The sequence below is a fragment of the Miniopterus natalensis genome, chromosome 1, assembly GCF_054644295.1.
Source record: "Miniopterus natalensis isolate mMinNat1 chromosome 1, mMinNat1.hap1, whole genome shotgun sequence".
NCBI lineage: Eukaryota > Metazoa > Chordata > Mammalia > Chiroptera > Miniopteridae > Miniopterus > Miniopterus natalensis.
In genome coordinates, this window is record NC_142081.1 from 152,556,981 (window position 1) to 152,629,069 (window position 72,089).

Consider the following 72,089-nt stretch of genomic DNA (forward strand, 5'->3'; position numbering starts at 1 on the left):
TCTCTCATCATTGATGTTTCTATCTCTCTCTTCCTCTCTCTGAAATCAATAAAGATATATTTAAAAAATATAACCATGATAAGTGCTATTAAGGAAAAAGTATACATTGCTCTGAAATCATGTAATAGAAGGACTTGATCTAGTAAATGAGGTCCTGAAGGCTTCCTACAGGAAATGGGAGGAATTAGTACTTAAAAAAACCCAACACATTATACAAAGGTCCTATGGTGAAAGGATGTATAACACTTCTGATGTAAGATGTAAGAGTGACTGAAAGAGCTAAAATGTGCTAATAAGAGCTAATATTTGTTACGTGCCTACGAAGTAACTTCTGAGCACTTTATATTGATCCTCACAACAATCCTAAGTGGAAGATACTAGTAGTATTCTCATTTTGCAGATGAAGAAACTGAGGCACAGAGAAGTAACTTAGCCAAGGTTACAGTTAATAAGTGGAAGTAAGATTAGTTTGGAGAGGTAGAAGAGGGCTAGAACATGCAAGCAACTGATAGACCACATTAAAATTTTTGATTTTTATAATAAGAGTAAACGGAAATCACTGAGTGTTAATGAAGGAGAAAAGTGTGTGTGTGTGTGTAACAGGAACATATTTGCATTTCAAAACAATCACTCGAGCTGTAGTATGAAAGCCAGGTGAAAAGGTGGAAAGAGTAGATATTGAGAAACCAGTTGCAATGTGACTGCTGTTGCCTGGGCAAGAGCAAGAGGTAATGGTAGCAGGACGAGGGAGGTGGCCCTGGAGGACGGCGCGGGGAGTGGACGTGCTCCAGGTACACTTTGGGGAGAGAGCGGGTGAGGCGTGATGGAGATGAGGCGAACGATGCGCCAAGGGCCATCCCCTGGCGTCTGGCCTGTGAACCGGGCAGTGGCGGTGTCGTTCTCTAACACGGAGAGCGCAGGAAGAGAAGCAGACCCGAGTGCGGGAATAAAGATCATGACTTCGAGGTATTTTGAGATATCTCCACTTGGCAGTGTCAAGAAGATAGTGTATTTATGGGCCTGGAGCTCAGGGAGGTCTGTGCTTGGGACTTATTTTGGGAGTTATCTGTGATAAGTGGTGGTTGGAGACATGGAAATGGGTGAGATCTAGTAAGGAAAGAGCGAGAAGAGAAGATTGCCCAATACACAGCGAGGAAGCCAAGTTTCCCTGGCCTTGATTCCGCCCTTTACGTCTTTTTTCACTCCCTGATCCAAACCCTCTCTTCTGTAAGAGCAAAACAAGTCCAACTGGTAATCTGAAGGAGAACCAGATGAAGAAAATGACATAATGAATTAATGCTTTAGATACCTTCCCTTGTTTCTTTTTATCCAGTTTGAAGCACTCCTTCTAAAAGGAAATAACCTAGCAATGCTATTATGCCTTAATTCTTTTAATGTCCTTAATACTCAAAAAGCATTTTCCCTATAAAATGAAAACTTAGATTAAGCACACCCAGGAAGCAACTTGCAAAATAATTCCAACAGCTTGGAAGAATTACTGCAGTTTCTATAGAAGGTTGCCTTACAGATACGGAATAACTAGAGCACTCAGAGAAGCTGCCTTATTTTTTTCAAGTTGTGACTACCAGAATTATTACTTTATCCATAGCCTGTTAGGCACTGAACACTCACCAAGGAAAAATACACACTTATCTCTCATGTCATCTATTCATGCTATTATTCAAATATCTCTGGCACAGATACTTATCTAACATAAAATTTTTTATGAGATAAAAATCTGAACTTTAAAGGAAAGCAAAGCAAACTCTTTTAGTTCATAAGCCATTGAGGATAAACATTATAATCTAAATTCATTAGTGAAGGTTCTTTCTCATTCTAACAGGGAATTGTGAATTAACTGAGCAATGCAGTGATGAATATTAGAGGTAAGCAGGGTGAGCCATGATGGTGTTTTCTGGACCGTTCAACCACCAGCATCAACAAGGCAAATAGTTATAACTTCAGTTTTGTGACAATCTGGTAACATTTAGTACAAGTATGTAGAGTATGTTGGACACATCCCAGTAGAAAACAAGAAACAGATGACTTGCTCAAATTAAGATAGTCCAAATAAGGTTGTTAAAGGAACAAGGACAGCACAGTATCCTGGGGCTAATACCCTTAGGTCTGAAGGGACCTGTGAGAGATTGATTAACCAAACTTAGAAAGAGAAACTCAAAAAAGTTTTGTGAAGGTCACCTTCAGAGGAGCTGTGATCTTTAATGAAGGGAGATAGCCAACTTTAAGTGATCCTGCAGGGAGCCCACCAGGAGATTAAATATTCCCCTTCACACTCCTTCCTCCTTGCTGGTATCCTCATCAGCCAAGAACTGATTTAGGCCAGCCTCCTGCATAGAAAGTAGGGTGGAGAAAGGTGGGGAGGAACTGGAGGGAGAAGCAGAAGACAGTGGGCACAAAGAGGACGAATGGCAAATAAATAACTAAAATCAGTGAATAAAAGTTACTGGAGTGGGGGCGGGGTGGTTGCAATGGTTTCATATAAGGAAGCCAGAGGGGCTGGCTCAAACACTTATACATTAGTTTTATGTGTCCATAATGAATATGGCAATAGAAATTCTAAAACCAATGGAGTGATCATACTAAAGTTGGATGACTATTGTTACCAGCCCAAAGTCTGTGTGCCTGCTTCTTGGAAAGGCCAAAACTCAAAACATCAGAGTTTGGAGAAAGGAAAGATTTATTGATGGAGAAAGAGTCAACCACACCAACCAAAATGATGGGAGCCCTAGTAGTTCTGTGGTAGGCAAAAAGACATGAGCAGAGCAAGAATGATGGGCCAGGTACAGAAGGCCACCAGGGTGGAAAGCCTTGGGTGCCCAGCAAAGGACAATTGTAAGGTGGGACCTCACCCCCAGAGTGACATTTCTTCCCCTAGCATATGGTTGGTAATGCAGTTTGGACCCCCTGACCTTTCCTCCCTAGAGATAACATCTAGGCCTCAGTTGTATTTCAGTTCCAATCTCAGAAAAGCAGCAAAACCAAACAAGCAACAGCAAGGCTGTCCTCAGGAACAGCTGCATTCAATAATTACCCCCTGCCCTGGCATGAACCAATCAGTGGACACCTAGACCCTGAAAGGACATACCTGGAAAGCTGCTGAATATTCTATTGAGATCTTCCCCTGGAAGCTTCCCTAAAATCTCCACTCTTAAAACCCTTAGGAGGGAGGGCCCAGTGCGTTCTCCCTCCCAGGAGCAAACCCAAGACTTTCCCTTTCCCTTCCCCCAGGCATGTTACCATTTCCTTGCTCACTCCCAAGCTCCAAGGGCCCTTCCTTGACCTCTATAACTTGTTTCTTAAACCTATTTCTTCTATGAATTACTTCTTCTAACTCTGATTTTCCAAATGTTCTCTTATAGTTTTAGTCTTGGCTCTGAATTCTTTCCTAGCCAGAACTCAAGTACCAAGGTTGCTGAACCCAGGTCGGGTCCGACCCCAGCGTTCTACCACCTGGTGCAGTTCCTGTGCCTAGAACAGTTCCTCAAATCCATCTTAAGAAAGTATAGAGTTCAGGCTGCTTTTATGTCAAGGGGAGGGGAAATAGGAGGGGCTATTTTTATAAACACCCAACCTTCTAATGATTAGCATGTCTAAAGCAGGAGCTATGAGCCTGAAGGCCATGGCAACAACTGCAGACTTGATGGAGTCTGAGAGACTGAGCACTTCATTTTGTTTTACTACCTCTTGGAAATTTTATGGAAATTTGGCAAATCTCTTACTTCCAGGGTCCTTTACAGACTTTTGTACTATAATTCTATATTTGTTGAATAGAAAGTCAGTGTCTTGGCCTAGGTATTATAGGAGTTCAGAATGAGCCCCCCCAAGATGAGTCTCAGTGGTATGTGGATTATTTTGAAGTAAAGGCCAATGAGGCCTTTCCCCCAACCTTATCTAGAAAAATTTAATTAGGAGCCTGGCCTGTGATAAGAGTGATCACCAGAAGTAACTTTGCCCCTATATACCAGGGCAAATTACCTTGTGAAGCCCCAAGGTGCTTTACCTCACCCCTAGCTCTAAATGCCCTATGTTCCACTTCTGTCTCTGAACCTCTGGTGTATGTGGGAGTCTCTGACTCTCTCGTGCATGTGGGGTTCCCATACATATGTATGTATTAAATTAGGCTATTTTCTCTTATTAATTTGTTCATGTCTATTTGATTATTGGACCAGCCAAAAGTACCACGAGGGTAGAGGAAAGTTTGTTCCTGCCCCACAGTACTAAAATAAAGACTGTTTGTTTTTAGTAAAATGGATATTTGAAAATCCTTTTACCAAACTGAAAAATCCCTATGCATAAAAGTATTCATCAAAGTGAAGAGCAAAATGCTGGAATAAGCTTCATTTCTAACAGGTAAGGAATAATTAAGAAAATTATAGTATGTTTTTCAATGCCATATTATGCAGGATCAAATAATTATAAATGCAAGGAATCATAAGTAGCATGAAACATGCATATAATATAATGTTAGGTAAAAAAGCAGGACTTGAAATTTTATATATATTGCTCTGCTTATAATTAATAATATATATATGGAAAAAGATGTGAATAAAGTTATTGGAAATTAAAATATTTTATTAAGGTGGTAAAGTATGGTTAATTATTTTCTTCTTTTAATTTTTCAAGTTTTCTGTAATATGTGACATTTAAATATTTTAACAAGTCAAATACTTAAATGTTTCATTTATTTTAATTATAATTTAAATACATTTTTAAAAATAAAATAAAAGTTGTACCTTATGGAGGGCTGACATTTTTCTGCATGTTGATCTGAATGGAAGTTACCTGGGTGTAAGTATACATATTAAAAATTGATTGAACTGCTCCATCTCTATAATTTTGTCATACCTAGAATGCTACAGAAACGAATCATACAGTATATAACATATTATCATTGGCTTTTCTCATTTGGTATGGTTCTCTGGAGATTCATCCAGATTGTCCTATGAATCAATAGTTCATTCCTTCCTGTTGCTGGGGGGTGTTCCATGGTATGGATGTACTAGTTTGTTTGACAGTTCACCAGGTGAGGGACATCTAGTTGTTTCTAGTTGTGGGCTATTGTGAATAAAGCTGTTATAAACATTACCAAAAAAAGTATACTGGATAAATGAGGTTGACTATAATTCATTCTGTATTTACCTCCTGCATTTTATCAACAATGCAGAGTGATATTCCTGAATTTTAATTTCAAAGACAAAAAAGAATCTTATAGCATTCTTGTCTATTTATTGCTGTTTACCAGAAAACCCTTATCTCTGGGTACAGTACTATGCTATCTTAATTGACCCCTTGGAAATCAGTGACAGCAGGATGGTAAGTAAGCCCATACAATTTCCAGTGATAGCAATGGAAATAAAAAAAGAAAACATAGATTGAGAGTGGGGGTAAATTGCTGTTTGAAAACACAGGAAAAATGATCTCTATTTATATTACCATGTATCATTTTCATAGTACTTTTATTTGACTAGGAACAGTGCCCTGTTGGAGGTGCAATGTGTCAGCATAAAATGAAGAAGTATTACATGTCAGTAATATCTCAATAGAACTCTCTCACTCACATGCACACAAATCAGGGGGAAAATTGGGCTCTTAACATATGCAGAGTCTTCAAACAATATTACTAATTCATATTTTTACTTAGCCAAAAGTCCAAGAAGTGATTAATAATTAATATTTTTAAACATCTTGTGCAACAATCATGAAGAATGAGAAACGTGGGAAGAAGTGAGCTGCCTTATAAGTGCATAGTGAAAAAATCTTATACTGCAGTGAAAAACAAGCCAAGGGTATACTAATTTTCTGTGGTCTTCTTAGAGAAAGTATAGGAAAAGAGACCAGTTTTCCCTAACTTATATAGTTATCGTCATTCATTATTTATCTATTTAATAACGATGTCAAGTACCTACTCTGCAAAAGGAACCCCATTTGGGAAAGAAGGTAAGAAACAATTATAATATAGAATGAGAGCCCTAGAATAAGGGTAAGCATGGGCAACTATAAGAGGTCCTCTTAACCTGCAAGTGTGGGAGTCAGGGAAGTTGCCCAGGAAAAATGACATCTAGAATATCCTCATTTAAATTGGTTGAGGCTCATTTTATGCACAGAAGTATACAAAGGCTGTTCTGATAGAGGGGTTGAAATCACATCTATGCACAAGGACTCGCTGAAATAGAACAGGCTGAACAGGCTGGGCCATAATTGTGAAATCATATTTGCGTATTTAGCATTGACATGGAGAGCTAGGTAAAGCCCAAGACTCAAAGTTATTCACTCACAGTATCAAGTGGTAGAGGGCAACATAAAAGATATATGTCAGGGTTCCTGTTGTAAGCTAAAGAAAGCCAACTATTCCTGGCTGTTGTGGCCCAGTGGTTGAGCATCGACCCAGGAACCAAGAGGTCATGGTTCAATTCCAGGTCAGCACACATGCCAGGGTTGCGGGCTCCATCCTCAGTAGGTGCATGCAGGAGGCAGCCGATCGATGATATTTCTATCTCATAGATATTTCTATCCCTCTCCCTTCCTCTCTCTCTAAAAATCAGTAAAAACATAGTTTTTTAAAAAAGAAAGAAAGCCAACTAAATTGTTTAAATTAGAAAGAGGATTGATTGACAACACCTGGAAGCTCAAGGAGTGCACTTCAGGCAAGGTGTGTATTTATTTGTTTTGCATGGTCAATGTTTAGTCCTACTTCTGCTAGAAGCACTTCAATCTCCTTTTCCCTTTGGAAACTGATCCCTCCCGGTATTACACTTTATAGTTCAGATGTAGTTAAATCTACTCCCTGGCTCTAGAAGTGGAAATGTTACCCAGCCAGCCTTGGAGGAGTAACAATTCTGGTCACAATTATTTGTTCAGAGATGTACATACAAGCCATGCTGAGACAGGGTTGGGGAGAGGGTAGGGGTGGGGAGGGTGTCAATGCTAGCACTGTGGTAAGCTCTTTCGGTTGGTGTTGCTAAAGTGAAATCTATAACTGAGGTCACTTTGTAGTTTAAACAGTTGTCTAATACACAGAGATTAAGAAAAAACACATTCATGTTTCTGGTATACAGTGAGCTGAGTTGCTCAATTCAATGTTTATTGAGTACCGAGCACAATGTGCTGCAAAAGATGTGACACAGACACAGCTTACAGCTTATGTAGCAATTGTCTAGATTAGAACTTTCCCTCAAAATTTAGTATGCATAATATCCCTTGGGATCTTAAATGCAGATTCTGGGCCCTCTTCCAGACTTATTAAAATGAATTTTTGGCCTTGTGGTCTGAGAGTCGTCATTGTTTTAAGGCAGGTGATTCTAATACAGGTGATCTCTGAACAGTACTTTGAGAAATGTGTCTAGAAGGTGTTAACACATAGACATACACACACAAAATAATGATGCAAGGCAGATGTGAAATATTTGAGTTTCAAACTGTGTGTGCTAATAGCTTAGAGCAAGCAAGGCTTAGTTTCAGCTGTGAGAGATTAGTGAAGACCTGGTGGCCATGGAGAGAGATATTCAGGCTTTTAATAGGCTGATGAAAGAGCAAAGCATTCTAAGTGAAGGGAACAGTGTGAGCCAAAGCACACACCCTTAAGGCCCCCAGAAGTCGTTTTTCTGGAATAGTCTGAAAAGGTCAAGAATTGCATTCTTGTCAATAAGGCTACAGAAATAACTTAATGCTACTGAGCTGTACACAAAAATGGTTAAATGGTGAATTTTGTTATGTATATTTTACTACAATCTTTCAAAAGTAAGTTAAGACCAGTTGGTGGGAGGATTCTATCTATACTGTAGAAACCTGGTTTGAGTTAGGATGCCTTGATAGTTGGAATCCTCTCAACACTTAAAACATGGCAAATGATCTAGGGCAGTGATTTTCAACCGGTGTGCTGCAAGAATTTTTAAAACATGCAATACCTGACTGTTTAGTCTAGGGCACTAATCCCTTTCCCTTTAGATTGTCAAATAAAAAATGACAACAGCCAACACAACAAAAGCCGTCTGGTGTGAATGAATCAACATTATACCGATTTTTCTGTCAGATTGGCAAAAAATAATGTATTTTTGGTTTGCCGCAGACTTTTAGTAATTAGTTTATGTGTGCCATGAGATGGAAAAGGTTGAAAATCATTGGTCTGGGACACTGTCTTTATCAGCAGGAATGGTATGCAAACATTTGCTCCCTGCTTTGGCACAGTCGTAATAAAGGTCTCAGGGGCCAGTTGCTGGGGCCTGATCCTGGAGGCTCCCTGCAGTGGCAGCTGAAAACCTCTGGCACAGGTTCAGGAGAGGGCAGGGCAGCTAGGGCAGGAAAAATGCACTGGGGAGCTCAGGGGGCAGCTGCTTTATCAGCTCAAACGGAAATATTTCAATGTTTTCAATACTAACAACATTCATGGGTGTTTTGCATTGTGTTCCATATAGCACAGATTGAGCTACAGGAGAGCTATAAATAAATAAAGCTAGATTTGTCTTATCATATCTTAGAGAAATTGATCTCCTCCACTAAAGTTTCACTTCTCCTCTCTAACCTTCCTACCCGCCACCTACCCCCATACAGACGTATCTAGACATCCAGTTCCTGTGAGTATACCCTGATTTCCTTCAACACCACAACCTGAATGTGTTCCAGGTTCTTCCCTGTGTTACCAAATCAGTCCTTCAGCTTCTCCCTTACACACCTACCCAAGCTTTTCCCTTTTATCCATTTGCCTGATAACCCACTGAAGATACAGATCTGATAAATTAAGATAAATGTTTACAGTTTTAATGAAGACATATGGAGGCATATGCTGTTCAGAGTGGTAAGAAAATTCCTGTGGTTGTAATATCCAGGAGAATGGTGGTTGGGGTAAGAGCTAATTTTGAGAATGGAGTCACGTCTGACATCACTTACCTCTCAAATCACAGCATGAGGATTTTCACTGACAGATGACGGTTGGTATAGCCATCCCTCAAATACCTTTGCCCGAAGGAGGTGGGATGATTAAATAACATTTACCAAGAATCCCCAAACTCCAATGACTGCAACCTCATTTTACTAACATTATTTTGAATATGATGGTATGTGTTCTGTCTCTAACCCTTTTCTCTTCCCATAATCTTTCCTGGAGAGACAATGAAACAATGGAATTAAAAAGGTGAAGTAACTAAATGAAATGAGGTATCGAATTGGATCCTGGAGCAGAAAAAGGGTTAGCGGAAAAACTAGTAAAATCCAAATACAGCCTATAGTTAATAGTATTATACTAATGTTAATTTCTTGGCTTTGACAAAAATACCATGTTTATATAAGATACTAACATTAGGGGGAACTGGGTGAAGTGTATGTAGGAAGTCACTGTACTATCTTTGCAACTTTTCTATAAATCTAAAATTATCCCCCAGTGAAGAATTCATATCTAAGAAAGATTGAGAAGGAAGAGAATCTAGTTCATACTTAGCCACTGGCACCCGCGGTGTAAAATCTTCCTCCAGCTCATTCAAAACAAGGGACACTGGTGTCTCACTATACATAACTGTTACAAACATTGCACAAAAAAGCAGTCTGAAAAATCATTAGAGGCTCTTTGGGTTGCGGGCCTGGTACCTCTTTTGTCAAGTGGCAGCTGAGGAGACTCCAGGGCTTACCATGGCTCCCGAAAAGCCCAAGGAAGGGGTCAAAACAGAATAATGATCATACTGATTTGAAGGTGGCAGTCAGGATGGATCTGTAGTGCAGTTTGAGATGAAGAAGCCACACCATTTAGTAAACTAATGCAAGCCTATTGCGAACAGCAGGGTTTGTCCATGCAGATCATATTTGGATTTGAGGGCTGACTGAGCAACAAAAGAGACACGTGCACAGTTGGAAATAGAGGGTGATGTGCTCAAGCAGCAGACAGGGGGTGTCTGCCAAAGGAGGAACCTGCTGCTTTACTCCAGACCCTGTTCCTCCAGACCAAGAAGACATTCTCAATTAGGACACTGCAGTTGGGTTCCACCGCATCCTGATTACTACTGTAGTTTTTTTCTAGTCTTTCATTTTTCCCTCCCCCCTTCCTTTATTGTGCATCATAATGTAACCGATGCTTGTGCACAAGCACTTGCATTTTTAAAAAGTAAATGGCCAATGGTATGTTTTGATTGATGTTAAATGGAGATGGGGTGGGAGGAAGTACTGGTTCTGTGAAACTATCCCCTTTCTTCATTAGTGGCATGCTCATACCGCTCTTTATATTTCAGTATGTGATTTTGCTATCGCTGTTTAACAAAAAACGAACATAAAAATCCTTGCATACCTTGTTTGATTGGAAAATTTTAATGTTTTCATCTATCATTATAAAACTAAGGACAATTTTACAACTTTTTTGTATGTAGCTGTTACATGTAGGGCAAGCTGTCTCTAAGTATGGAGGAATTACTCTCAAAGAAATGAATTCTAGATAGTTTCCCCTTCAAGTCAAGTGTCTTGTTTAAATAAACTTTTGTTAAAAAAAACACAAAAAACAAACAAAAAGTAGAAAAAAACCCCACTAAGCCCAGGCCTGGTAGCTCAGTTGGTTAGAGCATCATCCCAATACTTCAAGGTTGTAGGATTGATCCAGGGTCAATAATCAACCAATGAATGCATAAATAAGTGGAACAACAAACTGATGTTTCTCTCTCTCTCTAAAATCAATAAAAAAATTTAAAACACTAAAACATTTTAGAGAAAATGTTTATTTTTATTTAGATTACAGATATGAGAGGGAATAAGTAACCCAAGAATTGCTTTACTTTGGAAAAATGTGGATTTAATCAAATTAGTGCTTAAGGGACCTTGGGGAATGGGACCAGGGAAAGGAGGGGTAACATACTTTTTCCTCTAGATACTTCATTATTGCATGACTTTAAAAAAGTTTTTACAATGGGAATGTGTTACTTATATAATTTTTTAAAGTAAGAGGGAATGCACCATGTGGAAGAAATAACTATGCTTGAAACAGAACCCCAGAAACAATTATAATTATGAAATAAATGAAATGCAATAATTAAAGAGAAAGAAAAAGAAGGAAGAGAATACATTTAAAATGTTCATAGTACCTATATATAATAGTAAGATGAAATTTTTAGCTTCCATATTTTATGTTCTCTATGGCCAACATGCATTTTTTTTTCATAATTAGAAAAATTTTAAAAATAAAATTACCTTTCCATACATATATTTATCAAGTTTTTTGTACATATATTATGACAAATGTTCCTATATATATTATGACAAATGTTCTTTACTCACAAGCAAATGGCAAATTTCATAATATGTATTATAAACTACCTTCACAAAAAAAACCTGTATTAAAAAAATAGGCCTCACAACCTCAGCCATAAATGCATAATTGGTTTAATTTCTTTTTCAAAGTTATTTAGAAAAAACACTTAGTTGTGTACAGGGCTGCTTTGCAAAATACTAGAAGTAATGACCAGAGAGATGCTGTGAAGTGTCTGAAACCAAATATCTGATAAGTATTTTCAAAAGAAGACCTTCAAACCTCTGACTCTCTCTGCCTGTGGTTTCTTTTCTCATCTCCACTTGAATATCCTTGAGACACCACAAACAAAACAAGCCGCAAATCAAATCCAGTATCTTAGCTCCTTCACATTCCCAGACTTCTCTTTCTCCTCCCACCTTCCTCTGAAATGAAAAGCGGAGTTTGATTCTTTCCAGAAAAAACAGTTGGATCTAGAAAGGATTTCACTTCCCCTAGGAGGGTTGCTAGGCTGGGAGGGTCACATTCTCAAGACTAAGTGAAAATCAACTGCCAGGCAGAAGGAGGAAGCTCTCAAGAGCAGTGTAGCAGCAACAGTCCCCCAGGGCAAAGGAGAGATAGCAGCCACAGTGAGTATAAACCTTGGGAAGAGAGAAAGAGATGCTTAAAGGGGATCTATAGGAAAGCGCACCCTGTAATGTGCTGCATCCCCAGCCCCAACCCCAAAACAGCGCTCCACCCTTATTCCCAAACACTCTAAGAAAGCAGCATGCAGACAGACTGCAATTTGAGACCTGACTCCTCTGTTTACTGATTGGATGGCTTTAGGCAAGTCAGTGTACCTCTCTGTTCATTGATTTTCTCATCTATAAAATGCTGAAATGGGTCATGCCTACTTTATAGGAGTTGTGAGGAATAACTGAATTCTGTTCCGTAATTAAAACAATGCCTGGCTATGTTGTAAGAGATATATAGCTGTCTATGTGTCAGTTAGCTATTGTTTTTCTGGGCCTTCATAATCTAATGGATGTTGCCTGAATGTAGCCTGAGCAGATTGTGGCTCAAAAGTAATCTTGTAGAACTCGAGATACTTTTTTGGCTGTCACCACTGTTCACCCTATCACTCAATCACTCCTTTCTCCCAGTCTTAAGCAATCGCTAAGTTCTGCTGCTTCATCTTCCTAAATGTCTCTCAAATCCATTTTTTCTTCTCCAATGCCTTAGTTGCTCAATAGCCACCAACTGGTTCTTCCTTTTCTTAGGGTCTTCTAGCTCTGATATTCTTCCAAATGGTGCAGGATTCTCTAAAATACAGAACACATACATTAATCTTCAGCTTAAACCTCTTTGAGTGTGGTCAACAACAACTCTATTTCCAGTGCAACCTCTTATCCTTAAATCCTTCCATTTCCCACCCACCTCCATTATCATAGCTAGTACATACCTTGCACTGGCATGACTTCAGGCCTTTCCATGTGTTCTCTCCTTTCTCTGGATTGATCCTCCTATGATTCTTTAACTAATGAGTTGCTATTTAGCTTTAAAGACACTAATAAAAATTTTTCTTCTCTGTGAAGTCTTTCTCAGCAACCCCAGGCAAAGTTAGTAATTTCCTCCTCTCTGTTTCCATTTTACTTGGTACCTAGCTCCACCTTTGCACTTAACAGGTTGTGTTGAAATTATATGTTTAAGGCTCTGACTTTCTCAGTAAACTGTAATCTACTTAATGACAGAGACCGCGCCTAATTCTTTGTTAACCCACATGTCTGGCACATCAAAGATGTTTAAAAGCAGTGTGTCGAGAGAATGAAGTAATAAATAAATGGATTAGTATAATACCTCAGGTGACATCTACATTGGTAGGAGAGTAAGTACAGTAAAGGAGAGGCAAACAGTACACAGGTTCCACCACTGTAGCTGTGTGACTTTGGGCACATTTCTTTCTTTTTTTTTTTTTTAATATATCTTTATTGATTTCAGAGGGAGGAAAGGAGAGGGAGAGAGAGATAGGAACATCAATGATGAGAGAGTCATTGATTGAGCCCACAACCCGGGCATGTGCCCTGACCAGGAATTGAACCCTGATCGCCTGGATCCCAGGTGGATGCTCAACCGCTGAGCCATGCCCGGCCGGGCTGGGCACATTTCTTATCTGTGCCTCTGTTTCCTATCTACAAAATGATGACAATAATACCTTTATAGTTGTGTTAAGATTAGTTAATAAATGTAGTTGCTTAGAAGAGAGAATGGCACAGAAAGTGTTCTTGATGTATTAGTTGTTATTGTTCATGGAGAGAGAATTACTGTAAGCTCCGAGAGACAAGAACTATGTTTTGACTTACCATTTAAATTCCTAACATCTGCCACAGTAGTTCATATTGAATAGGCTCCCAATAACGATTTTTTGAATGAATACCAAAGTAATAAAAGAGAGAAGAAAATGAAAAACAAAACAAAACAAAAACAACCCACAAAGGGCAAATGGGGATGCCTTTGGTACAAAGTACAAAAATGCTGCTATGGTCCTTACCACTCGGCTGAATGAACTCATGACCTGCTGAAGCCACCTTTGCTAGTCCTTACTTTGACCTGTAAAAAATCAAACTCTAAGTACTTGCATATCTACCTGCAACCAGATTATATGATCATGGCTTCAACAATCATTCGTCATCTGCATTGCAGGGACAGAGCCAGCCTAAGAAGTTTAGGGGGTTTTTTGCACTGTTGGAAATGGAGAGCTACAAAGCTTTGTGAAACAATGCTGCAAAATGAAAAAAGTATCAATGGGTGTAGAATTCGTTAGAAGGAGGGAGAAACCAGGGAAAGAGAACAGGCAGAAAATATTAAGCAGTTATACACAGTTCATTATCAAAAAGCACCAAGCATCTGTTTTCTTATTATTTTCACTGGGTTACATTTCAGGCCACGTGGCAGTTCCTCATGTGGGCAGGTTGGTATCCCTCTTTAGGTCCCCTTCTCTTTTTTTCTTTGCTATAACTTTGCTCTCTTCCCAGGCTCCAGTTTCTGGCCTCTTCCCTATGAAATGTGCAAAGTGGGGGTAGAGATCAGAATTTTTGTTGCCCTTTGTGGCCTGGGGAAATCTTTCCTGGTTCAATCTGGGAGGAGGGCTGTGAATTCTGTTTTCTTTAAAGTATCTGCAATAAAACTGGTCTCTCTTTTTGCTTTCTTTTCATGGCATAACCATTATGTACTATTAGTTTACTTAAATTTTTAAACACTTTTCCTGGAATATTTTTGTACATAAAATCTAGATCACCCAAAGCCAAAGTAACTTTTAACAGGTAAATGCTAACCCTGTTTTTAAAATCTATATTTAACACTGCTGGGGACACACACACACACACACACACACACACACACACACACACACACACACAGACACAGAGTTGGGTACTTTCCCAGAGTATGTTAATGCACTCAGAATAGTTTCTTTCCTGTTATTGGACGAGAAACTGACCAACAGAAAAGCAATTCCGCAGCTACGCCCACACTGTGTACAGAGCAGGGAGGTGCGCCTGTACATGCCAATAACTCATGCTTTTAGTTGCCTGACAGTGACAAGTGTGCTTTTCACCACCTCTTACAACATTACCTTGAGACTCTGAACTTTAATTACCATGAGACTAAGAATAAAGGAATAAGTTTTGAGTATTAGATATCATTTCTAGCAGATTAAAAGCATATACACTTCTGAAGTTACAGATTTCAAAGACAACGGCAGTTTTTAATGCTGCATTTTCCTGTTGTTTATCCACTGGTATAAAACTAGTTATTTTATTATTCACTGCATTCTACTGACCAGAAAAGAACTGAATATTCTTTATGAAGATTATAGGGAAATCTTTGGGCCTGTTTCTGCTGCATCTTAATAGCAGTACATTAGCAGATATCACTTGGCAATAAACACTGAATTTTAGATTCTTGAAGGTATAATTTTCACCATGTCATTCTGTACCATTTCCCACAGCTGAAAGGGTACAATATTAATTTTAATGTGTTTACATGTTGCTTTATAGGTGCACCAAGTGTTTTCATTACTTTTTTTAAAACTGGCTATTTATAGGCTCCTCCAATGCACTGTAAAATCTTTAAAGAATAAAACCACTGTTTATGGGACACTTACATTCTCTGCCTAATTTAATTTTTGCATCAATTACGTAGTCAGCCAGGGAAGGTTATATTTAGTGCTATTTTACATCTGATGAGACAGCAAAATTAGCTACTTGTCTGAGGCTACACATTGGTCAAAAGCAATGTTGGAGTCCAGGTTTCAGGCTCAAGCAAGGTACATTTTCTGTAATTCCAAGATACTTCTCAAGAGTTAGGAACTTGTGTTTCTCTCATTCTTTCTTGGTAGCCTTGTATACTCAGCGACTGAAAATCCCTAACTCAGAAGAGAGACAGAGATAGAAGGAGGAAGAGACTCCTACACTCCTAGGATAATACTTAGAAGATGCCATACTTTTCCAGGTATAGCATTTATCATATTTAGATATATATCTACTGTCTCTGCCGCCTCTCAATTTTCATGTGAACAGAGACCAATTATATTGTTCATTCACTGGTATAAATTCAGAGCCTGCCCGGCCGGGCGTGGCTCAGCAGTTGAGAGTCGACCTGGGATCCAGGCGATCGGGGTTCGATTCCTGGTCAGGGCACATGCCCGGGTTGCGGGCTCGATCAATGACTCTCTCATCATTGATGTTTCTCTCTCTCTCTCTCCCTCTCCTTTCCTCTCTGAAATCAATAAAGGTATATTAAAAAAAAAAAAAAATCCAGAGCCTAACTACATAGTACCTGATATACAGTAGGAACTTCATGAAAAGTTATTAAAAAAATTGATTGAAAATTTCTCTAAAATTGCTCCAAGAAAAATGTAACTAAATAATTTTAAGTTGAAGCTGCTCTCTGTATCAGTTGCGATAGGCTAGGTTAAGTTAGCTCAAGACGCAGTAACAAACAATGTCAGTGACTTAAAACAACAAAGGTTTGTTTCTCGCTTATGCTGTATGGCCATCATGGGTTGCAGCAGGGTTCTGCTCTTCATAGTCACTCAAGGACCCACACTGAAGGAGCAGCTGTGATCTGGAATACTGTTGGTTGCAATGGCAGATGGAAGTGACGCTTGGAAAGTCTTGCAGGGGTTCCAGCTCAGAAACCCTATCAGCTCCACACATAATTCATTGATCCATAACTCCTCACAGGTGCCCTGTCTTCCCACCGCATCATCCATAAGGGGTCCAGAAGCTGCCTGGGTCGTGGAAAGCAGGAAATATTTGGCAAATGCTACTAATGTCTACCATATTTCATCTCCTTGATTTTGAACTTTTGTTATTTAAGTAACAAAATGCAATTTTGTTTAAAACTTTTCCTGTAATATGCACATAAAAATAAAATTTTCCTCATAACACACCTATATGAGAATGATGCATGGTGATATTAAACACTTGAATAAGGTCAAATAGAAAAAGTCAGAGATGTAAATGGAAAGATAATTCAAATATCTGTATCACTGGGATTGAATGAAGCCATTTATTCCATATTTTGTGGAGGTAAATTGCATATTGGAATGTTAACTGGATGAAGTGTGGGGGTCCCCTTCTCCACTGGGTGCTGCTGAGGGTGGACTTCTTATGATATCCTGAGAAAAGAAATTTTCTGAGGCTTGCATGGGTGAATGAGTGATTTTTGTTTGTGTGGAATTAAATCCCTGTGTTTCTAAAGTCCTGTTTCCCTTAGTCCAGTCATAGAAGAAGTATAGCTGGGGCTAAAGCTAGAAGCAAAGCCAGTGTCCAGAGTTTCCTTTCCACGTTGGAGACAATTCCAGTACAGCATCAGGCTAGCTGCAGTCCATTAGTCCACTGTGTGTGGGGGTCAGCATGGCTGTGGGCCACATGGGAGAATGCCAAGAAGCCAAGTGTGAGGCATAAACCAACCATGACAAGAGGAACCACGAGAGCAAATTCCTGGGCTCAGGGGGTTATATATCCCAAATTTCCGCATGCTTGCAGTAGCTATGCCCATTCTGGCCAAGGAGCTCTGTCCTTTGCTCCTTTCCTATTATTAATAATTAGCTAATTACAACTGTATCAGGAACAAAGCAACAATTATATTCTAAGATAAAAATCATTGCAATGTCTTAATTGGGCCCAAGGACAAGATTTAGAAATTCTGTGTGATTGTGTTTTGGCAATTATTCTGGCGACACAGAGAAGGTACATATGGACTAAAAATTCTGGCTAGAAAAGTCTGAACTGTGGAAAAATACATCTTAGTATTCCCAGTCTATGTTTTATGCATGAGGCCAAAATGTAGCACATGGATATTTGCCTGGAAAATTGCTGATTCTAATGCAGGAGAAGAAAAAATGTTTTCCCTTCACCCTCCTGGGTTACCTGCCTGGGACTCTGAAAATTAAACTGATAAAAGACAAATTTAAAAGAGGAAAAAACATTCTAATTAGGTAAGTATGCTTGGAAATTTTACCAAAAAATACGACTCTAGGAGGCCAGATGGTTGAGGATAATATACTATCTTAGACTAAACAAAGGAATAGGTATTTGGGGCTTCTGGGTGACGAAGACAAGGTGAGGGGAGGGAATGTATGGTAAATTAGGGTTTTCTTGTGGGTTTTTTTTCCTAAATTTATTTATTGATTTTAGGGATAGGAGAGGGGGAGGGGGAGAGAGAGAGAGGGAGAAAGGTCAATTTGTTGTTCCATTTATTTATGCATTCATTGGTTGATTCTTGTATTCTTGTATGTACCCTGACCAGGGATGGAACCCACAACTCTGGCATATCAGGACTATGCTCTAACTAACTGAGCTACTGGGCCAGGGCAAGGTTTGTCTTTTTATGTAGATAAGAGTCTCTTAGGTGATAAACGTTATCTCTGGGAGTGCTATCTTCCTGGTACTTCCTAGAGACACCATTATAAATGAAAATTTCCTTTGTAAATGCAAATTTATTTTACAAAAGGAGAGATTTATACTCTATTCTAACTGGGAGGTAAAGAGCTTTTCCTGCATCTCCTGGTTTTGAATTGCCTCTATCTCAAAATAATTCATATGCCAAAGAGTTATATTTTGGGATGGCATATTCTGGGACACTTCATGAGTATACAAAAATATCCATCTCTAATTTTTAATAAGAAAATAACTGATTACTTATTAGTGTTAATAAAATTATCAATTTATTATTACACATATTTGGCTCCCAGGAGTATTAGTAACCAATCAGGAAAATGGGTAGTGTTAGCTATATTAAACAATAAACTGAGGTGACTGTAATGTCTTAGTAGCTCACTGAAGCAAACCAAAACTTACTGCCTCAAGGCTGAGAAGTGGAAACCTAAGGACAACCAATCACAAACAGCCAACTAGACTTCCCCAAATAAGATGAAGAAGAAAGAAAAGCTAAAAGTTCCTATAGTAAAAAGTGTTTTCTTGAGAAGAATCAGTCCTACATTCTTAGCCCTTGGATTGGTTCAGGACAGTTATCAGTCAGATGTGCAGTGGTCTGGAAAATGGGTGTAAGTGGATGTTAGGTAGTCTGGATAAATGAGTCAATCCTTCAGGGGGTAATCAGAGGATTATCTGGAGGTCTGGTATATGTCCAGGTATTGACACACAATAAACTGATTACCACAGGGCTGGAAAGTTCAAAAGTTTCAGTTTTTAGGCTAGTTGAAACAGGAATACAATCATTTCTTCATGCCTCAAGCTACTTGATTTTAGCCATTTAGCAGCTTGACTACAGTGGCTCCATTTTATTTTTTCATTCTGTTCTTCAAAGGTAACTGTGGAGGCCACAGTTAATCAAATGATTTCCTTGTTTTGCTTGTGCATCTTCTCTATTAAATCTTGCCTCTAGCTCCTGTTGGTGCAGTGCTCCTAACCTAAACACTTCTGGTTTAGTGCTGCCCAATTCCAATTGATTTTTGCTCAAATAAACTCTTAAGATGTCTGATATGCCTCAGTTTATCTTTTAGCAGTTTCATTCTGGTAGTTCATTAGCCTAAATCTCAAGTGGCTTACTGAAGACTCATATGTCCTCACTTAATATTTTAAAAGCTCCATGCCATGCACCTACCCAAAGCTTTATGACCCGTTTTAGGTATAATTTCTTGATAGTCACTACTATCAAATAGTTCAACTCTTTAAAATATAAAGTGAAATAAAAAGGAGCTCAAGTTAATAAAGGCATGGAGTATTGTGTTCACTTGTTTCTTTTGGACATTATGAAGTGATCTCTCATGCTGAATAGATGTACATTTGTACTACATTTAGCCTTGATTCAGAGATTCAAAGAGCAGAAGTTTATAATTTAAAAGAAGTAAACTGCTGGCTTTATTTGTAATCAACTCTGGTAGGATGTGGAATGATATGATTTTCAAATGTAATTCCAAAAACTGTATTAGCATCAAACTTATGCATATTCTTAGGACAGCTTAACTGACCTTGCTTATCATATGACTGGATTACAATCTAATATAGTAAAAGGATGTAGCAAAGTCATGATGTTCTCAAATTCTGAGCATACAGATTGCAAATGCCTAAAAAGAGGGTCAAAATGCCAAACATAATTTAAAATGTTTTAGACTAAGAAGCTTAAAATGCCTACGTTAACAGATCCTTGTTGCAAAAAGTTTCCATACTTATGAAAGCAAAGTCCTTCATTATCTGCACCAAACTTTGGTCCAAATGTTTAAGATACTGCAATGCATGGTAATACATTATTGACAAACAAACTTTTAAAAAATGTAATTGTATTTAAAACCCAGCCATCAAAATGCTCCATCAAAAGAAAAGGCCATCACCACAAGACATGTACTAGAATGTTCAGAGTAGCACTATCTCTATTAGCTCCAAACTGGAAACTACCCTAAAAACAAACAGAAGAATGAATTCATAAATTGTGGTATATTTACAGCAGGGGTGGGAAAACTTTTTTCTGCCAAGGGCCATTTATATACTTATAACATCATTCACAGGCCATATAAAATTATCTGCTTAAAAATTAACTATGAAAAAAGCTCCAACATTTATTGAATTTCGAGTTCCACCTGTGGTTGCTTTGGCAGGGCCAGACCAGATGATTTTGTGGGCCATATATGGCCCTCAGGCTGGATGTTCCCCACCCAGATACAGAATGGGATGAATTGAATAAATGGAAGAATCTTACAAGTAAAAAGTTGAGTAAAGAAGTCAAACACAAAAGAATGCATATTTTATGGCTCTGTATGTATATATCAAGTACAAAGACAGGCAAAACTAATATCTATGTTGTTGAAAATCAGGATAGGCAATGACTGAAAGGCAGTATGATGGGGTCCCTGGGTGTTAATAACGTTCTGTTTCTTGATCTGGGTGCTGGATACACAGGTGTTTTCAGATTGTGAAAATTCATTGAGCTGTATACACTTGGGTTATGTGTACATTTTTGTATATGTATACACACATATAAAATACTTCAATAAAAAGTTAAAAACAGAAAGAAAATTCCAGAAAGCCCATGAAATATAAATTTCAACACAATGTAGTAATCCTCAAATATCATTATTAGAATTTGTGAGCCATCAATGCGAGAATCACTCTCCAAAAAAAAGTATTCAATGGAAGGGATTAGAAACAGTTGTGTCGGAATCAACATACATAACATGTCAAAACAAACTAATAATTTATCTTTAAAATCTCGAAGCTCTCTGCTTTTCTCTACCTGCAATGACATCACCATAGTTTAAGCCAAGTCATTTCTTATCTTGTGTCTCATCTGATAGAGTCTCCTACCCAGTCTGCCAATAGCCTGTTCTACCTGTTCTCAACACATTAACCAAAGTGATTTAAAATCTTAACTAGATCCTTTGACTCCTTTCCTTAAAATGCCTCAGTACAGCCCTATTAAATTTAAAATTAATGCAAACTCCAAGACTTGGCTACATGCTCTGGCTCCTGCTCCCTCATCGGCCTCATGTCATATCGCTCGGGAGGGAGAGCAATAACTCTATTCTGGAGCCGCACTGGCCTTCCAAAATGTCAAGCCGTCCCACCTCTGCCCAGAACAAACAGCATTTTCCTGGTTTCAGGACTGACTGATTCTTACTCTTCCAGTCTCCGTTAAATGCTACCTTCTAAAGTTCTCTTATGAGAACCCTCACCATCCAGTGCCAACCTCCTTTATTCTCTACATCCGCACCTTGTCCATTTCCTTTCTTGGCGCTCGTTACTTTATTTGCTTGTTTACTTGTCTGTCCATGAAGGCGGCTGTCATGTCTATTTGAGTCACGGTTGCATCTCCAGTTCTTGGCACGGAGCCCGGTGTACGGAAGATCCCAGGTAAACAAATCCTCGAACGAATGAGCGGACATTCGCAAGGGATCACCAGGCGCCTTTTCTCTTACGAAGAGCGCTGCGCTGTGAAGTTTTCCAGGAATAACGAGGAACCAGGTGCCTTTCAAGCGCCCCGGCCCAGGCAAAGCGCTGGCATTGTTTTTGGTTTCCCACTTCTCTCCGCTACCGCCCCCCAGCCCCCAGGCGACACCGCCGCCGCTCGGGATCGTCTACCCCGCGGGGGAACGTCTCCCGGCCCCACCCACCGCCGAGGCGCCTCCTCATTGGCCTCGCGGCGGAGGCGTCACGGCGACGGGCGACCGGCCCCCGCAGACGCAGCGCCGCCGCGCTCTGCTCCTAGGGCCGCCGGGCCAAGCTGCAGCCGCGGGAAGGCTCGTTCCCGTCGGGACCTGTGATTGGTGCTCAGGGCGTCGGGTGTTCAGCGCGGATTGGCCGCAGCGGCGTCAGTCAGTGGGAACAGACTCCCCGCCCCGCCCCCCAGCTCCATCTGGCCCACTGCGGGCGACAAATTCTCGAGAATTTCCAGCAGACCAGCCAGTGGCTCTTCGGTTTGCTCCAGAGATCAGGAACAGCGGAGAAGTCAATTTTCTTTACCAACCGAGAAAGCCCTTCCCCCGACCTCCGTTAGCTAATTAAAAAATTTCCAGGCACATAACCATCACGAGGTAAGAGTCTAGAGAGTGCATTTCATTTATTTGTTAACCTTTTACGATGTGACTTCTAGGCCGGCTTCCCTCCCACCGCCCCCGGGCCGCGGACTGCGAGTAGACGCGGCCGGGCTCCCCAGGCGGGAAAGGGAAATGCAGGTTTAGCACCCCAGTCACCTCAGTGCGAGCCCCGCGGTCCGCGTCTCCCCGGGTTTTCTGCGCCGCCTTTTCCTCGCGAGGTCAGGGGCAGCAGGGCCCGCCGGCTGCACCGCGGGAAGCGGCCGTTTCCTGCCGAGACCCCGGACTCCGCCTTGATTTTAACCGGGGGCTGGAGGCGCCCACAGAGCCAGGGCGTGGGGCCGAGTCGGCGAGAGGACAGGACCCCTGAAGGGACGGTGGACGCGGGGCTGGGGCCTGCCCGCGCGCGTTTCCCTTTCACTAGGCCCCTGGGCTCCCGACCCGAACCCCGCACGCGAGGGCGCTGCAGGGGGTCCGCGCCGAGCCGCCGCGGCCGGCGGAGCGAGACGCGGGCGGCCACGCGGGATCTGCAGGCGGGGAGGCGGCGGGAGGCGCTGGGGGAAACCCCGCCGCCTGCAGCGCTGCGCGGGCGGGAGGGTGTGCCTTCTGCCGCTCGTCACGCCGGACACTCGTCGGTCACGGGGGGCGAGCCGCGCCCACGGCCCTGAGCTGCGCACGGGTGAGCTCTTGCGGGGCTCGGAGCCGAGAAGGGCGCAGCGCGCCTGCGTGGGTGTCGACGCGAAGACTCGGATTTCGCTTTGCGAGGGGAGTTCAGTCATCTCAAGGCCTGTGGCTGGTGATGTCTCTTTTAGCTGCAGCTTTCTGTGGATGAGAGATGTCACAGGCGGCGACAGAGACGGGGCTGCGGTGGACAGAGTCAGGGAATTTGGAGTTTCTGAAGCTCCCTTAGCCTTTCCGAGCTTTAGACTTGGAAATGCGTGACAGGGCCTTGTAGTCCTCCTTAAACCGCACCCCCCACCCCCCCCCCACCCCCCCCCCCCCGTCAGTGCGGCGGAAAGGGGAAGGTTATCCTGTAGTTTCAGAATAAGCGACTACTAAAGTGACAGGTTGTTATTGTGATAAACAGCAATGGTGTCGTGCTCTAGGGAAAGAACAGATGCAGCTCTGTAATAAAATATCTTAGGAGTAATTTTTGAGTAGTGAGATCTCGCTAATGATTTTTTTTTTTTTTTTCCTGGCAACCTTAAGTCACTCTTCGCTGACCACTAACACAGGCACTTCCCTTGGCTGCAAGCTTAGAGAGGAAGAAGAGAGGACAGGTGCTGGTGCTGTAGAATAGAATGTGAAGGAAAATTCTTCAATGGAGTATAAAGGCACAGGTTTGAAATAGCTTGAGTTGTAGCCACATGAACGAAAATGTTTTAAGTGGTTTCTGTGGAATGAGAATAGTGAGTACTTCTCACTGCTCCCATGTTCTTTTCTCTATGCACACATCTAAACACAGGCTCCCGTCATACCTAAGGGGAGTCATCTGGGGTTTTTGTTGTTTTTCCCCTTGTGTAGACTCACACGTTTTCTTTCCCTTCCTCCCAGCCAGGGTACTGATAAAGAAGAGTCCCAATTTTCTTGAAGTACTTTCTGGAGCGGTTCATACCGTTTACATTTATTGGGATGCCTTGGTTGTTTTTTTAGAAGTCGATTAAAAAAATTGGCTTAACAATATTAAAATTACCTTGTGTTTCCAATGGACATTACTGATGTAAATATACCTATGTACCACTTTATAATGGGCAGATAAGAAGAATTAGAAATATTTTTGAGGGAGGGGTAAATCTAAGCACATTTCAGTAGTACTAATTCTTAGAACTCCTGAATAATTTGGCATGGATTTAAAGTGGCAACATAAACTGCCTTTTTGACCTGCTTTCAGCAGTCAAGAGCAGTTTAACGCAAAGCCCAAGTGCACATTCCTGCCTGAGACAGTGAGTGCCTTCCTGCTCCAGAAATAAACTTGGACAGCTCTGAGGTGTTTAAACCATTGAGGGATTATAACATGGGAGTGAAATGAAGCCTAAAATTGGCATAGCTATCTTGTGGCTCTATGTGTGGCTTTTCTTCACACCCCTCTGTTTTTAAATCAAGAAATGACTTCAGAAGTTTACTACAAACCAAATGTATTTTTTTCCCCTTCCTGATGCTTTTCACCTGAGATTTCTTACTCTCAGGATGTGGGTTTTCACCAGCAATTTTATGTAGAATTTCTATGCCTCACACAATTTTCAATACTTCCATTTAACCGGTTGCTGAAAATCCCCATTCCCTCACCCCCATCAGAGTTGTTAAATCAGGGGCCAACTATTTTTCACTAGTCAGAATTCTGTGTCAAGACTTCAAAATATCAGATCAGCTAGTTAAAGCATTGAGAAGGAAGATGGAGCAGGCTTGGTCACACAAATCAATATGAAAATTATGAAAAAGGAAAGTATTTTCAATTTCTTTAGTGATACCATGTATAACATATAGAGTTTTGTGTATATGTGTGAATTTTAAAAAAAATCATGTGATTAAAGTGAATTTGTGAGCCATACATTTTTGTTTTGGTTGGGAAATAAAAAGGAATTTGGAAAACAGTTTGGTCTAAGTGGACAATTGCCCACTTTCCCCCCCTTTTGGTATATGATGATCGATACAATTTAGGTTGCTTATATAAATAACATCTGTTTTGTAGCTGGGATGCCAATCAAGTTTTTATCTTTATTTCTTGCTTAAAATAGTTTTTAAATTTTATTTTTGCTAGTAGAATATGATGCATAGCATTACACTTTCTTGTGCTCTTAGTCCATTTAACTTTTACTGTGACGTTTTTGTGTCTTCAAATGGCTTTCAAGCAGAGTTACTTCTGCCCTTTGACCCTATTGGATGACTTTGACTTTCAAAGATTGTATATAAATGTTAAAATGGTTTCTCAAAAAAGGTTGCCTTGATTTTCAATTGAGAGATTGGCATAAAGGATTCTTGAGTAACTTTTTTAGTTAGCAGAATGATAAATGCATGCCAATTTATAATTGCTGAACTGACAAATAATAAAAATATTTCTTACGTGTTTGTCAGTTTGCTCTTCACTCTTTTTGTGATAAAGAACATGGATTGCTTTTTTAAGAAAAAGGCTCTTGTGTGTTTTTCACATTATAAGCTCTACTCTCTTTACTGCTAGTTGTGCATAGACCTTTCCATCGGCAGCTGGAGAGCTGCTGACTGATTCCTAGTTTGAAGCAAAGGAGGAAAAATTTCTTGATGTGCAGGTTTAGTTAAAAGCTGTTATTTAGCTTGGGAACACAGGTCCTCTTTGAATCGTTTCCTTGGGAATATGGGGGAGATTAGTATGATTTAGTTATTGCTTTTGGAAAAGAGAATGGAACCACTTCTTAAGACTAAGTTTCCTGCTTGCATAATTGATGTTGACCTAGTTATGTAAACTAGCTATGTATCTGCCTCACATTTCATCTGTGCCGATTGTAGGCCTTGAAGGAAATGTTTCTCTGTGACTATTCTGCTTACCTTCTGAGATGACTGTGCAGGTAATAAATGAGGAAGGAGGCCAGGTTGATGATTGATTTTAGTACTGTGGGAGTAAAGAAACAGCCCAGCTTGCATTTGGTTTCATTCTTTAATGTTTTCAGCGGATATTGTTCCCTGCTGAGAATGCAAACCTTTTCATTTCATTTCATTTCATTTCATTTCATTTCATTTCATTTCATTTCATTTCATTTCATTTCATTTCACTTCACTTCACTTCACTTCACTTCACTTCACTTCACTTCACTTCACTTCACTTCACTTCATTTTTTATATTTGGAGGATAGAGAAAGGGGGAGGGGAAGGGACAAGAGTATACCATAAAAACTGCAGAACTTTGTTTAGTATTTATTGTTTGTAATTTTAGAGTTCTTGTTTGAAGCAGGTGCATGACTGCTAAATGGCCTGAAGCTGAATATGGCATACATGCTTTTCAGACTGAAATCAAGAGTACTTTGCTAATTTTTGGTGCACTCTTCAAATATGAATGAGTCTTCTAATCAGTGCACTTAAAGTTTTTACTTTTCTCTAAATGGTGTAAAGCTGCTCCGTGAATTATCTCCATCAATAATTAGTACCTAGTTTTCTTACTTGCTAGATTGCATTATAGTTTGACATTTCTCCACAAGTCATCACCTTTATTTGACAGTTATTGTTGCTGAATAAAATATAACCTTCAATCAGAAGCAAAGGAATAAACATCCCTTCTTTTATAATGGAATGTGTTACGTCTTTTAGATACTTGATAACCAGAGATGCTGTCTCCACCACCTCCAACATTGTCATAAAAGAAGTGAGTTTTAATCTTTTATACATGATATCAGCTAAAGGCCAAGAAGGAATGGCCTCCTAAGTCTTCTATGATAACTAATTCATTGTTTGGGTGGCCATCTTTCTTCTAAATACCATAAAGGCAGGGCTCATGTCTTTCATTACTTAAATATCTAGGAGTGTTCTTTGGAACCTCGTCCTATCCATTTATTGCTTTACTCACTGAAAGGAGTAATGGCCCTTCCTATACATAGCTATACTGATTTCCAAAAATTTATTTGAAAATGATTGTTTGAAATCTGTAACACATTTTATTATAGATTCACTCAAGCTGAACTTTGTTGTTGTTGTGTATGTTTGTGCCTTTTGGGAAGATCTATTTTTTCAAGCTCATTTTTTATTGTGAAATAATTCAAGCATATAATTGAGAATAACATAGCATCTGTATACCCTCAACTGGCATTATCAAATCTTAATTTCATGCTGTGTTTTCTCAAGTTGGTTTTTAATTTATAAAATAACAGAACAAAGTACTATGGAGATGAATTTCTGCTTAGAACTTTATTTGTGTGGAAAACTGCCAAAAACAGCTCTTTCTGCTATGGTGTAGGAATTCCTCCTGATCATACCCCAGGGAGGTTTTAGGATTAACTTTGGTACAGAGTCCAGAAGTGAGGGTGCAGAATAATTATTTCAAAGAAATGTAGTTCAGTCTCTGGTGCTATCTCCCGCTGTAGTTGCAGGCAGGGCAGTGAGTGTGGGTATGCTCCTGGGGTTGAGTGAGAGGCGAGCTGCAGCTGTTAATGTAAATGCATAGATCAGTTGCTCATAAATCAGGGTTGCTGGTCCCCATGAGTATCTACCACAAAGGGAAACATCAGAACTGGCTTATTGCCTCTAGGAGTGTTTGCATGAACCAGTGTATATATGTAAAGTTTGGTAAGTGGAGAAGTGTGAAACAAAACAAAGCTTAGATCCTGGGTGTGTCTTTGCTAAGACTGGGGTGTCTTAAGGTACAGAACTATTATAAACATGCTATTAACCAGTTATTTTTCCTTCTCTTATTTCTGTCTCTTGTAAGAGACTTTATTAGTAATATTTGTCCATTTTCTTCAGAGCAATGGAGTTAATAGGGGGAAGAATATTTATTTATACTTGTATTCTGTGTTCCTGCTACTTGAAGTGCTGGCCTGCTGGACCAGGCAGGCATCACCAGGGAGCTGGTTAGAAATGCAGAATCTCAGGACCCCACCCAGAGAGACTGAGTCAGAATCTGCATTTTAACAGGATCCCAAGGTGATTGTAGGTTAAAGCTTGATTCTATATGATATGTGCACACTGCCAAAGTTTTATAGAATTTAAACTCTGAATAGGGTAAATAGTGGATCATTTTTTATTCTCTGTCCTTAGAAGTTGGCTGTTAGGTGCCACATTCTATAATGCCTTCATTTTTGGTAATCTCTAATAATATATGAGTTATATTCAAAATTGCTGATAGAATCTCTCTCTCATTCTCTCTTTCTACTTAGTTGCATCATTTTCCTTGAAGACATTCCATTATTGTTCGTTGACCTTTCCCTGACTACTGGAGTCCTTTGGATTTGAGTTATGTCAACAGCTGCCTTGATTACTTTGGTTAGAAGTGGTGGGAACCAGATGAGAAGGAGAGTGCTGCTAAGCTCCCGCCTACTGCAGGATGACAGGCGGGTGATACCCACATGCCACAGCTCCACTTCAGAGCCCAGGTGTTCTCGGTTTGACCCAGATGGTAGCGGGCGTCCAGCCACCTGGGATAATTTTGGGATCTGGGATAACCGCATTGATGAGCCAATTCTGCTGCCACCCAGCATTAAGTATGGCAAGCCAATACCCAAAATCAGCTTGGAAAACGTGGGCTGCTCATCACAGATTGGCAAACGGAAAGAGAATGAAGACAGATTTGACTTTGCTCAGCTGACCGATGAGGTCCTGTATTTTGCGGTTTATGATGGACATGGTGGACCTGCAGCTGCCGATTTCTGTCACACCCACATGGAGAAATGCATCATGTATGTTCAGTGATTTTCACCCTTGACTTTGTAGTTTGCCTTATGCTTCATGTTTAAGCTTTCACCTTTTGGCTAAGATGTTCAGTCTTAATGTAGTTATTTGAATGGTTTTATAATTGTTTTATGAACAAGCAGTAGCTTAAGCATGCCATTTCTTACTGATGATTATTACCATTTCAGAAATACATGTTTTAACAACTCCCCTGGTGATAGCATTGACCATGTTAAAGAACAAAAATTCAACTGAGCAAAATTTTAAATATCTAATTGGCTTTATTGAATGATTCTTGAATTTAGCATCCCATTTAGCAAATAGAAAGGAGCTCGACAATATAGAAGGCTCTTGTAGGCCGAGGAGAAAAGGGACAAGGAAAGAGCCGAGCACTTCTTCCTCTGAGTAATGAGAAGGGCCCGTGTGTCAGGCTCCCTTGTTTGTGCTAGCCAGAAGGTTCCAGACTGACCAGTTAAGATCACTATTCCCAAGAAAGGTTGGAACTACAATTGAGTTAGGTTTTAAGCCTTGTTTTGATGACGTGGGCTTAGCACAAGTCACTCCATTTTGGGCCTGTTGTTTCTTTTAACAACCAGAATCTATGTTACTTGATTTGTGATAATTTCAAGAGAATTAACGTAAAGTACGTGTTCTCATGTATTATAAGAGTCTATCGGAAGCATTTTACTAATGCATGGCACCTAGCTCTTCAATAAGTAGTAATTATACTCTCAAGTGGCATGAATAGCTTTGAATACTTGTTGAACATAGCTTTAGATAATTGGCATTAGTATGGGGAAATGCATTTAATGTGGGTGTTTTGGAGCTCTTTACATAGTTTATTTAATGCAATTACTATAATGTATTTTTGAGGATCACACTACTGCTAGCATTAAAAGAGAGGGAAAACGTGACAGAATTATGGCCATGACTATTTCTTGTCTTCCTGTGCATAGTTGTTCATACTGTTCACTAGTTGAGTTAAGCATATTTTGCTTATCCACAGAACTCAGTGACTTAATTTAATATGAAGGAACTTGACCTCTCAGGGTTGCAGTAAGGATTAATCTTTTAATATGGGAACTTGGACTTTTACTTTAGTGTCCTTAGAGGCTTTATCACTATTCCTCTCACGTAGTAGACACTTAACTAACACCTGAAAGGCAAGCCATGGAGGTCCGTTGTATGGAGTGATTGCTAGCTGGAATGACCTGAAGGAGGGGAGAGGAGAGGAGAAGAAGAGGAGACAACTATTGTAAAATGATTTTTTGGGGCTCTTTTTTCCCTCCCCACAAAGGAATTTGCTTCCTAAGGAGAAGAACTTGGAAACTGTGTTGACCTTGGCTTTTCTAGAAATAGATAAAGCCTTTGCAAGTTACGCCCACCTGTCTGCTGATGGTAAGTAAAACAATCACATTCCTTAGGGTCCATGGGAATGTCTGGATAAAATGGAAACAATTTAAGCTCTTTAGGGGTGGGAATTTTAATGTAACTGCATTTGTAACAATAGTTATGTGGAAAATGATTTTATATAAAGAACCGCTTTAAGTGCTGTTTGGAATACAAACTAATGTTAGTACTTCACTTTTAAATGAAATATGTATATTGGAGAATTTTCAGAAGTTGAAGCTCCAAAATGGTTCTGATGTTGAATTTCAATTTTAAAAAGATTAAAATTAAAAAAAAATCTGATTGCATATTTTATGGACAAGATACCCATCCATAGAATGAGAGGGTTTATTATTTTTGTTTCTTTAGATGAATCTGAGGAGCAAATAATTGAAATACACTATAGGATAATCTCATCTAGCCAGGACAGTAATGTCAGGCAAGGAGAAAATTGCTCATTGGTCCTAGATGGGAAAGGACAATGACTAACTTACACTACTTTGTATAATTAAAATGAAGATATATTTTCTCTTACTTCTTAAAAAACTTGATCTTGCAGCTTTCCTGTTGTAACTAGTTATATTTTTTTGTTTTGTGTGTTAAATACAAGGTGAGTTTAAAATTTTGTGTACTGTTTGTTCTTAAATATTAAAAGTAAATGTTTCTGATTTTGACTAAATTTATCAGAACCATTTCAGGAAACATAGTTAATGTTTTCTAGTTAGCCAGCCCCCATAGCTTTTGCTTATAAAGTTATTTTGAAAACTTCTGCAACAACCATACAAATGTATGCCTATAGAATGAAAATAATCATGCAGTAATATTAACCTATGTTTGGTTCATCCTTTTGTTTAAAGGAGTTCCAAGTGCACCACAGAAATGTCATTTTCATAATTTTCTTTTGGAGTGCCTGGGGATGGAAATTACCCCCAATTCCCAGATAAGGAACTGAAACTCAGAGAGAGGTAAAGAGCAGTTATTTGCTGGGGTTTTCCTGGCAGCCACTGTGGCCCCTCTCATGGGCATATTTAATAATCAAGATTAGAGAAGATGTCTCTAGGATGACTCAGTAAGAGAATTTCCTGTTTGCTTGTTTTTTAATTGATTTGAGAGAGAGAGGAAGGGAGAGAGAGAAACATTGATTTGTTGTTCCACTTATTTATGCATTTATTCGTTGCTTCCTGTATGTGCCCTGAATGGGGATCGAACCCTCAACCTTGGTGTATCTGGACGAACAACACTCTAACCACCTGACCTACCTGGCCAGGGCTTCCCGCTCGTTTTTGAGAAACTTTTTATTATCATATGCCTCAAAAAAGCATTAGAGTCCATCTCTTTGTTCAGAGATTCATTTTCTCATTTGTGCATCATTCAGGCCGATTTTCTCCGTTATTCCTTTGGACTTCTCTTCCTTCCAGCTGGCCCCTCAACTTATGAAAAATAGGAGTTGAGAGATGGTAAATTTTAGGCATATGATTGTTCTTAATGGATAAAATATTTGGAGAAGAGGACATTAAAACACTTTCTGGTCACTTTATTTTTATAACTGAAAATTCCTATCCACTTTGGTCTGCTGTTTCCTCCGTAAGCGGATTGTCTGTATCTCACACTGGGCCCGGTTTTCAGAAGAGAGTGTGCAAGTGCAACGTGGGGCTGTGGCTAGCAGCCCTGAGCACAAACCCCTCACGGGTGCCGCCAGCCCTTTTGTAAAGGATCTAATCAATGAAGAGGCTTAAAACAATGATAAATTCAGTGTTAAGTAGAGCACCCCTGTCATTTATTAAATGATAAATTATAACTAAAGGAAATTTAGAACTTAGGGAGAGAATTTACTTAACTTGCTTAAAGATGCCTTTCTCATATGAATAGAGGTTGTTCAAAGAAATTAATTATAAAAAATGTAACCCATTTCTAAAAATGAAATAAAAATATATTTATTTATTTAATTTAGTTCCTTTGCCCCATGCTTTGAGTTAATGATCAGAATTTTCAGCCCTGGCCGGGTGGCTCAGCTGGTTAGATCGTCTCCTGAGACACCAAGGCTGCGGGTTTGATCCTTGTGCAGGGCACATGTAGACTCAGCCGATGAATGCATAATAAGTGGAACGACAAATCGATGTTTCTCTTTCCCTTCCTCTCTCTAAAATCAATTAAAAGAAGACTTTCATAAGATTCTAAAATTTATTTTTCATTTAATGACCATTTGTTTGCAAGTATAATGGAGCAAGTCAGAATGATGCTTAGTGTACTATTAAAAAAATAAGGTCTATTAAGGTATTGTTGTTCTTAAATCTTATTTTGTATTTTTATGGATCAGTTAGTCTGTATTTTTTAGTAAGTATTTTGAGAACAACTTTAAAAATCTTAATAAGTTGCCAAGGCTTTAAAAAGTGGCAAAAATTGCCAGTAGACATTTGGGGCGTATTTTGTCAAATGTATTAAAGCCACTGAAAATAGATGCTTTATGTTCTTTAACTTTTCAATTTTGGGATTAAGAAAACCCCTAGACCATATCAGATTTCAAAGCTATTATTTAAATTAATTTATTTTTTAGTTTTAAATAAGAACTAAAGCAGTGTCAGTATTATAACAGAGGACAATATTTTTTCTCAACATAGATATGGTTAGGACTAGTATTAGTTAAATAAAATTGTGAAATAATGGCAGTTTGCCCTCTCCAGTTTCTTTCACCTTTTTTTTTTAGTTAGCATCAGCCCCATTTTCTCCTTGAATGATTCCTGTGAGTAGCTTGCATGTGGGGACCATGCTTATTCAGTTTTGAATATCCGTTGTTCAGCACCCTGCATAGAATCTGGAAGGTACTCAATTGAATTGAACTGGTCTCCAGTGCCTACTCGTCCTCACCAAAGTCATCATAATATATTAGTTGATTATCCTATAGCTGATTTAACAAAATTATTTGTATTACATACGTGTTTCAATGAGTTATTACTCCTGAGTGGATTTGAATTTTAAGTAGGGGAAACCTGAAAAAAGATTGGTTTAACCATAGGAATGAATCACTAATAGTGGAATTTCAGATATAAATGGGATGTGTGCCCCTCGATCATACTGTATTAGCTTGCTTAAGAGAAAGTGAAAATAATAAAGTGAAAATAAAACATTCTCATCAAGACTTTAGTCCAGCCCTGGCTGGTGTGGCTCAGTTGGTTGGAGTGTTGTCCTGTGGACCAAAAAGTTGTGGGTTCAATTCCCAGTCAGGGCTCATACCTAGGTTGCATGTATGGGAGGCAACTAGTTGATTAAAAAAAACACTTTAGTCCAAAACTGTCACATCTGCATAAAGTACTTCAAATGATACTGTTAGCATTTAAAATATTTATTATTTCAGTATAAACGGGATAGTTTGAGAATAAAATCAGAATTCCACTTATGAAGAAATGGCAAGACTCTTGGCCCTAAGAAATTGCTTGCTATTTTTACTGATTTGTTGATGAATTTTGAATTTACCCTTATTTACAAATAACTAATTTCATCATCATCTTTGAAAATTTTTATATTCAATTTATACCAGTCATGTATATTTTTGCAATTAACCAGCCAGTAAATTCAAATGATCCCATTAGTCTATTGCTTATGAACAAATTGTCACTTAAACCAGATGGTAGAAAACTTAGATTGTAATCCTATATATCCTATAAACTCTTCAGAGTGTTTCTAGATTGCTAAGGTTTGAAAGCAACAAAACTTCTCAAGAGACAAATGGATAAAAACGAGAAGACTTGCTCTGACGTTCAGAGTTGGAGATGGTGACAGCATTGTGAGTCTCATCGGAAACTTCCATGCTCTTCATACTATGTGATCTCTTTATGGAAGAATTAAGCCACACCGTAACCGGTGTTAGAAAGGCAACGTTTTTGAGTACCTTCTTATGCACGGGTAGCCAAAAGAGAAAAAAATAAGGATGTCATTGAAGAGATATTCTTATTGTGCTTTTACTGCTCTCAGCTATTACTTTAATTTTGGTGTTCATGAGTCACACATCTCCCGAACACCCATTTTTAATAAATATTGAAACTGTATTGGTTTATACATAGTGCTGTTTACACAGTTTAATAATTACCAGGGGGAGGTGGGGGTTATGCCTTGAAAAGTACAGCTTTTACTCTTTCTGTTGCCATTCAAAATCGTGATCATTTTTGTTTTGATGTGTTGACCTGCAACACTGGGGGAAAGAGAGAGCTGCCGAAACACCCACTTTATGAATTATATAAAGCTCAAGAGCTCTACTAGCCTTTATTTAAACAATTATTCTACTGGAAAAATGGCTTCTAGATACTAAACCCCTGCATTGAGCTTCATTAACAACTGTGTTTCTCTTTGAATCTGGTATAGGAGGTGCTTTGATTCCTCCTTGGTATAGATTTTAATCTCTGTAACTTGGTGGTATATTGTAGTTCACACCTTCTCTAACTATGTACTGCTTGTCAGATACAACAAATACTGTATTCAATGCTATACCCTGAATTTTCCTTTCTGTTTTTGGGACAATTCTGATATCGCTACCAAACAAATATACAGTGCATTTTTTTCAACTCAATAAAGGTACTGCTTTACTCCTCCAGACTGAGTGTGTGCTGTGTGAGAGTATATATAAGTATGTAGATGTGTGTCTATATCACCACTGTGTGTTTTGTTACACATGCATTTGTATATGGCTTTTCCTGTCTTGGGAAGCCATGAAACTAAGACGTATTGCTCTGTGATGAGAAAATAGACTCGACTACAAAATACCATCAACATGTGCAAACTGAGTTTTGGAATCTTTGATTTGGCATCTCCTGGAATATTATGTAATTTGCAAGTGAAATTTTCACCAACATAAAAACCCTTCCCCTTATTTTGCAGCTCTTTCTCTACCCTCCCCTGTGTTGCAGGTTTGTAATGTTTGAGCACAATTCCTGGGTGAATTTCCTATTTGCCTCTGTGCGTGTTATTTGTGGCAGAGAACTGTGCCTGCTCAGCAGCTCTAGACCTGGAGCCCGTGGACACTATATGCTGGGCTTCAGTGGAAAGAGGGATCAGCTTAATTTTGTCCCAGGTGAAGGAGTCCGGCGGTTCCTAGCCTGGACTACTGGAAGGTTCCCACATCCTCTTTGTCCCATTAGTTGAGATGACTTGCAGTAGAAAATGTCCAGTGAGTGTTAAGAACTTATTGAAAGATGTCTTAGTTTTATAGTTTTGTTGTTAGGGCAAAAAGTGAGAATTTCTACTTTTATATTAAATGATAAATAAAATAAATGTTGACTTAATATTTATATGCTTAGATGCTTAGCAAACCAGAATCAACACTTAGTTTTGAAAACTTTCCCTTAAATTCTGGGATTTTGGAACTGTGAAGCTGGGTAGGTAAAAATGTAAGCTCTTTGAAATTCCTAGGTGCCAGAGCCATGAATTATAATCCTAAACAGCTAAACTTGAAATTGTCATTTATGAAATTTTAACTCTTTTGATGTAGCCAGTTAAAAATCACTTTTTAATAAGCTGCTGCTGACAGTTTAGCCAAAGGAGAGGAATACTAATCTCCCTGGGTAGATAGCATCCGAGTAAATAAAATACCTGAGCTGTTCTCTTGCCAGGCTCTTCCAATCATTTGAAAATATTGCAGTGGTTAAACTCTCAAGATTCCATTGTATAGTGTTTTGGAAAACTCAAGTTAACATTTGTAATATAAAGATCACTGATATGCTAAAACTTTTATACAGTGATGAATATATTTTAGCATTGCCAAGATATTGTTGCTTTCACACAACAGTTCCAAAATCAAGAGATAAATGGGAAGATAGTAGAACTATGAATGCTATTTCTTAATAAAGTAAATTCAGCATGGATATAAAAGGTTAAAGTAGGCTTTATTCATGTTTTTCCATTTTACTTTTCTGATTAAAGCAGGCATTTTAATATACTGATTGGAATCTATATAATATATAATATACATATTATATATAATATATATAATATACATATTATATATATATATTTTATATATATATAAAATCTTTCCAAAATGCATTACTGGTGAAGTTTTTTAAATTGTCTCTTTAAAAAAATTTTTGGCTAGATTGAGCCTCAATCAGTGAAATCAATAGCACTTCATTTTCCCTAAATCTACCTTTGAAGTCAAAATCCTCTTTGGATTATCACCTGAATTTTTTATTTAGATGCTCTAAAGAATTAACCAATACAAAAGACAATACCTGCTTTAAATAAGTTATTTTTTTTCCTATTTCTTCCAATTTGCTTTACTTTTTAGCCCATAATTTCACAGTATTCTCTCTTGGCAAGGCTCAATACACTTAAAATTTTAAAATAAGTGGTAACAAACTGAGAGCAGATACCGTTAGAAAAATTCAAAGGAAAATGAAAAAATGCAGTTTTGGATGGGGTAAAGGAAGTAGTGGTGAAATCAAGCCATGTAGTATTTAATTTTGTTATTGGCCACAGAACATTAATATTCTTGGAAAGCTGTAGACTCAGGGCATAACCATGAGAGTAGCACTTGGCAGTACAGTCCTACACTTGGACAAAGATGAATTGTATTAGATCTTTCTAGAGCTAGGAGTGTTAACCACACCAAGCTTATGGGAAACCAAATAAATCTCACCCCCCCCCCCCAATTTTCTCCTAATAAAATGATGGCTGTAACTTTGTTTCATGGCTAGGACCACAAAGATAAACAGAAAAGAATGTGAGCCTTTAAGCATTTTAGGACTTTTTTTTGGTAAACATTTATAAAATTGAAACAGTTGTAGATGGTAAGAATATAAAATATCACTCTTGAAGAGCAAATGATATGCCCTTGGCATATTTTGCTTAGCCTGTTAACTGGTAATACTTCCACAGGATAGGAGTGAGAAATGGAAGAAAAAACCTCTGAGTCTGTATGTTGTAGAAAAGTTGGCTTGCCTGAATGGGCTCAGTAGACCTAAGTCACTCTGACTTACTAGCCAATCTAATTAACATGTAATGCTTTTAATTCTGGCACCTGATGTACACACAAAGGTGTCATAATAATTATAAGTTCATGTCAGTTCTACTTGTTATAAAAAGAGCCCATTTGGGGACAGTGATGCATCATTTACCAAATTAGGATAGCAACCTTTTCTGTTTGCATGGAGCCTTGTTACTGAATCAAATACTTCTTTCTCTGCATGCTCTTACTTACATAGTTTATTTGCATTTTATTTGCATAACCCTAGTTAAATGAAAATGATACATTTCCGTATTAGCTTAACATGCCTGTATTTTATTTTGTAATGGAAATTCTGTATCCAGTTATTTGACTGTCAATAACTTGTGCTCTTTTTCATAATGTTTACAGCAACCGTTCTGACATCTGGGACTACTGCAACAGTAGCCCTGTTGAGAGATGGTATTGAACTGGTGGTAGCCAGTGTTGGGGATAGCCGGGCTATTTTGTGTAGAAAAGGAAAATCCATCAAGCTGACCATTGACCATACTCCAGAAAGAAAAGATGAAAAAGAAAGGTACCACTTCCAACTGATGAGGGTTTTTTTTTTATATCTACTTCACAGAAATGAAACCTTGCATTTTAAACTCATTCCATGCTTAAATCTAACCTTACCTGGATTTCTGGTCTTAACTTTTTCTTGACCAGGATCAAGAAATGTGGTGGTTTTGTATCTTGGAATAGTTTGGGACAGCCTCATGTGAATGGCAGACTCGCGATGACAAGGAGTCTTGGAGATTTGGATCTTAAAAGCAGTGGTGTGATAGCAGAACCTGAAACAAAGAGGATTAAGGTGAGAAAGGACTTGTAAACACTTGATACACATGCGAGGAATGAATGCAGGTGTCTCCAGCTACAAGTTTTCTTGGAAGCCTTAAGTGAAGCCAAAATGTCTTTTAAAAGGGAGTCATTAAGGGAAGAGTAGAGAATCTTTTCAGAAAATATAAGATGCTACCTTCCAGGCCTACTGTCTGATGACATGTTTGATTTTGGTTTCACTGCGCTGTGGAATTCTGGTGGAATGGCCCTCCTGGCCTTCCTCACCTGCACCTGATTGATCATGTAGCGTCACCTCCGCTTGGGAGCTAACCCCGACTTCCCTTTTCTACCACGCTAAATAATCGCTTCACCTCTATTTCTGTGACATTCTTTGCAGTTACTAATTAATGTCCACATTACCCTACTCGTCCCCCAGCACACGCCCAGTCTCGAGCTGACACTTCCCTCTCTGCAAGCCCCGTCCCACTCTAGAACCTCGCACAGTGTAGTATAGGCTTCTAGTAATGGTAGCAAACGTTTGCTAATTTACAGAATGATTTCATGTCTTATAGATAGCCCACTTACATTTATTTTCTCAAATACTTACATAGGGTTGACTATGTGCCAGGCTCTGTTCAAAATAGCTTCTACTGCCCCATTTTATAGAGAAAACAAATCTAGAGCATATAGAGCTCAACTTACCTGTGTTTGCCCAGCAGAAAAATTAGAGGCAGGTTTCAAATTTGGGAAGCTTGGCTCCAGAGACAGTGCTTTCAGCCATTACATCTTGTAGCTTCTGGCATTCAGCCATCTGGCTACTTCCTTTGTGGTGTTACTAAGTAAATGTTAGGTTTGTCCTTGGTGGTTAATGCTAACTGTTGCTACTTTTGCCCTAGATACAAGCCTTCCGCTTTCACTCTGTGTTTGCCTACAAGCTGTAAACACAGACGACCACTCAGCAAACAAATCAAATCTTTGAATTATGGAGATTATTCCAAGGCTGAATAATCCTATGAATTTGGTTCTGATTGCAGCTGCATCATGCCAATGACAGCTTCCTGGTCCTCACTACAGATGGAATCAACTTCATGGTGAACAGTCAGGAGATTTGTGACTTTGTCAGTCAGTGCCATGATCCCAGTGAAGCAGCTCATGCAGTGACTGAGCAGGTGACACACTGAACTGCTAGAAAAGTCCCTGGGGTGGGGGTGAGGTGGGGGTGGGGTGGGATGGGATGGGAGGGGTGGATGCTGGAGGGGGAGGAGAGAAGGGCAAACCCAGGTGCAGGTTTTGGTGCAGCCTGGAGGGGCCACCACAGACCTGATTTTCTTTGAAATCTTGTATTTTAGCACCAGCATTACAAGAATTTTACACTTGACTCCATAATATTTCCAATTTAAAACATTTTTACAATTCTACCAAGTAGTTAAGTAAAATTAGAATGCCAAGAAAATGTGCTATTTTTTTTTGGCTTTGTACACATACTGAAATAATAGTAGCAGCAGATAATTAATTATAATATTAAATACTAATATCACTTACTGTGTGTCAGATACTTTTCTGTTGATAGATATTTGACTCGTAATCCTCACAATGACCCTCTGAGGTTGGAGCTAGTATTATCTCTTTCTCATGGATGAGAGAAACTGAGGCACAGAGATTGAGAAGTTAAGTAACATATTCAAGGTCACAAAACAATTAAGCTGCAGAATGTTGTCTTTAGGGCTTCAAACTGACAACCAGTTTCCCAAGTCTAACTACTTGACCATTAAATTAGACTGCTCCAAGTAATCACCCAATATAGGAACACTATAGCATGTCAACTTCTGGTTTCTGAGAATGGGTGTGGAAAAAACACACCAAATACAAAGAAGTGTATGGATGTGCTGTGTGCCACTGTGTGAGTCAGAGCTAAAATTTGGAAGCTGGATAATACCCAGTAGAGAAAATGTAAAATTTCCATGTGTTGTTTAATATTCTGGGTAGATAACTTTTTCATTTAGAACCATCACTAATCATTAGAGGCACTATTTAATTCAACAGTTACTTTTGAATTTCCTGATTTTTTACATTTTCAATTCTGGAGCCAAATTTGGTCCAAACTTTTTTTTTTAAAGAGTTTAAAGTAAAAGAGGGTTTATTAGTGAAGGAGTAGGACAGAGAGAAGGTTACTTCACAGGTGGGGCAGCACGGCCCAAATTTTAAGTACTAATATTTGAGATATTACTTAAAAAGCGTTATTTGCTCAAAATAAATGGGTAAGCATGAATTATTCCCGTGGTCACTATGTGTGCTCACGAGATTAAGAAAATGTGCCCAGTTTCATTGATGATCACTTCTTTCCTAATTTCAACTTCCTATCTTGAGATAATGTGTTCCAATTCATGAGGGCAATGCTATTTATAACGACTGCCTGGCATTCCACTATACTGGTGTACCACGAGTCATTTAACCGTTCCCCTAGTCAGCAAGTTCAGTTTGCATTCCCTTCCCCCTATTGTAGGGGGGACACTATAATAAACATTCTTATTTCTATTTGTGCATACCTGTTTTCTTCACGTATGATTTTCTTAGGTTAAAGTCTTATAAGTAAAGTTGCTAGGTAAAAGAATAGGCAGTGTTCTAAAGCGTTTACTGTTTGCCAAGGTGCCCTCCAGAGATATTCCCATTTACACTTTACTAACATGTTTTATAGCTTGTATTTCTCATCTGTGTACAGCTCGTTTTTCCCATTATCTCATATGCATGCTTGTCTTTTTCATGGTTATTGTAAGAACTTGTTATATATTAAGTATAATAGTACTTTGTCTGATGATGCAAATTCCTTTCTGTCTTTCAATTTGTTTGTAAAATTTTTTTAAAGCTCTTTTATCAGATATTTTGAGCAACCCTTTCCTTCACAGTTTCAGCCTGAGGCTGTGAGGTCTTTTGAAATACATTCATTGTTAAATATAATCCCAAGTACTCCTTACAATGCTGACTCTCTCATTTGCTGTTTGAATTAGTTTCTGAAATTGATTTATAGTTCGCCTACTGTAGGAAATTTAGTTTATGCCACTTTTCAATTTTGAAGGAAGTATAATAAACTTTCTTGTAGTTATATCTTTATACACGTCTACTTCTGTAGGTTATTATTTCTTTAGGCTAAATTCTTAGAAACAGAATTGCTAACACCTTGTGAATCTTTACGTTGTATTAGTCCCTATGATAATTACTTTACAGGTATTTCTTCAGGAGCTGCATATCTTATACCTTAGTCCACTGGTGTTTCTATTGCAAAAATTGCTGCACTTTTGTGGAGTATAGTTAATATGGTTGTTTTGGGTCATCTATTATTCTATGTGCAAGCTAATAAACTGGGCATTGGTACATGGTGAAAGAATCACAAACCACTGTGACATAACTGGGTTAGTAACTATGTTATATCAATTTGACCTTCCACAGGAAGGATGATTTCTCTTTGTACAGACTCTGATTTCCTGTTTTTCTTTTCCTTCCTGCCAAATCTTGCAGGCAATACAGTATGGTGCTGAAGACAACAGTACTGTAATAGTAGTGCCTTTTGGTGCTTGGGGAAAATACAAGAACTCCGAAATCAACTTCTCCTTCAGCAGAAGCTTTGCCTCCAGTGGACGATGGGCCTGATTGCTTGCTGGGACTTTGAATTTCTGTGCAACAGTTTTTCACTAAGTACATAAAGAAACTGATAATAGATTTGAAAAATCAGCTGTACCAGAGTAACCCTGTGATTCGCTAGATCAGTACACAAGCCTGTATAAACCCAGTAACCATTGACATAGTAGTTTTTCAAAAATACCGGTCATGTTTATGTTCAACTGTATGTACGCAATAGAAATATATGTATCATTCAGCTAATGTGAGTCTCTAAGTTGAGTGAGCATATGAAAAGTGGTTTTGATATACTTGCTGAATGTTAAATTTCTAATTTTAAAAACTCTTAGGCAGCTATGAGTTTCTTTTGATCACTTTTCTTTATCCACTTAAACAGGTTCTTCAAGTTCTTTAATAGTAGTAGTATTTCGACAGCTCCTCAATGTGTTATCAGCAACTGTTTTAATTTTTTATAACTGTACCAAGAAGTTAATGTGAAAACTGAGTTCTCTGTTATTATATTCCCCAGGTTTCCCCTCTCCCCCAATTCATTCCTATTCTGTAGCTAAGAATACTATAGAGACATGACTGTTCCTTCATATCAGAAAAGAATGCACGGGCTAAGAGTCCTATGGTCAAAGCTTACAAAGTCAAATACCAATGGTATCAAGTATCTTGTATAAAGTTTCATTTGTTGTCTATAACTCTTTCGTATATAGTATGTTTATATCACGTTTCATATAGAGTAGGCAAGTTGGATAATTTGTCAGTAATAATACCATATTGACCGATACTGCTACAGATATAGCTTGAGGTTTATGTCTCCTTTTTTGCGTATTTCTAAGATTCATAAGAAAGGATAAATCTAAAACATTAAAATATTCTATATTTCAGTGTGCTATGTAATTTAGGAGTATAAAACTATACTTCCTTATATTTGCATGTAAGTTTGCTCTTAAAATGTGAATCTCTAAATGTGTGTTTGGAATTATATCTGCAGCTTATTTCTGCAGACAGTGTAAATTTGTTATTGTGTGAGTGTATGCACATATGTATATTTTGGAGTAACATAAAATTTAAAGGGAACAATCCTGTATAGCTCCTTCAACAGTTAGCTTTAAATTATTGATATGTTTATACTTAGGGTCTCTTGACAGACTGAGGGCAGTTTTATAGTGGAGAACCAATGGTTATTGGCAGGTGAGGAAACATTAAAAATGGCTATAACGAGATATTTTATGGTGGGTGACTTATGTGGAAAACCCAGGAACAGAACCAGCATGTTGAAGCTATATTGTTATATGGTAATTTGCCTATAAAATAGGATGTGAGAAAAATACTGTGTTAAGAGTGACATGGAGTTTTGTTGTAGAAACAAAAGAAAAACCAAAAAGATAAATTTGGTATAGTATATATCTCAACTCTCAGCTTTCAGGGTTGACCTTTTTTGTTTCTTTAAGTTTTATCTAAAGGCTTATTAAGAAGGAAGAGAGCCCAAGATACATTGTTCACATTTTCTCACCTTTTTTGGGAATGGAAGAAAATAAATCTTGAGTTTTCCAGCTTATATTAATCAGGAGTTGCCCTTTAGGAAAAAAAACCAAAACGGTAAAGAGATGTTTCAATTTTTTCTTTCAAGGAAGTTTGATGAAAGAAAGAAAAATATTACAGGAAAGGATATAGTCTCCTATTTGTTGTCTGAGAAGTGAGGACCCAAAGGTAGAGTAGGAAAGCTGGAAAACTTCCTTGTTCTTTCTGAGTCAGGTCCTGGAACATAAATATGGAAGCTACATTTAGGAGCATGCAGAATTTCCAAACTAATAAGCAAACAGAAACTCTAAAGCACAAAATAATATTTAAAGATGTAAGTTTATTTTTGTTTTGAATTCTTTACATTACTATTTTTCTTTTGCTTTAAAAATGAAGGGTGAGAGTGATGTTAGCAAGTTCAGAGGTCTAAGGGTCACTGATGCATTGAGGTGGACACCTGCCAGGTTTGACAAAGAAATTTGTAAGGTGTGCAGGGTTGATCAGCCTTTGCTCTGCTTTACCTCAGAAGCTCTTAAAACCCAAAACCAGTTAACTTTCACTAAGACATAAAACATACTTGTGTTTGTTTTTCAAGCCAGTGTTGAAGGATAATTTGCAGATTATTATAATCCATAGAAGAAGCATACATGTATTAGGCTTCTAATTAGGCTACTATTGGGAATTGTGCAAAGGGAAATAAAGACTTCTGTAGTGATTTTTTTTTTTTAGTTATAACTAAATTTGCCATGTGGCTATTACCATGTGGATTTAGGTATGGTATAAATTACATTAAGGTAATTAAACTTAAATCAATTGTATTTAAGTTTGCCTTTCATTTATATGTAGTATATAAATTGTTCTTCTAAAATGTGTTGTTAAATTTTATTTGCCAATGTTTATTTGGTAAAATTACCTTGAAATTGTGATTTTTCATAAATTAAGTACCTTATGTATTCAAAAGTAAATGCCATCCTGTTCCATCAGCTCTTCTTTTGTTACAGATCTTTGTGTTTAAGTGCCTCAAAGTCTGATGCTTCCCCCCATCCCCCGAAAAAATACAGTTTTGGAGGAATCAGTTTTGAATCTCTGTACTCTATGATATGAACTTTTCTTGAATTCCAACCTTTAAAAATAATTACTTACTTGAAGAATTACTGGCACATAATCTAAATAGAAATTATTTTTTCAAAGTGGAATTTGGTTTTTCTTTTCTTTTTTTTAGAATCTTGGCAGACAGTGAATAGACCTATGCTAACTCTTAAATATTAGACAGGACATTTAGTTTCTAAGAATGAGCAAAGATTTCATTTCATGGTAATATGACAGCAAGGCAATGCTTCAAGGCAGGGTAAGGGGAATGGATGGTTGAAGTTTAGCATCAAACAGTTCAACATGTATTTTCCTTTAGCTCCTTAATTGTTCACATACCCATGTGTGAAAAGTGGCATACATTTTCAGTTGGGTTACATTTTCCTGTATTTATTAGAATCACGTATCTAGATAATTTAAGCAGGAATAAAAAGCTTGTTGCATTTGGCATCTGGAAGGAGAACATTTGACTCTCTTGCAGCTCCCATTGGTTATTAGACGGTTGAAACAGTCCATTAATGGTCACATTGAGTGTTCTGGGCTGTGAAATCATGGAGTCTCTCAACCTCCAAGAATGACTCGTCTACCATTGGCTTCCAGTACATAATACAGCAGCTTAGTATGTCCAAAATTAATTTAATTTCTGCCATATTGCTCTGGTACACATTTGTTTTATAATTTACCAAAGTGCTACTTGGGTGTATAGCACTTCCTATAGTGAGCTGATGTAATTGCTGCTTTGAGCATTGTTTTAAATGTATGCATTGAGTAGCAGAACAGACTAAAATCACATATCTCAGTGCACAAGACACCATTTTAATAAAGCACACACATTAAACACTTTAAAATTCAACTGTGTTTATTTGGCATCCAGACTTACCAACATTTATTATGTGACTCTGTGAACACTGATATAATAAAGTCCATGAATGGCTGGAGATTTAGTAGCCAAATTCTGGCTGTTTGCAAAATTAATGTGAAGAATCTTTGAAAAACTGTATTATCCAAATCTTTTTTATTTAATCTAAAACAAAATTTGTCTCTTTCATTTTCCTCTTCCAAAATATTTGTTGGTACATCATAGGAAAATGGTCATGATGATTTCTACCTTATTTTGCCTGTGGTATGTTTCACTGCAGCATCTCCATATATTAAAAATTAGAAATAGGTGTTTGGCAGTGATATTGCAGAGCATGGCATTATGCATTTAACATAAGCAATTTCTGATGTCCTGCCTGATTGAATAAAATGTAGTGGTTGCAATGCATTGGCACAAGGGTCTCTTCTAGAATGCGTCCCTTGAAGGTAACTCCATGGCAGCAGAGATCTGTCCTGTTTTTTGGGTTTTTTTGTCCTAGTTCAAACTCCATGCCTAGTACTTTCTGTGTTTAGCAATGAGGAGAAAATGCTTGTCGAACCATTAATCATTAATACTTGTTGAATGACTAAGTTAATGCATTGAATTATACTTTCATTAAATTTTTTAGTGGGGAAATGAGTATTAGATCTTAAATATCAAGCTAAATGTAGTGTTTCATGGTGAAGGAATGATCTCACCTCTTTTTGTGCTTCCTTGACAATCAGGCCTTTGTAAAATGTAAGTTAATATAAATATGGTTCACAATCTCTGAACAAAAGCTGCATGACTGACTCTAACCTTGCTTCTTTAGGAAATGTGGAAGGGAAAATGAAGATGAACAGTCTGGGGCCATGCTCTTTTGCATATAATATCTTACTCTTCACAATAGCCACACAGGGAAGCTTTTATGCTGCAGCTTCTTTCTTCTCTGGTGGGTTTCTTTGCTGCAGGCTTATTCTCGGCTGCTGGTTTCTTGGTAGCTGCAGCCTTTTTCCCACCAAAGGCTCCTTTCTGCTATGCGAAGCCAACAGCCTTGTTTCCTTTTGTCCCTACCACAGGCTTCTGGCCTGGAAACCCCTGTTCATCTGATTTGGCTTCTAGCACTGCTGCAGCTTTATTTGCCCGGAGCTTGTGGTTGTTTGCCTGGAGGAGAATGGTGTTCTGGTGCATGGTCTTTGCATAGGGGTTTAGCTTCAACATGATGCTCAGGTTTTTCAGTGGATTCTTCTTCAAGACTTGCAGTGAATCTAATTGTGTGGTTTTTGGAGGGCACTTTGGATCTCTGGCCTTTTCAAGATTCTGCTCAGGCCTGTATTGAGCATCTTGTGCATGGGAAGGTTGTAGTTACACTTGAGGGAGCAGCTTTATACCAAGTGCCATACAGATCATCTAACTTGCTGAAAGCACTTTCAATCTAAATGCAGAAATGGCCCACATACCCACCAGGAGCAAGTTTCAAAATGTTCAGTTTGTTTACATTATGCAGAGTAATTCCAGCGATGTTTCTGAAGTCTTTGATGATACCATTATCCTTATTATAGAGGATGCAAGGTCCCCTGTGCTGGATACAACAACAGTTTCTCATTTTGCACTTGCCAGCTCTCATTTGCTGAGGGGCAGAAAACTTTTTGATATCACTCTAAGCCTTAAGTTTATTTTTTTAAGTTTTTATTTATTGATTTTAGAGAGAGAGACGTGGATTTGTTGTTTTATTTATTTATGCATTCATTGGTTGATACTTGCATGTGTCCTGACCAGGGATCAAACCCACAACCTTGCCACATCTGGGATGATGCTTTAGCCAACTGAGCTACCAGGCCAGGGCCAGGCCTTAAGTTTCTTAAGAAGCAAAATTGTGCCCTTGGTTTTTCTTGTAGCCTTCAACCTTAACTTCAACTAAAGGAACTTCAGAACTTACTCAATACGATGAGCTTTAGTCATGACCAGTGCTGGTAGGGCCAAGGCAGTCAGGGCAGAGCAGATGGCGTATTGCTTCTGTGTTGTGTTCACTGTGGTGCCAACAGCACCAGGTTTTGGTTGGTGCAACCATGTGGCCCCCACAACACATACTTACAAAAGCACCCTGACCAGAACAATGAGTCCCACCACCTTGAACTCTGGGAACTTGAGCCACAGCTCTGTCAGCACCCAAGACTCAGCACTGGTTGATGACCTGCCAATTCACTGACAGCATAGGGCTGTCTGTTGTTTTTGCTCAAGTTGGTGTGAACAAAGTTCACAATACCTGGTGGAATGGGAAGCTTGAACACAGCAGGAAAAGTAACATTTTTGCCAGATGATTTCCCCCTTTTGGAGTACACATATCAGTGGACAAGCACACACCATGGCATGGAGAGAAGGCCACTTCCTCTCAACCCGGTGGCTCCCAAAGGAAAAGCCAGGGAACCCTTTTTATCATTTTTATCTATGAGGAAATGGAGCCAGGACAGCTAATAACAGCAAGATCCAATCCAGAACCCTTTGACTTCAGTCTGTGTTCCTTCTATTCTACCATACCTCCTTTATATATTAGCAAAAGCAAAACCAATTCACTACTGTCAAGCATCTATTAACATCCATCTGCAGAAGGATCTCTGGAGGACATGACAAGTTACGCAGACGTGATTCAGAAACTCCAAATTAGTGGATGGATGAACATACTAGGGAGAGTAACAGCATATATCGCCTAAATAAACTAGGATAAAGAACTAAATTATGTCCAAGCCAAATGAGTATAACGGGAGCAAGAGTGAATAAATGGATGCAGAATGACTTCCTTAAACAGGGCAAGGCTTAGATGATCACTTATGGAAGCCCAGTAAGCTAGTCCATCAATGATAAGCATTTATTGAGAACCTACTGCAGATGCCTGCGATGGTGCCAGGGCGGGTCTTGCAGGGCTTGGGGAAGGTAGTGGTTGATTATCTCCCTGGAAGAGCTTTGTCCAGGGACAGGAAAGTGAGTTACACCAGAAGATAACAGTGTACCCCTGGAAGCAACGATCTTTAGAGGCAACTGACATAACTAGTGAAGTCACAGCCTTAGGTCACATGTCAAGGGTAGGTTCTTTCAAGGACCAGGAGACTTAGTCACATCTTAGGAGGCAGGTGGCCAACGGCAGGACTCAATACATATTTTTATGCGAAATAAAATTGCCAGTCCCTTATTCAAAAATTATGGGGACCTATCAGGTGGCAGGGCTGAGATGATTTGTGCCATGAAAACTGGCAGTGACATAATTTCGGCAAGGGCCCCAGGCAGCTTAGGAAGTGCAGTACAGCTCCAGAAGCTTACTACATAACTGGAACTTGGGGGGAATCTCCCCACTGTGTATATTCAGATGTGAGTTTCAACTTCAGAAAGATGCCTCCCTCACAAAGGCTCTCTTCCAGTTTCATACTGAACAAGAAAATAGCACGTTCCTTGCACGTCTATGGTTTTGCTCCATGTGAACTTCCTGGTGCCAGATGAGGTGAGGCCTTAGGCCAAAGGCTTTCCCACATTCACTGCATTCCTAAGGTCTTAGTCCAGTGTGAAATCTCTGATTTAATGAGGCCTGAGCTTTGGCTGAAGGACTTGCCACATTCACTGCAGCCATAGGCTTTCTCTAATATGAACACTGTACAATAAGGCTGGAGCTTTGGCCAAAGAATTGCCCATGTTTGCTGCACTGACAGGGTTTCCCCCAGTGTGAATTCTCTGATGCTGAATTACCTGGAGATGCGGGTGAAGAGTTTTTCACGTTCTTTCATTTACAAGGCCTCCTTTCGGGGACACTCCTGAGCCAGATGCACTCTGGTGCCTTGGCCCTGGGGGTGGGCTGGGGGTGGTGACTGCTGCCCAGGATTCCTGGTTTCTTCCTCCCTGGGCCAGGCGCACCCCCACCGGGAAGAGAGGGCTCTGCCCAGGGTCCCCCGAAGCAGGAACCGCCTGGAGGTGGCAGAACCCGCGCTCTCCTCCCTCCCAAGGCCCGGCACCTGTGGGGGCCTCGCGTCCCTGGTCCTGGCCCCAGGAGCCTGTCGCGCCAGAGAACCTTTTTACTTTAATCCCTTGACGCTTTGCCAGACAGCTAGTCACCTTTTCCCTCCCCTTTCAGCTTTGTTTCCTTTTCTTGTTCCTTCCTTTTCCCATTTCCTTTCTGCCTGAGTATGACTTGTTACAGATTATGAAATAAAGCTATATATGTCTCATAAAAGTAAAAGTGTCACTTTTTGCAAATGACATGGTTCTTTATATAGAAAACCCTAAAGACTCCACAAAAAACTATTAGGAACAATAAATAAATACAGTAAAGTGTCAGGATACAAAAATCAATGTACAAAAATCCACTGCATTCCTATATACTAACAGTGATACTTCAGAAAAAGAAATGAAAAAGATTTAATTTGCAGTTGCAATAAAAAATACGTAGGAATAAACTTAACAAAGGATGTGAAGGACCTACATACTGAAAGCTACAAAGCATTATAGATTGAAAAAGACAATGAAATGGAAAGGTATTTCATGTTTATGGATTAGAAGCATCAACATAGTTAAAATGTCCATGTCACACAAAACAATATACAGATTTAATGCAATCCCTGTCAAAACCCTGATGTCATTTTTTAAAGAAAAAAAAAAATCATCAAATTTGATGACCCTAAATAGCCAAAGTAATCCTGAGAAAAAAGAACAAAGCCAGAGTTATTACAGTACCTGACTTAAAATTATACTACAGAGCTACAATAATCAAAACAGCATGCTATTGGCAGGAAAACAGACACATAGACCAATGAAACATAATTGAGAGCCCAGAAATAAACCCACATGTATATGGGCAAGCAATTTTCAACAAAGGAGCCAAAAACATACATTGGAGAAAAGAAAGCCTCTTCAATAAATGGTGCTGGGAAAATTTGAAAGCCACACACAAAAGAATGAAACGAGACAGCTGTTTGTCTCCATGTACAAAAATTAATTCAAAATGGATCAAGACCTAAATATAGCGCTAGGTCTTTTTTTCTGTATAATCCTAACAGCGCAGGGTCTGGTGCATAGAAGCCATTCAAAACAGTTGGGAATGCATGAATGACATACCTAGAATACAGAAAAGGTATCTCATTCCCGAGCCTTATTTTAAAACTTGAGGATACACCTCCCCAAAAAGATGAATTATAGAAAGAATACAAATTACTATGTTACTAAAAGAGTAAACCTGCTATAAATCCACCTCCGGGGGAGTTTCATGGCCATGAAGAAGATGGAAAAGACCACTTGTATATTTATAAACAAATATTATCACAAGCTTTCTCATCTCCAGTTTGTTCTCCTAAAGGTCCATTTTTCTTTCCTAAAGAAAGTTATTTGTTCTTCCCACAGAAGCCTTTTCTCCACTCCTTTCTCTTCCCTGCTAAGCTAGGTGGATATGCCTCAAACTTCAAGCACTTAGCTCCTAGCTACTTTCATATGAATAAACCTTTTTTCTCCTATTAATCTGTCAGTTTAGTTCACAGGTCTCCAGGAACTATACCTAAGAGAGTAGAGCAAAAGTTATTTCCTCCCCACACAGTTCATATGCCATGTATCAATATGGACCATACACTTGTAGATTTTTATGACTAAGGTATCATATATCACAGTTTATGTCACATTTCCTCTTTTATGGGGCACATTGTTTCTAATTTTTTATTATTTTTAAATCTCACCTTCCTTCATGCCACTCTCCCTTACCTTCTGCCAGAAGATACGTACAAACATACAAATGCATGATTATATAAATATATAAACTTTGCTATATTTGTTGTCTAGATCTTCAAAAGAAAAACCAGGCAGCGTTGCCCGTCTGAGAGTCTCTCTTCTCTATGGAGCTAACTTAGGCACCAGTAATAAACTTCACTGTATCTAGATTTCTCAGACTTGAAATGTTAATAAATGGCCACACAAACCTGCCAGGCAATAAAGAGAGCTGAGGTTGGTCTGCCCAATAAAAATACTGGCTTTGATTTGAAGCTCTCCTGGAGCTTCTTGTGTCACCAGTTCAGTATAAAACAAGTATGAAGGGTTAACAAGGAAAATTTGTCATAGTTACTAGTTTCCTGTTGCGGTGCTTGGCTTTTAAAATTCAGAAGCAGCCATTGAAGCAGATTGGGCATTTCAAAGTTCAGCCACAAGTGTGATTTTATTTGAAGTAATGTTTATAGACTCAGTTTATATTATCATTTGGTTTATAATGCTGACCATATAATTACTATGTGAACAGCACCATACTGTTGGACTACAAAAGTCTAGCATGTGGCTCTTAACTCTGAGAAATCTATAATATAATTGGCAAAAATGAGAAACCCAAACTACGAGTGCTGAGGAGCTTATTCACAAAAATAATCATTGTGAATCTTGATAACAAAAGCATGGAGCAGGCCCTGGTTGGGTATCTCAGTTGGTTAGAGCATTGTCCCGATGTGCCAAGGTTTTGGATTCAATTCCTGGTCTGGGAACATACAAGAATCAACCAATGAATGCATAAATAAGGGGAACAACAAATCTCTCTCTCTTTCTCAAATTCAATAAAATTTTTTTTTTATAAAGACATGGAACATAGAATTTTTGACTCTTAGTAAACAATTAGTAAAACTTGGAGTTTCTTCTAAGCCTTAAAGAAATTTTGGAGCAATTTTTCCATAACCTGGAACATAGGAATAGATTATCACAAATTTGTATGAATTCATTCTGGAGAATTCTGAAGACTCCATTATAAACCAAGACAGGCTGGAAAACAAATCAAGTTTTGGGGTACTAGAAAAGGCCCTTCCACAATTTTCAGATGGCTAAGCTAAGGAATGCTCTCTGTTACTGCCTCTCAAGGCACTGAGGAATGGCAAAGCCAGGGGGAAACCGGGACTGCCAGCGTTAGATTCAGTAACGGGGAAAGTGAGATCAGAGAAGCACGGGTGGGCTATACGGATTATAAAGGTCTTTGGCTTTTACTCTAAGAGAAATAGGAAAGTATATGAATGTAAGCTGGGAAGTCTTCAGACAATAGAGATGTATATTTTCAGCACAGCATTCCTACCTCTTAACCCTGTACTTTTGCTGCTACTGTGGGTCATGTCTTTCCAGCGGTTTTTCTGTGTCATTATGTGCATAGCATGGTACATATAAAAATACAGTTTTGTTGTATGACGGGTGTGTGTGTGTCTGTCTGTATGTGTGTGTTTCAACTTTTATATGCCCTGTTTTAACTAGCAATTGCTTTTTACAATTAATATTTCTTGGAGATCTTTCTTTGTCAAGATAGTACATCTATTTCGATTTCATTCTTTCTAATTGTTCCATAATATTCCATTGTATGCATATGCTATGTTTTATTTAACCTTATTGGTAAACATTTAAGTTCTAATTTATTTTCTCTTTTCCTTCCTACCTTTCTTCATTCCTTCTTCCCACCTCCTCTCCCTGTTCCTTTCTTCCTACTTTTCTTTTTCTCCCCAATATTAAATTACTATTGTCTTAATATTATATTTAATAACATAAAATTACATGTTACATGAAACATGAAGCATGGGAGAAAATTTGAAAAATTAAAGCTGTGTTACCTTCTGTTAGAAATGCAATACATCTTTCCTAAATTGGAATCACTTAGATTTGCCTCACTGGAAAAGAGCCCTAAGGTTACTTCTTAAGCAAGGACTTACCTAATGTTTATTGTTCTGGAATCAACGGAAATCATGAGAGCTTGAGCTTAGTTACTCTGAACTTGGCTAAGACTTCACTCGGTCACTTAGCCAACTTAGTCATAGGTCTACATCAGTAGGAAGTAAGGATCCTGTATCCACAACCTGTGTCTTCCATGCTGGGCTCTCTCTTCTCCCCTACCTACAGTCTGAACCAACATGGCATTCAGCTGGCACTGTCGTTAGGCCATGCAAGTGAGTCTTGTCAACCCAACCTTGATGTCAACCCTCAACAGACTGTAGCTGATCCTTAGAATCATGGTCATTTATTTTTATTGTATGTTTAATTATCCTTAAACTTATATTTACCAGGTTAGCTTTATTTGGTTTAGAATAAACCTTGGAATAAAAGTTCTGCCACCTCTATGTATATGTCTGCATTTCTTTTAAACTTGCCATTGGCTAGGATGTTTGTAATTCGTACCGGTCTGGGTTCTCCCTCCCAGCCTTGCTTACATGCCGACAACTGCACTAGTAGCGTAATGTCCACATGCCTGAGTCAATTAAGTAGCAGGGAGCTACAGGTGCCTCTGCTCTGCCCATGCTTACATCACAGAATGGTCAACTGTGCAATAACTGGGAAAATTACCACAGAGGATCACAGGAGGATCACAGAAATAATTCTGTACTTGTTCATGTTTATGATAAAGAGTGAAATGAAATTAAAGTCCTTACTGGTACCTGTAGGTGTCAATAAATGCTAGTTCCTCTCCTCCATTTAAAAGGAAAGAATTACCAGTATGCATTTAACCCATTTATAAGGCAGAACACATTTACAAATTTATATACAGGGTGCGGCAAAAGTAGGTTTACAATTGTTCTTATGGAAAATAATACAATAATTAATAAATAATAATACAAGAACAAACTCTGTGTCTCATGTACTCACAACTGTAAACCTATTTTTCCTCCACCCTGTATGTTCACAGAGATGGTAGCAGCTTTATTCTGGTTTGTGCTACATCTTGTTTCTAGCTGGAATAAAGAATAATCTCACGCATATTTCAAAGATTTGTTGTGTTCTGTGATTAAAATGCCTATTTATTTAAAAGAGTTATTTATGTTATTTTTGTTAAGTATTTTCTCTTCTGGTGTTCTGGGAGAAGGGATCCCACAAATTAAAAAGTGACCCTCGTATTTAAAAAACAACACAACAAATACCATGAAAGAGTTATTTCTGAATGATTACAGGGTTTCTGTTTGGAGTGATGAAAAAGTTTTGGACATAGATAGTGATGATGATGGTTATATAACACTGTCAATGTAATTAATGCCACTGAACCAAACACTTAAAAATGGTTAAAATGGCCAATTTGGTGTTTTAGTGTACTACAATAAAAAAAAATAAGTAAAATAACTAGACAGAATTTCTTAGCAATGTCAAGATTTTTTAAACTTTCATTTCATTTCAATAAATACTTATTGAATGCTTATTGGTGCTTAGGTGTGCACAATAGAGGGATGATGCAGGACAGCGACTTAAATATAAAGAGAACTTACAGCATGGCCTGTTCAGTAGTCAGTATTTCACAGGTCTCCTATTACCAGGTCAACTTTGTAAGGAAGGCACTACTATCACCATTTTAAATTTATTTTATAGTTGCGAAGGCTTGGATGAAAAAGACTTGCCAAGGCCAGTAAAGAGTGGGAGCAGAAACTCCTAGTAAATGCCATTATTTCACTTGACATCTCATGCTTTCAGAATATGAAATGCCTATTTCGTTCAGCCTGAATGTCCTGGTTTGGAGAAGGCCAGCTTGTTCTAAACATAGCCTCTCTCTCCCCTTCAGATCTGCCCTGGGCCTTTGCGCTGAAACCTAATGCTGCTGTGCTTCGGTTCCTCTCCCTTCTTTCCAGATCTGTGCCCTCTTCCTGCCTGCACTTTTTGCTAGAAGCAGGGCCTGTGAAAGGAGACCCCCGGGCATGGATATGCCAGAGCTAACCAAAGACAGGAAGCTCACGCAGAACAAAGCGACTTGCTGGGATTGGTTTAGGTCCATCTCAAAGTTGTTGCTAGCATCGGAGATGCTGTCATCAGGATTCTGTTGCACAAAGAGAAAGATGTACATTTATGTCTCCAGCACCTGAATTTCCTTCTGTTTCCTATCCCCTCGCCAGGAAGCCGGGGAAGGATCCCAGGCAGATTTGACGGCAGTTTGAATCCCAGTGGTTGAGAAAGAACCAGCGAATGGAGAACAGAGGGACACAGGGAGGTCTGAGAACTGTCCTTTCCACCCTGGCCATTTCCTCAAGGCCAGTTTATTTATGGAAAGCCTCAGTCCGTCTGGTTATGGGACTACCCTGTGCTGATATGTTTGCTCTCTGACTCTTGCCTCCCGAGAGCTGGCAAAGAGCAGTTCCTGGATTTTAAGGGACGTGGATCTTGATTGAAGACTCTACAGGGAGACTTACAAGTGTGTTGCCACTGCCTTGTCTGCTCAGGTTTGGGCTGCTTTCCTACCAACATCACACGTCATACCTGAGGTCAGTTGTTTGCCTGTTTTTGTTTATCCAAATGTTCATACTGAGTAGAGAATCTTGATTCTTTTTTGGTACGTGCTTTAACAAATGTGTCTCTTAAATCAGTGCTTCTCATACTTTCATACATGGATCACCTGGAGATCTTGTTAAAAAGCAGGCTCTTTAGAATTCGGTGGGTCTGGGGTGAGCCTGGGATTCTGCATTTCTGACAAGGTCCAAGGTAATTTCAGTGCTGCTGGTCTGGGAACCAGGCCATGAGTAAACAAGGGCTTAAACCCTTTAGGTGTTTTGCTTTTTGGGGTGAAGTGGGCCGGGGGAATGCCGTCCGAATGGAGGTATTTGGCCGAGCACACGATTTATGTAGAGTACCTGAGAAAAAAAATCATACAGTGTCCCACCCTGGTTATAACTTTCTTTGATGGAGTATCTCTAAGTGTGGAGGTTTCTGTTAAACAGTTCCTGGGAATGGTAAACCAAGTCACCACAAGTGAGAGAAGATGTTGGGCTGCTCCTGAGATTGCATGGGCTACTTTAAGCAGAGCCAGAAGTCTTTTTGTAATTTGAGGATTAAGTGTCCACAGCATGCCTCACACTGATGTGGTTAGTGATCACCTTGAACATTTCAGCTCCAATTAAAAATCATGTCCCTGGCTGGTGTGGCTCAGTTGGTTGGGCATCGTCTTGTGCACGGAAAGGTCGCAGGTTCAATTCCCAGTCAGGGCACATGCCCAGGTTGCGGGTTCTGTCCCTGGTTGGGGTGCGTATGGTAGGCAACCAACTGATGTTTCTCTCGCACATCGATGTTTCTTTCTCTCCCTCTCCCTTCCCCTCTCTCTAAAATCAATTTAAAAAAATTGTGCATGCTAGAAAAATAACTGGTGTCTTCCTCCTGCTCTTTGGAAGTGAAGCTTGTAAAGCATATGAGTCTCTGTCCTAAATAATATATGCCAATCTGAAAGTAGCTTTTAATCCAAAGACAAAACCAAAAGGGGAAAAAATATGAATAGAGAGGAATAGGGTGCCTATTTTGTCCCTAGTAGAGGGGAGAAAATAGAAATGAGAGAAAAAAGGGGAAAAGAGTGTTGGCTGGGAAGTCTCAGCTTTGCAAAATGAATGAAAGAAAGCTCGGGCCCAGAAATAGAATTCTTTCCCACACACTCATGGAGTTCTTCTAGAGCAGTCATTTGCGTTTTCCTCTGCTGGAGAAATGTGCTTGAGACCGAGTAGGTAAATTATAAATTGTGTCATTTTTAATAAATATGCTGAAACCATTTATCATTAAGTCGAAGATTATGCAGTGGAATGAAAGGTCAGAGAGGTGTGTACAGGCCTTGAGAGGCCCAGTATGAACCCATGAAACCATCCCAGACAGAGGGGAATTGCTTCTGTTTGAAATGAGCTTCAAATGACATTCCTTTATGTCATGACATATAACCAGGGGTGTTATTTAAAAATTTAACAGCCTGTGTGGCACAAGTATTGACCAATCAGAACAGAAGCTATTGTAAATAACCTATACCACAGCAAACTTCTGGGAGGCAGTAAGAGCACACGGGGCTGAATATTAGCCTAAGCTATCCCAGGTTTTAATTAAATATTCTGTTTTGTGGGGAAACATTGCAAAGCTTCAGATGTGTTCAGAGACATAGATAGTGGGTCCTCACTTAATGTTGTTGATAAATTCTGCTATTTTAAGCGAAACAACATTTAACGAAACTATGTCACCAAAAGCTCATTGATATAAACAAGAGTTAAGTTCCTACGGCATCTCATCAACGTTATAATGGAACAACTTTGAACAAAATGACATTATTCGTTTATCTGAGGTCCTGGAAGATGGTGCCAACACTCTGGTCTCATACTCTTAGATGAGGCCACTCCCTCTCATCAAGCCCAGAGCAAATCCTCATTCCAGCTGTGTATCTTTTGCAACCTACACTATAGAAAGTAGAGTTCTCTTAAGTCACTGCAAGATTCAAAATCCCGTTTCTTGAGTAGGATTAGGGAAAACTCATATAACCTTTTGTAAAGAGTCACAGCAGAAATGAAACTCGATCACCATGCTGCCCTTTCATACAAAGCATTGCCACATACATTATCCCACTTGGTTTTTCACAACCACCTTGGCGCACAGATCAAGGGAGATATTATTTTGACCTTTCAATGAAGAAACTGAGGATCTGGTTAAGCAATTTGCTGAAAGGCACACGGCTAGATAGTGGATGTGCCTACCTGATTAATCTTGGGCCTAGTGCCTTGAAATTCAGGTTAATCCTGTATTTTCTTTCCTTCAGGCATCCTCACAAGACCTCTAACAGTCTATATTGTTCTGTATTAGTGTTTGTCTTCTTTTCAAGTCAAAAGTTTTCTATTTTTCTTGTCCAAATTATTCGTGTGTTGTCTTAGCTTTGCCTCCATTAAGGCCTTTAATTCCCAGGAATGAGTGTTTAAAAGCAGGGCTTCTCTACCCTAGCCAATTATGGCTCAGTGGTCGAGCGTCGTCCCATGCACCAAAGGGTCACCAGGTTAGGGCACATGCCAGGGTTGTGGGCTAGATCCCTCGTACGGGGCATGCAGGAGGCAGCCAATTAATGCTTCTCTCTCATATCAATGTTTCTCTCTCCTTTTCCCTTCCCCTCTCTCTCTCAAATCAATAAAAAACATATTTTTCAAAAACAATCAAAGCAGGGCTTCTCAAACTTGACCATGCTTAAAAATCACCTGGGGAGCTTGCTGAAATGCAGATCCTTGGCCCCAGTTCCAGAGATTCTGATTCAGTAGGTCAGGGCTCAGGTCTGAGAATTTGTATTTCTAGTAAGCATCCAGGTGATCTTAGTGCTATCTTTCAGAGATCACACCTTGCAGGCACAGCTTCAGTCAATAATTTAAAATAGCATCCTTATAGTTTAGTGAGGGCGCTTTGTATGCTTAATAACAGATTGTGGAGCTAGACTTCCTGGGCTTGAATATTGATGCCATCACTCATGCAAGCTGTGTGATCCTGGGGAAGTTAACCCTTCTGTGCTTGTTTCCTAACCTGTAAAATGGGTTCAGTGATACTGCCTACCTTACAAGGTTGTTGTGAGGATTAAATGACTTAACAGGGTGGGCACAGACTATCTCCATATGTGTTTGCTCTTATTATTACTAAGTCTTGCTCAATTCATAATTATACTTTATGACAGAAACACCAGCAGTAAGAACTCACACAGATACCAAATGGTCTTCTTTGATGTAGATATTATCCCAGGGGTTTAATCATAAGTTAAACATGTTATTATTATTTTTAAATAATATATCTTCAGAGAGAAGAAGGGAGGGGGAGAGAGAGGGAAACATCAGTGATGAGAGAGTCATTGATCAGCTGCCTCCTGCACGCCCCCCACTGGGGATCGAGCCCGCAATCCGGGCATGTGCCCTGACAGGGAATCAAACTGCGTCTCCTGGATTATAGGTCAATGTTCAACTGCTGAGCCATGCTGGCCAGGCAAACATGTTCTTATGTGTATGTGTGACTGGATGTCCTGGGCTGTTAGCTAGCACTTCCCACCAAAAGGAGCAAATGATGCTGAGAATTTGGCAAGGGCCTGACCGCATAGGGCCTTACATACTCTTCTCCAGGTTTGGATTTGACTCTGACAGTGATGAAAGCCATTAACATAGTTTGAAGCTGAAGAGTGCAATCAGAATTGCATTTTGGAAATGTCCCTTGCTGCAGTGTGGAGGCTAGTTGGGAAGAAGGTGAGGCTAGAGGCTGAGACCTGTCTGAATAGATGATTGCAGTGATCCTGGAGCAAATTGACAATGGCTTGAATGAAGGCAGAAGGGTAAAGCATAGAGCAGGGATCCAGTGGTTCAGGTGATGGAGTGGAGCCTATGCCATGATTCAGAAAGGAAATATGATGCTGTAGTAAAACATCTGATCTTCTGCCTCTTCTCTATGTCAAAGCTCCTTGGGGCCGAGGACTGAGCCTAACTCCTATGTAGTCCAAACCCTTAGCTCCTAGTGGGTCCTTGATGGATGTTTGGTGAGCGAGTGGGTGAGGGAGAAGAAATTAAACCTTCAATCTCATATCCCACCTCTCTTTCTTTTGTTCTTATCACACAGGCCTTTGAGAATGCCCAACTGTGACCTCTAGTTCAAGGGGTGTCAAACTACTGCCCTTGGGGCAAACCTGTAGTTCTTTGAAATTGCTGATTTGAAACATCACCCTCAACAAAGCTATAGTAATGAGAACTGTGGTACTGGCATAAAGACAGACATACTGACCAATGGAGTAGAATAAAGAATCCAGAAATAACCTCTCATACATAAGATCAAATTGTTTTTGTCAAGGGTGCCAAGACCATTCAATGGGGAAAGACAGTCTTTTTAGAAAATGGTGCTGGGAATACTGGATAACCACATGCAAAAGAATGAAGTTAAACCCTTATCTTAAACCATATACAAAAATTGTAAAAATGGACCAAAGTCATAAATGTAAGAGCTAGAAGTATAAAACTCTTAGACAAAAACATAGGGGAAATACTCCATGACATTGGATTTGGCAGTAATTTCTGAGATATGATGCTAAAAACACAGGCAACAAAAGAAAAACTAAACAATTGGACCTCATCAAAATTAAAAACTTTTAGGCATTAAAGGACATTATTGAGAGACTGAAAATGCAACTTACAGAATGGCAGAAAATATTCACAGATCATGGATCTGATAAGGGCTTAATATCTAAAATGCATAAAGAACTGCTACAGCTCAACAACTAAAGCCAAACAACCCAACTAAAAAGGGGCAAAGGACTTGAATAGACATTTCTCCAAAGAAGACATACAGAAGGCCATAACCACATGAAAAGACACTCAGCACCACTAATCATTAGGGAGACATAAATCAAAACCATAATGATATACCACTTCATACCCACGAGGGTGAATTTTTTAAAAAAGGGAAATAAGTGTTGGCATGAATGTGAAGATACTAGAGCTTCTGTGCTTTGCTGGTAAAAATGTAAAACGGTGCAGCTGCTATGGCAAACAGCTTGACAGTTCCTCAAAAAATTAAACATAGAATTACCATAGGATCCAGAGTTTCCACTTCTGGGAATACACCAAGCAAAACTGAAAACCGGCACTCAGAGAGAGATTTGTACACCCATAGTTATGGCAGCATTAGTCACAACAGCCAAAAGGTGGCAGCAAAATTTAAGCGCCCACCGATGGATGAATGCCACAATATCTGGCATATGCATGTAATGGGATATTATTATATTATTCCACCTTACAATTTTTGACACGTGCTTCAACATGTATAAACCTTTATGACATTATGCTAAGTGAAATATGCCAGCCATCAAAGAACAAATGCTGTATGTTTCTACAGGTAGGAGGTACGTACAGTACTCAAATTTACAGTAAGAGAAGGTAGAATACTGGCTGCCACTGGGGAGAGGAGGGAGTGAGGAGTTATTGTTTAATGGGTACAGAGTTTCAGTTTGGGAAAATGAGACAAGTTCTGGAGATGGATGTGGGTGATGGTTGTCCAATAATGTAAATGTTCTTGATTTCATAAAACTCTGCCCTTAAAACTGGACAATTTTATGTGATGAATATTTTACCGTGATTTAAAAAAACAAACAAAACTCTATCCTTAGGTCTTCACATGGATAGTTCTTATTATTAAGTTTTCAGCTTAAACTGTATCTCCTCAAGGAAGCCTCCCATTGCTCTATATAATTTCCTTGTAGGACATATCACTATCTGAAATGTTCTCCTGTACACACTTATATAAATATTTATCACATGTCTTCATCAGAATGTGAGCTTGCTGAGGACAGGGTCTTTGTCTAATTCAAAGCTGTATCTAACAGTTCTTCCAAGAACATGGTAGATGCTCAATACATGTGGAATAAACTAATAAAAACAGCTTAGTGAGAAAAAAGAAAGGGCTCCACCTGTAGGTTATATTAGTAACCGCACTCCAGGGGAGCTTTCAATGTACAATATTCGAAAGTCAAAGTCAAACTGAAAATTTAACTTCACCAGTATTAGCAGTGATGGTGGAGTGAGAGGCCACGAAGAAGAAATGAATCAAATATATTTGTGTAAAATATTTCCTTTCATGGACTTGGCACATGAACTCCCTCTCAGCCTCCCAATTCCCAGGACGTTAGCATATCCTCTCTTTCCTCTCTATGTATCACCCATCAATTTATCTACTGTAGCTTTCATGCTACGATGCCAGAGTAGAGTGGTTGCGACAGCAACTGCTTGGCCCACAAGCCTAAAATATTTACTACCTAGCCTTTTTCAGAAAAAATTGCTAACCAATCCCTAATGTAGATCAAGATAATAGACTAGAGATATTTGTTTACCCTTCTCCAAGAACTTTCATGATACTCATTCAAGTCAACCTAGAAATATTTTTTGAACACCTACTATGTTTCAGGCACTGTCTTAGGCACTGGGGATAGAACAGTAAATGAAAAAGAACCCTGCTAATGTAAAGCTCACCTCCTAGTGGGAGAAGACAGATAATAAACAAGAACCAAATAAAAAATACAGTATGTTAGAAGGTGAGAAGGGCTAGAAAGGAAAGTGTAGAAGGGCTAGAAAGGGAAGGGGTGGTCAGGAAGGCAAAAACAGGTTTTGCAACTTAAAGTGGAGTCAAGGAAAGCATTTGGGGAGAGGCAATGGAGGCAGCAGTATGTCTAACATGTTAGAGAAACACCTAGGAGGCCAGTGGAGATGGAGGAATCATTCTCCTTCCTGCTCCCCACACGCGTGCATTCTGGCTCTATGCATTGGCTTCTCGTTTAAGGCATATACCTCTTGCTATAGGATGGCATCCCAACCTTGCATAGTGTCCCAGTTGGCAGTATAATTGAGCCTTCAGCAGGCCAGTTCATTGTTCTCTCAAGCCAGCTGCTTCTGCATGATGACGGTATGGAGTGGATTTTGAGAGCATGAGCCCATTTTCTAACCTCCTTGGCCATAGCATATGCCCACGGTCAGAGACAGTGTTGTGTTGTCTATAGATGAGCCATTCTCATAACTTCATGATAATACTATTGGCAGAAGCTCTGCAGGTAGGAAAAGCAAATTTTTTTTTTTAATTTATCTTTATTGTTGAGAGTATTACAGGTATCCCATTCCCCCCCTCCCCAATTGGTCCCCTCCACTTCACTCCCACCCCCTTGTCAGGCCTTCACCCCATTATTGTCTGTGTCCATGGGTTATGCATATAACTTCTTTGGTTAATCTCTTCCCACCCTCCACCCTCCTTCGCTCTTTCCTCTGAAATATGATCATCTGTTGCATGCGCCAATATCTCTGGATCTATTTAGTTCATCAGATTCTTTTGTTCATTAGCTTCTTCTTAAAGAAGATCCTTCAACTTTTCCTGTAGTGCTGGTCTAGTGGTGATGAACTCCTTTAGCTTTTTCTTATCTGTGAAGCTCTTTATTTGACCTTCAATTCTAAATGATAGCTTTGCTGGGTAGAGCAATCTTGGTTGTAGTTCCATGTTTTTCATCACTTTGAATATTTCTTGTCACTCCCTTCTGGCCTGCAAGGTTTCTGTTGAGAAATCAGCTGACAGTGGTATGGGTGCTCCCTTGTAGGTAACTAATTGCTTTTCTCTTGCTGCTTTTAAGATTCTCTCTTTGTCTTTAACCTTTGGCATTTTAATTATGATGTGTCTTGCTGTGGGCCTCTTTGGGTTCCCCTTGTTTGGGACCCTCTGTGCTTCTGGACTTGTAAGTCTATTTCTTTCCCCAGGTAGGGGAAGTTTTCTGTCATTATTTTTTCAAATAGGTTTTCAATTTCTTGCTCTCTTTCTTCCCCTTTTGGCACCAGAATAATAGGAATGTTGGGCCACTTGAAGTTGTCCCAGAGGCTCCTTACATTATCTTCATATTTCAGGTTTCTTTTTGCTTTTTGCTCTTCTGGTTGGGTGTTTTTTGTTTCCTCATGTTCCAAATTTCTGATTTGATTCTCAGCGTCCTCTACTCTCTTGTTGATTCCCTGTAAATTATTCTTCATTTCAGTTCTTGTAGCCTTCATTTCAAATTGGTACTTTATTATGTTATCGATTTTCTCAGTTATTTCCCTAATAGTCTGCTTAAACATCCTTATAACCATTATTCTGAACTCTCTATCTGTTAGCTTGCTTGGATCTATTTCATTTAGTCCCTCTTCTAGAGATTTCTTCTGTTCTTTCCTTTGTGACATGTTACTTTGCCTCCCCATTTTGGCTGCTTCCAGGTGTTTGTTTCTATGTATTAGGTAGAACTGCTATGTCTTCTGGAATTTTTAGAGTGGCTTTGTATAGTAGGTGTCCTGTAGGGTCCAGTAGCTCAGCCTCCCCAGTCACCTGAGCTGGGCCTTCTAGGTGCTCCCCTGTGTGGGCTGTGTGCACTGTCCTGTTGTAGTGGAGCCTTGGTTACTGTCGGCGTCCCTGGGAGGAACTGACCCCCAGGCCAACCAGCTGTGAGGACCAGCTGTAGCTACAGCCAAAGAGCTGCTGTGCTGGAGACACCCCTATGGAGCAGGATTTACTTCAGTGGAGCTCTGGTGTTCACCAAGTGCGCCCCTTGAGTGTGTCGCTTGTGGATGTGGTAGGGTTGTAATCCAGCGTGGTTGAGTCTGACCACCAGGTGCACTGTCTCTGGGGCCTCCCGGGAGGTGCAAAGTCAGCCTCTGCCAGTGCCTTGCCCAGGGCCACCCAGCATGAGCTACACAGCAAACCGTAGTTGGCTGCTACTTGTGCTGGGCTTGGAGGAGCCCAGGAGAGGCCCAGCTATGAGCCAGTGCAGGCTGCCGCTAGTGCCAGGCCTGGGCCACTTATCAAGGCCTGTGGGGCCTGCTGTTGCTTGTTTGAGAGATTTTAGGAAAGTCCTAAGCATGAGGCTCAAGAGGCCACTTGCACAGAAAAGCCCCTGGAAATGGCCTGGATGAGCTGCAGGTGGGGGGGGCGGGGCCTCCGGGAATCACGGGGCGGGGCCAAAGGTGAGAGGTGCTGGCGATTCAAACATGGCGCCTGCCTGCCGGCTGTGTGCGGGGAGGACTCGCCACAGGAGCCATGGCCTCCGCCAGCCCTTCTGCCCGGGAGGAAGCCGCCCTCCAGCTCTCGCCCGGATCTCAGGCAGGTTAGTTCCTCCCCGAGGGTCCCGGGTCCTTTCAGGCTGCTGCCCGGCACTGGGCTCAGAGGGAGCGTCCGAGTGAGTCCGCGCCGGGCCCTTTAGAGGAGCTGCTGGGGCTCCCGCAGCCTCTGCGACCTCAGGGACAGTCCCACTGGGTTCACAGCCCGGAGTTGTGGGGACGTCTCTTCCTGGCCCTGGAGCCCTGGGCTGGGGGCTGCTGTGGGGCTGGGACCCCTCCCTCCTCCGGGAAACCCCCACCCCGAGATGCCCTCCCAGGTTTCAACCTCGGCACCGGGTGTGGGCCCGCGGCACGTCTCTGATTCAGCCCCGATCCGCCCGCGTCTCCGCCCCTCCTCCCGCTCTCGGTGCTGCTTCAGCTCCCTGATTGTCGGGCTTCTGTTCAGCCAGATCCCAGGAGGCTCTGAGTGACGGTGGTTCTGTGTTTTAGTTGTAATTTTGATGTGGTTGCGGGAGGCGGCGGGTGCAGCTGCTACCTACGCCGCCATCTTGTTTCTCCCGGAAAAGTAAATTTTTACCCAGAGTATGTAGCCATCCCTGAGAGCATAAAGGGCTGTTCTCTTTATGATGGGAGGAGTATAGCATAATCAACTGCTACTGGGTGGCCACTTGTCACCCTGGACAGTGGTGCCATAGCATGGCTTAGTATTGGCCTCTGCTGTTGGCAGATTTCGTACTCAGCACTAGATATAGTCAGACTGGCCTCAGGGAGGTGAAAACCATGCTATTACTCACACTTCCTTCCCTCCTGTCATGATCACTTTGTATATGGACCCACTGAGCAAGCACTGGGATGCCTGGAGAAAGAGGAGTCCTGACATTCTCAAAACAGACCCTCTTGCTCATCTGATGTTTGACAGCCTCCACCATCATAGATGCCCTCTGCTAGATGTATCCATGGCACACAAATGTTCTCACACTCTGTGCCACTGCAAGGGGCCCATACATAGTGCATCTTGTTACCAATTTTTCAGATAGTTCTTTTCAAGTCCCCAACAAGCTGGTCAGCCCAGTAGCCACTGCCGATAAATTATATGAATACCTCAGGCCATAGTTCATGAAATATACCACTCAAATTTCTGTCCACTTGGAGGAGTCCCCTTCTCCGTGGTCTTCTGTGGTCATGCCTGAGTGCATACAGTGACATCCACATCTCAGTGTGGCATCATCTGCAGACCCCTCTGAGAACTAGACCTGCGCTTATTCTCGTCTGTGAGCTGCTCATTGGGAATTGCCCAAGAGGACACTCGTATAGGTCGAGGAAAAGGTAGAGAAGTGGTAGGAGAAGGTACTTGGAAGGTGGAGCCAACCGGTCATATGTATTACTCGTGCCTTCTGGGCCTGCTGGAGTGTGTTCTCCTCTATGCTGCTTCCATGCCACAATGGAAATGTTGCTGCATATATCCAGTTTTGTGGCTTGTGATGGGAAGTCCAGGTCACATAGTCACTTGGTGCTACATAGTCTTGTTTTCATACTCAAAAACTAGGGACACGAGCTGCTTTTCAAGGGGAGAATACTTGCCATCAGAGAGGATTGGCCTTGCCAAAGCCCTAGACGTCTGTGTTGTGGTGATACTACTGGAGCTTGCCTCAAGCTATATATAGAATCTCTCTCTGCAACAGACTCTTCTAATAACATTTGGTCTGCTAGGTCCCAGGGCCCAAGCAGCAGAGCAGCTTCTCTTGAAGACCATAGGGTTTTTTTTTTGTACCTGGCCCCACTCAAAAATGGTAACTTTACAAATTATCAAATGAATGGGTCAGAGCACACATTCAAAGATTGCACAGGTTGTCTTCAGATATGAAAGAGACCCATCAAGTATGCTGTGTGCTTTTTCCCTTCGTGGTGGGAAGTGCAAGGTATAGCAACTTGTGTCTCATTTTAGAAAGTCTGTCCTAACATGTGCCAGATGGAATAGACCTATTAAGTTTTGTAGGATTTGACCCTCACCCTTTGGAACCTATATACATAAATAAGGTATTTTTGATGCTTGTTTTTTTCTGCTTACCAGATCTAATTGGCATAATGACATTAATATATAGGATCAGCACAATGTCCCCTGGGATATCTAGACCATCGAGGTTCTTCTTAACCATATTGTGATGGCAGGAGAGAAGACACAAACAGAAATGTATGCTGTTGTTCCTGCTATGTAAATGCAAATTGCTTTTGACTTTCCTTATTGATTAGAGAGGAAAAGAAAGCATTTGGTAGGTCAATAGCTGAATATCAGGTGCCAGGTGCTATGCTGATTGTCTCCACTAAAGATATCGTATCTTAAACTGCTGCCAAGGTTGGCATCACCGTCTGATTAAGCTAACAATAATCTAATGTCATTATGACTTTTAATGATTCATCTGACTTTTGTGCCAGCTAAAGGGTGAGTTAAATGGGAAGTTTGGAGTAATCTCTGCCCCTGTATCATAAATCTCTGTTGTCAACATTAATCCCTGCAGCTCTCTTAGGGATGTGGTATTACTCTTGGGTTCCTGTCTTGGTAGAGGGGAGGCAGGAGTGGGAGAGCAGTTCCAGGGGATTCCATCTGACACTTCCTACCATAATAGCTGTCACTACATGTGGGGATCCATGGTTAGATTAATTTAGGCCAAGACTCCATCTTTCTGCTGATTTCCATAAGTCACTATTCTGAATTTTTTAACCTGGTGGCATTTTGTGTTGCTGAGGGCCAATGTAATTTCAAAGGTAGTATCTAATAATCCCCAGAAGCAATCTCTCTGGGGCAGTACTATTTAAAATTCATCCCTGTACCAGAAAGATTAGCAACACTTGAGGACTCATCAAAAATGCAAATTCATAGGTGTTACACCAGTTCTACTAAATCAGAATCCTGGGAATAGGTCCCAAGAATTAGTGTTTTAATGAGAGTCTCAGCACATCGAAAGATTGGGAAGCACTGCCTTAGATCAGTGGTTGTCAACCTGGAGTGATTTTTGCCCCTCAGGTAGGGTTGCCAAATAAACAACAGGGCACTCAGTTAAATTTTAATTTCAGATAAACAACAAATATTTTTAGTATAAGTATGCCTCCATGTAATCATTTGAATCTGAAACTCAAATTTAATCTATATTTTTATTTGCTAAATCTGGTAACCCTGCTACCCAGGGAATATTTGGCAATGGTTTGGCAGTTTGGCGGTCACAACTGGGGAAAGGCATGTGTGTGTGCTACTGACATCTAGTGGGCAGAGACCAGATATGCCACTAAACATCCTGCAATGTAGAGGATAGTCTCCCACACCAAAGAATGACCTAGTCCAAAATGTAAGTAGTGCCAAAGTTAAGCACTGGCTTAAAGAAAGATTCATAGTACACACCTATGGCTGTGTTGCAAGATCTTTTCTCAAAAGTACCCAGATGTCCCCTCAGAGGGGCTCTCAGTCTCTGAACTGACTTAGGTCTGGGTATTGGGTACATGACTCACTTTGGCAACTTGAGTTACAGAGTTAGATTTTTCCACCTACATATGTCAAGCAGCATCTTAGTAAGTTGTCAGTCAGTTAGTCATTGCCACAAAGCACAGCAGGTCAAAACACTGACTATGTGCTCCATTCCTGTGGCTTACTGTGGCAATTGTACCATATTGTCTCTAACGGTCAGCACTGGACTTGGTCTTTACCATGCCAAATCCCATTATTCCCTCTGAGATTAGGGCACACATTTTTATTGCAGCCTCATTGTCCAGTATCACTGACCTACAGAGCTCTTCAAGGATGCTGGTGCCTGCCTCACTAATGCATTTCCTAATGTCTTGGTGCAAGAAACATCTTTTAGATCTTCCCAGATGGCTCTAATTAGGAGGTGGCTGAGCAGATTGTACATAATGGGTCTATTTATATTTTCCCAGAACTTGCTTTAATTTTTGTCCATGGTATGCTAGAGAATTGCTGACATTTCAATCTCATTAACTCTAGGCTATCACTGAGTCCAGGCTTTCATTAGCTAACCTTTTCAAACTGTTAACACAGTTTGCTCAGTGTCCCAGTATCCAACAAACATGTTATATTCCAAAACCTGGGGAATTTACCCAAGTCAGTGCATTTATTTGAGATTTTCCTTGTCTTTTGAGGTCAGCCTTGGTATTTCTGTAGTGTCAGTTTTCACTTCGACTCTTCCATTTCTGATTTTATTTATTTGAGCCCTCTCTCTTTTTTTTTCTTGAGTCAAGATAGTCAGAGGTCAGCATACTGGGAAAATCACCTATGTGTATATTGAATGCGCCAAGGAGACAGAAGTAGTGTTAGAGAGAGTGACAGTGTACCACATAGGGAGGAAGAGGGCCCTGGAGTCCAAACATAGCAACAACCATCAGGGGTATTCAGTGATAAAGTCTGATGACATGAAATTCAAAGCTGAGATCTTTGAGGGAAAGTTCATAGATGATTCACTTTGGGATGTTCATGTTAAATTTTTATTTATTGATTGATCTTTTAGAGAGAGAGAGAGAGAGAGAGATATTTGTTGTTCCACTTATTTATGCATTCATTGGTTAATTCTTGTATGTTCCCTGACCTGAAACCTTGGCATATCTGGATGGCACTCTAACCAAGTGAGCTACCTGGCTGGGCAGGATGTTCATGTTTTTGTGTCGGTTTCTCCTCTCAGAATAAGCATGTCAGAATGTGAAATTCACCAATGTAACCTCAAGAAAACTTTCATTTCCTTAAAGACTTTTCATGATATAATCACAAGAGGGCACTAGAGTCTAGCCAAAGATTATTTTTATTTTTCATCTAAAACTAGGGCAAATGTATTTACCTTTGTGAGTGTAAGGGGGCACAATTAATAATTACTTTGACCAAAGTGTAAAGTGAGACTCTCCTATGCAAACTGGGACATATGCTCACACCCTGCCCTGCACAATGTGAGCATAGCCAATTTAATTATGAGCTAGTACTTCACTGAAAGCTCTAATTCCTAACAATCACTATAAATATTTTTGACACCCAAATTAGGAAGAGAAAAATGACCACACTTGCTTATATTTAATTTACTTAATTAATTAATTTAAAAATGCATTTTTTATTGATTTTGGAGAGAGCGAGAGGAAGGGAGAGGGAGAAAGAGAGAGAGAGAAACATCAATTAGCTGCCTCCTGCACCCCTCCCCCCCCACTGGGGATCAAACCTGCATTGGAGGCAACCAACTGACCCAAACAGGCTAGAGCACACTTGCTTATATTTTAAAGAGAAGATTAAGACAAGCTTTCCTTTCCAACCCACCTCCCTAATTATATTTATTACTTATCCTATTTTCCTCCTCAGTGTGATCCTAGTTTGACTATATCTTCAAGTGAGAGAACTGCTTTATTCCCCAAACTATCTTGGTCATTAAAAAAGTACTCTAAAGTGTTCTCTAAATTCCAACAGTTCTTTATTGTATATCTTTTATCTTCTATATCATATGGTAATTATTTCTTGTTTTGCACATGACTTACATGCTGAGGACACTGAAAAATAGATGTTGAAAATGGCTCTTCTTAAGCGCTCTATCACATTCTTGCCCTCCTTAATAAGCCAAACTATTCTCTCTTCTTAACAAGATCAAATATAATCAACTCTTGCTGATCTTATCCTTTAAAAAAAATATTTTTTTTATCTCTAACTATTGGTAGCACACTCTTTGAAAAAAATTTTTTTTATTAATGTGTAGTTGGTATACAATCTTACATTAGTGTCAGGTAGCACACTCTTAACTTAATGGAACTTATTTTTACCATTCCTTTTGCTTTGAAGCTGCACCTTCCATCATCAATGAAGTAGCTCAAAGAAATAAGTGGAAAGTTAAGGCTGCTGGGGAAAGTATTTCAAAATCAATTACAAATGGGTTTATGATTTGTTTTTGTCCCCTTAACTAACACAAAAATATTGAATTAATTACATTATTATACTTAATCATATCTAATTCGATCAAAATATGAATTAGCAATGTTCTAAACCTGTCTGGCACACCCATAAAGGAATTCTCCTACAGAGGGTGCTTAGTGGTTTTTTTTGTGTGTGTGTGTTTTTGTTTTTTTTTTTAAAGATTTGTCTTTAAAAAGATGTAAATAAAGAGGAGTCCACCACTAAGGCACAAAACATAAGAAATTTATTTAGTCCTATTTAAACTGAGTCAAAAGTCATTGACAATTGGGGAAAATGGTGAATACTAGAAGAGATTTTTGTTTGCATATTTGTTTTGTCTTTAGATTATCTTTGGGCAAGAAAAAAACACCTCAGTATATTGCTAATACCATATTTTCTTGAATTGAAAATTCATTATTATTTTATTATTTTATATGCCAACACAATTCCTGCTAATTAAATTGAAGAATGCTTTCCTTTCACTTAGAATTTTTATTTTCTATTTATTGAAAGAGCTTTATAAACTTTGATTAGATATATTTTAATCATGTTACTTTGTGCATAACTAAAAAAGAAAAAGAAAAATTAATTGCTTAAGTTATTCCTAAAACTTCTTCACCTTCATACACTAACTCTTTTTAAAAAAAACAGAGTCCTCCCCTCCCCTCCCCTCCCCTCCCCTCCCCTCCCCTCCCCTCCCCTCCCCTCCCCTCCCCTCCCCTCCCCTCCCCTCTCCTCTCCTTTCCTTTTTAAAAAATATATCTTTATTGATTTCAGAGAGAGGAAGGGAGAGGGAGAGAGAGATAGAAACACCAATGATGAGAGAGTCATTGATCAGCTGCCTCCTGTATGCCCCCAACTGGAGATCGATTCCGAACCCTGGGCATGCTCCCTGACAGGGAATTGAACCTTGATCTCCTGGATCCTAGGTCAGTGCTCAACCTCTGAGCCACATTAGCTGAGCTTTTTTTTTTTTTTTTTTTTTTTTTTTACTTGGTTGTGGATGTCTTCACTTTTCACACAATCTAACAATGTATAAAAAGAATTATACACCACTTGGGATTATACACCAAGAATTATATACTAAGTGGTATTTATCCAGGTATGGAAGACTGGTTCAATATTTGAAATACATTAATATAATCCATTACATCGATGGGCTAAAGGAGAAAAATCATATGATCATATCAATAGATGCACTAAAAGCCTTTGACAAAATTCAACACTCATTCATGATTAAAAGCTAGGAATAGAGGAGAACTTCCTCCATTTAGTAAAGAACATCTACAAAAAACCTACAGCTAACATCATACTTAATGGTAAGAAACTAGAAGCTTTCTCATGAAGATAAAGAAGAAGGCATGGGTGTCCCTTCTCACCACTCCTTTTCAGCATTGTACTGGGAACTGACACTACTTGACTTCAAGACTTACAATAAAGGTACAATAATCAGGAAAGCATGGTATCAGCCAAAGAATAGACAAAAAGATCATGGAACAGAACAGAGTATCCTGAAAAAGACCCACAAAAATATAGTCAACTGATCTTTGACAAAGGAGCAAAGGCAAAACAATGGAACAAAGATAGTTTTTAACAAATGGTGATGAAACAAGTGGGCACTCATATAAAAAAAAAAAAAAGAATCTGGACACAGACCTAACACCCTTTGCAAAAGTTAATTCAAGGTGATCATAGACCTAAGTGGAAATCACAAAACTATAAAACCCCAGAATATAAACTAGGAGAAAATGTAGGTGACCTTAGGTATGGCAATGACTTTTTAGGTACAACACCAAAGGCATGACCCAACAAAAAAATAATTGATAAGCTAGATGTCATTAAAATGAAAACATTTGATCTGTGAAATACACTGTCAAGGAAATGAGATAAACAGACTGGAGGAAAATATTTGCAAGAGATATCTGATAACAGTTATCCAAAATATACAAAGAACACTTAAAACTCAACAATAAGAAAACAAACAACTTGATTTAAAAATGGGCAAGAGACCTGAACAGGCAGCTCATCAAAG

At 39.5% G+C, this 72,089-nt stretch overlaps 1 protein-coding gene and 1 pseudogene across 2 annotated transcripts; one reads left to right on the top strand and one right to left on the bottom strand.

Annotated features, from left to right (window-relative positions):
• The first annotated feature begins 22,120 nt into the window (after positions 1-22,120).
• PPM1K (protein phosphatase, Mg2+/Mn2+ dependent 1K) lies at positions 22,121-43,885 on the top strand. 2 transcript variants are annotated; one of them, XM_016203232.2, is made up of 7 exons: positions 22,121-22,271; positions 28,109-28,627; positions 29,917-30,017; positions 37,351-37,516; positions 37,648-37,792; positions 38,793-38,927; positions 41,272-43,885. In XM_016203232.2, exons 2-7 carry the CDS (start codon positions 28,188-28,190, stop codon positions 41,401-41,403), a joined length of 1,119 nt encoding a protein of 372 aa, XP_016058718.2. In that variant the 5' UTR covers positions 22,121-22,271; positions 28,109-28,187; the 3' UTR covers positions 41,404-43,885. The 2 variants fall into 2 exon arrangements, with proteins under 2 accessions (XP_016058718.2, XP_087682733.1); XM_087826607.1 differs by lacking the exon at positions 22,121-22,271 and having other exon boundaries at positions 27,868-28,627.
• A 1,836-nt stretch (positions 43,886-45,721) lies between these two features.
• Positions 45,722-47,194, bottom strand: LOC107529728 (large ribosomal subunit protein uL4 pseudogene; annotated as a pseudogene).
• Positions 47,195-72,089: the final 24,895 nt, after the last annotated feature.

Bases quoted from the DNA above. Each gene is read 5' to 3' on its own strand.
- PPM1K (XM_016203232.2), top strand. From the start codon at position 28,188: ATGTCAACAGCTGCCTTGATTACTTTGGTTAGAAGTGGTGGGAACCAG. The intron at 28,628-29,916 runs GTATGTTCAGTG...CTCCCCACAAAG, and splicing joins CACATGGAGAAATGCATCAT to GAATTTGCTTCCTAAGGAGA. The intron at 38,928-41,271 runs GTGACACACTGA...CAAATCTTGCAG, and splicing joins CTCATGCAGTGACTGAGCAG to GCAATACAGTATGGTGCTGA.